The sequence below is a fragment of the Protobothrops mucrosquamatus genome, unplaced genomic scaffold (assembly GCF_001527695.2).
Source record: "Protobothrops mucrosquamatus isolate PMUCROS unplaced genomic scaffold, P.Mucros_1.0 scaffold2282, whole genome shotgun sequence".
NCBI classification, from domain to species: domain Eukaryota; kingdom Metazoa; phylum Chordata; class Lepidosauria; order Squamata; family Viperidae; genus Protobothrops; species Protobothrops mucrosquamatus.
The window spans coordinates 5615-76630 of record NW_015388369.1 but is presented as its reverse complement, the minus strand read 5'-3'; the positions used below and the strand labels follow the sequence as shown (position 1 = coordinate 76630).

Genomic DNA, 71016 nt, shown 5'->3' with positions numbered 1-71016 from the left:
AGGCAGGAGGGAAAGCAGCGGACTGGTGTGGAATCTGGACTACCTTTGTTTTGCAGTGTTTCTCAACCTTGACAATTTTAAGGCATGTGGACTTCAACTCCCAGAATTCCACAGCCAGCAATGCTGGCTGTGGAATTCTGGGAGTTGAAGTCCACATGCCTTAAAATTGTCAAGGTTGAGAAACACTGGTTTAGAGGGAAAACCAGATAAATTAAAAAAAATGTATCTCCAATTTTTTTTAAAAAATGGAGCCGAAACTACGGGTAGTCCTCAACTTACAACCGTTCATTTAGTGACCGTTCGAAGTTGCAACTTACGACCATTTTTCACAGATATGGCCACTGCAGCATCCTCGTGGTCCTGTGATTTTACATTTGGATGCTTGACCACTGACTCGCATTTATGACGGTCGCAGCGTCCCGGGGTCGTGCGATCAGCTTTTGCGACCTTCTGACACGCAAAGTCAACGTGGGGGGGGGGCAGATTCCCCATGCCCCGTTAGTAACAACTGTGTTACTAATTTAACAACTTCAGCGATTGACTCAACAAACGTGGCAAGAAATTGTCGTTAAAAGGGGGCAAAGCTCACTTAGCAAATTTCTCACTTCGCAAGATAAACGTTGGGCTCGTTTGGGGTTGTAAGTTGAGGACTACCTGTTCTGAAGAACAATAAGCAATTGCCACGTATACACTTCAAAACGACAGCGAACTATCACAGGAGTTCAGTCTAAGAAGCCACAGGAACACATGCCCAGCTCAGAAAGACTGTATCATCCAGCAAGCTCATAAACACACACACAGATGCAGAACAGCAAGAATCCACCCACATCCTATACAGCTACTGTAAGCAACGTGTTTCTGGGAATGCGGAACGCTAACCCAAACACGTTTCTGCTCAAGCCGCTGTAAATCCAAACGAATTAACCAAATGAATCCAATTTCACCTGGACTGAAAATGTAAAGATGCTCCAAGGCGACGTTTCAAAGGTGAGGAATAAGCAAAATTATGAGAGCGAGGGGGGAAAAAGTAATCTAGTTAACCTCAATATCAGCACTTGGAGCCTTTGGGGTGTTTTTTGGTTTTACAAATTTTTTTTTTATTAATTTTCAAATAAACATAAACAAATACAAATGTGGTGCATTTCATTAAAAAAAAAACCAAAAAGGAAAACCTAATCAATATATTTTCAGAAATGATCGGCGGTCCCCCCCCCCTTTGCATCAGCCTTTGGGGTTTTTTGTCCCCCCCCCCTGCTTGCAAACTTAAGTCTATTGCTGCATAATCAGAAGGGAGAGCCTTCCCTCTAGCAAAACACCCAAGACATGATGACTGGGCCTAAAAGGCAATGACAATGCTGGAAACTTAACATTTTTTTAGGATTGCGGCGCAGGGGACTGCAGTGTAAACAAGGGGGGGAGCTCTCCCCTTTTGTGAGCCACGGGGGATCGTGGGAAAGCCTCTGCAAAGGCTGGCACCGGCTTGGGCTCGGCCACGAAAACCCCACTCGCCAATTAATGGTATCATTTCCCAGGCTGAATGGGACTCTGCTCACAGTTCAACAACCTCACAGAATGCCGGCTTTTATAAGCGCAAGGCGAAAGCAAGGGCCGGTTTTAATTAGGGGCCTTTTAACCAACGACCCGGGGTATTAACTGCGCGCTCTCGCAATCAAGTCATAATTGAGATGTAATCAAACAAAGAGTAACAAGTGTCCATTATGCAAAGGGCATTGTTCTTAAAAGACCGGCCTTGCTGGAAAAATGGTCAGTTTGCAGAGGGGGGTGGGGGTGTCCCAAATTAAGAGGAGCTGTGAATATGCAAACCCACCCACCCCTTTTTTTTTTCTGCTACAAGCCGAAGCAAAGCCAAGATGGATCTTTTTTTAAAAACATCAGCTGCGGACCAAATGGCCGGCTTGCAGGAAATTACGGGAGGGTTTAACGTGCAACCCAGAGTGAACCTGTGAGACAACAAATTTTACGAATAAAAAACAAGAAGTGCTGTAGACTTTTGTCATTTTTGTCGCTCTTCCCTGCACTCTTTCGAGGGTCTCAACCGCTTATTTTGTACTGGGATGGCCAGAATTGGATGCAAGTATTCCAAGCGTGGTCTCACCATTGTGTAGGTACAACGCGTCAGTTAAGTAGCAACAAGGTACATTGCTGTGAACGGTCTCACCGTTGTGTAGAGCGATACTCAACGGTCTCACCATTGTGTAGAGCAATACTCAACGGTCTCACCGTTGTGTAGAGCGATACTCAACGGTCTCACCGTTGTGTAGAGCGATACTCAAAGCTTCACCTGATCCTGAAAGTATCCTTCTCTTGGTGCCACCTAGGACTGCATTAGCTTTTTGGGCCGCTGCTGAAATGTTCCTCAACGCTCTTCTGCCCTCCAAAATTAACCTGTCGATTTTGTCACTCGGATATCTGCACTCGAGTGTCCAAGATTTTAGACACAAGTCTAATGAGCCATCTGAGGCTGAACGGTAGAGGAATCGGCCAGGCCTGGCATACGCTCTAGCACTTTGGCTTTCTGCCCTGGCTGGTTCACAGACCAGCAGTGTCTACCTGTTGTCTTTCAGGCTTTTTTATTTTCCAAGCTTAAGCCACCAACTTTGGCAAACCCGTGCTAGAAAGGGCATGTACCAGTTCCAATAAGGAAGCATGGATTGCATACGGCCTGGGGGAAAAAAGGCCCATCCTGGTAATAAAAATCCATTTCAGTCACAAGAAGGGTTTGAGGCATGCAATCAAATCCTTGTCCCTCTGAGGTCTATGACATACCTATTAATCCACCCTCCTATCGTTGGTTTATTATCCCTTACAACAGCAAACAGCTAAAAAAAAGGTAGAGCAGAGTGACCCAAATTGGCACAGTAATTATTCAAGACTATAAATAATCACGGTCACCGAATAAATTAAAACGCCGTATGATAAGGTCCCCTTTATGCCGCTCCTAAAAACCTAAACCATCCTGCTGAAATATGTTGGCATGTCGTACGTTATGACAACATCAGCCAATGCCCTCCAAATATTGGACATTAATCCCTGTAATTCCCAGCCAAAAATGCTTTTAGGCCATGCCATCTGGGAGTGAGGAGAGGGGAAATGCAAGTAAAGGACCTGGGGAAGGCTGGGATGCTATATAATTAACACTGGAAGAGAGCAATTGCCATTGACGGATCTTATAGCAGCCTACCCAGAAACACTTCATACCAACTCTAAAATCTACGCTGTCATTGTAGCAATGGAAAAAGCCAAGCTGAATTAAGCCAAAGGCTTTGTGAGACTAGCACCTTGTATCACACAGTGTCCAAACAGATGCATTTAGGAAGCTTGCAAACAAGATTTGAGAGAAAGGCCCTTTGTTGCTCTTTAACAATTGATATTTGAAGTACGCTGTGAGGGGTCCTTGGTGCTCTCTGAGCTTGGTTGTTTTCTTGCAGACGTTTCATTGCCCAAACTAGCTAACATCATCAGTGATATATATCATTTTCTACAGAAATGTGATCTACGCAAGACCATTTACAAGTGTAGGGTCAAGAAATCAAGATAGTGACCACAAACACACAATGGAGCCCTATTCCCTCAACTTACCATAATTCATTTAGTGAACATTCAAAGTTACAATGGCACTGAAAAAAGTGATTTACAACCATTTTCACACTTATGACCATTGCAGCATCCTCATGGTCAAGTCATCAAAATTCAGACGCTTGACAACTGACTCATATTTACCACGGCTGCAGTGTCCCTGGCAGTCACGGGATCCCCTTCTGCAATTTTCTGACAAGCAAAGTCAATGAGGGAAGCCAGATTCACTTAACAACCATGTTATTCACTTAACAACTGCAGTGGGGATTAAAAGGGAGGTTTGACTTGCAATTTTATCCGGGAAGGGAAGGTGCTGGAAGAGAAGTCAGAGAAGAATTGGGAAGAAGGAAGAAATTTGGGAAAAGGCGGATCTGCCAAAAATTGTGGCTGATTCCTGTAACATACTTAAGCAAGTTAAAGTTGTAACAGTCCCTACACAAATACCACAATGTAACTGTTACCAAACAAATATGTAAACATGCTAAGCTTCATAAGCACTGTCCTTGGTTCCTTTTTGTGGCTTAATGTATTGTACATACCAGGCCCATTTAGGTTACTCTACGGTTGAATATATGGTGGGGGATCCTGAAAATGGGTCAATTCAGGGTCCCTTTGGGAGGAAGAGCAGTATATAAATAAAATTAATAACAATCACTAAATTAAGCACATTGTGCACTCACAGCGTGTAAGTAGGTTAATTGTAGAAAATCCCACGTTGCTTTTGTGAAAGAGAGTGAAATTTTGCATGGTGTGCAGTCTATTGTGTATTAAGAGGTTTTTCTTCTATTTAGTTCCAATTTTGGGTTAAGAAAGTATATGTATCGTTTAAATCAACGTTGCACTGATTCGCTTTTTAATTATCGTCAGTGGGGTTATTTTTAAGAAAAGCTGTCTTTTCCAGATTGTTATCTTTAGTGCTGCCCAGCTGATATGCTATCACGATGACAAAATTATATTCTAATCTTTATTCAGGAGATATCACAAGTAACCAGCAGTTTCCCCCCCCCACCCCAAAAAAATTCAGCAATACAACACTGCTGTTTTTCACTTAAATATTTACTGCACACAGAGTTCAATCATCAAAAGTGATCATTGCTCAGAGTTTGTTAATTTTTAATTGTTTCAAAAGTACAAGAATCTCATTTTTAAAAACGCTTGTAATCATATTCCAGGAAGCTCAACAACAGAGCACCCATGGGCACAAGGTAAATAAATAAATGCAGGGTCAGAAAATTAAGTGCCTTTTTAAAAAAAAAATTCTCATTATGATTTGTATATTTTTCCGTAGATTCTACAAGGTTTTCGGCAGAATGCTAATAAATATAATCATATTCCTGATAAAATAAGAAAGTTGAAAATGGATGGAAAATCACACTAGATCTTGGAGGTTAAGGTCACAGTTTTTATTTATTTCATTCTTATGCCACTGAGTAGACATAAGTAACTGAAAATGCTATCAATCCTTCGCACAGTAGAATATTGAGTTAGAATGCTTTCCTGGAAATAAAAGGGGAATGTCATCCATTTCAGGGCTATGAGAAAAAATAAGGAAAAAGCACAATCCACCGAGGACTGAATTCAGTGTTCATGGAAAAGATTGGAAGAGAAAGTGGAGAATGTAATGAAATAAGCTAGATAAGTGTGGCTGGTGAAAAATATAAATTGCCATAAGACTATAACTTTCTTTCCTAGTTAGGTATTGGTGATGTTCATTTAATTTAGCAGCTAAACAACTTCCCAAGAGGAAACATAAAGGATTGTTTTAGGACCAGCTGAAAATAAATACACAAACAGATTATTAACTTCCTTTCAAAGTGAGAGACCTTCTTACAAACTCTTGAAATTTAAAGAATCAAGATAAGCCTTGGAATATTATAAAATATTATAAAAGAAATCCCATAACTTTGAGACTCTTGGCAAAATTGTAACAACACCAACATTTTTTTTTTAGTATTTGAAGATCTTCACTATTATTTGCCAGTCATACTGAAAAACCAGCATGAAGGCAACTAATCATTAGTCAAGGAGATACATAATGTATTATTGCAATTCAAATACGTTTAGGGCTGCAGCTTTTATCAAAATGGAAAATGTTTTATCATATCAACATCCTCATGAGAAGACAGCCACAATGATTTGCATTTTATAGACAAGAAAAGTAGTCAACTGGCCAAGGCAGATGTTATTCTCCCAATCCCTTAAATTATATAAGAAGTGTCCACATTTCATTCACCTCTTCCATTCAAAATCTAAATTAAGGTTAAAATCAGAGTTCAACTTCTAATTAAGAATGAACAAGGTTCTCCGTGAACTATTCTTTAGCGTTGGCAGAACCCTTTACGGTGATGAAGATCTGTCGAATGTGGAGATTCATTTATATAAGGCATTTTCAGGTGGAGAGAGCACAGAAAAGTGATTGGGCTGTCTTGATGCCTAAGAAGGCATACAAAGTTTGATTTAAAACTGCTTAGAAAATGGCTTCAAATTTGTAATTTAAGTCTATTCATATAAATCCACAGCAAAAGAGCAAACATAAACTTACAAGTGTGATTGAATTTTTGGTTTGTAATGAAAGATTGGGGGGGAACAGTGAAGGAGATATGAAGGCCATTTTGGGGGACAGAGTTCAGAGAGGACTTGTGGGAAAAATGGATATATTTAAAAAAGCAAAGAAATGAAAGAAACAAGAATAAAAGATGACTGACTGCAGGAAGAGAAAATGAGTCATCTATGAAAAAATAGCAGAAGGCAGATTAATCTTCCAAAGTAATAAATGGAAAGTGAATCTAGAAGAAGTCCTTGGTTGAAAGTGGAAAAAAAAATGACATTAGAGAATGCAACAAAAGTGTGCAGTCACTGCCAGATAAGTAGATCTTTATCTCACTGCATTAATACTGATGTGGCACTCTCTGATTGATAAAAAGCAAAATTCTGCAATTAAATAGATACGCCTAGGGTTTCTGTCTGCAAGGAGATGTTTTATATGTAATATCCCTCTGTTTTGCCAGGCTATTTTTTAAATAAAGTTTGGAGTAGCTTAGCACGCAGACTTAAATTTACACTGTAAAAAAAAACATACTTTAATGACTCAGTTCCTCCTGATAGATATGGACATCGTCCTAAGAAATATGAAAAAGGACGATTGGTGAATTCTCCATGTGACAGAACCTGCGGATGAGGGAAACTCATCTTTGAGAATTATTGCTGCAAAAAAGTGATAAAAAGACCTATGAAAAGAAAACTGCAAAGAATGTAATCAAATCGTCGAGATGAAAGAAACAGAAACTGCAGAGCTATTTAGATGGAAATTAAAAAAATATATTTCGAACGTGGGCGGAGAGGCTAAAATAAGGAGCCTCCACTAAGAGTGAATGGAACTAAAAATAAACCATTTGGGGTGAAAATGAAGTAAGGGAACGCTTGAAGAAGTATTTGCCAGATGGATACTGGAATACAGGTAGTTCACAACTCACAGCCACAACTGAGCCCAAAATTTATGTTGCTAAGGGTAACATTTGTTAAGTGAATTTTGCCACGGTTGCCAACTGAATCACTGCAGTTGTTAAGTTAGTAATGCGGTTGTTAAGTGAATCAAACATCCCCGTTGTCTGACTTTGCTTGTCAGAGGATCGCAAAGGGCGAGCACATGACCCCGGAACGCTACAACTGTCATAAATATGAGTGTCCGGATTTTCATCACACGATCAAATGCTCGTAGGGTAAAAAATGCTCATAAAGTCACTTTTTTCAGTGCCGTTTTAACTTCGAACAATCGCTAAATGAACGGTTGTAAGTCAAGGACTCTCTGTGTTCAGTGGTCCTGGATAAAATCGACAGCCAAGCTGTCAAAGTCAAAGAAAAAAATACAGGAAATGTACAGTAAGTGGATTGAAAAATGCTAAGGCTGCAGATGTCCATGGTCGGAAGAGTTAAAATATGGATGGGGGGGGGGGTTGCCCCCAATTTGTTGGAGACGGTGCTGAGAATTAGAAGATCGCTGTTATTATTCTTCTAATCAGCATTTCTCAACCTGGGCAACTTGAAGGTGTGTGGACTTCAACTCCCAGAATTCCCCGGTCAGCAACTCCCAGAATTAGCCAGGCTGGCTGGGGAATTCTTAAGTTTCCTGCCTGAGCAGGGGGTTGGACTAGATGACCTTCAAGGTCCCTTCCAACTTTACTATTATTATTATTATTATTATTATTATTATTATTATTATTATTATTATTATTATTATTATTATTATTATTATTATTATTATTATTATTAAGTCCACACATCTTCAAGAATCGCTGATCCTAAAAATCAGAATGCTATTGGTATAAACCAGGGGTAGGCAACCTTGGCTCTTGTATGACTCGTGGACTTCAACTCCCAGAATTCCTGAGCCAGCCATGCTGAGGGAAAAGGGAGAGGTTTCCAAGCTGAGCCATGGCTAGCTCAGGAATTCTGGGAGTTGAAGTCCACGAGTCATAAAAGAGCCAAGGTTGCCTACCCCTGGTATAAACTAAATTTACAATAGATAACTTTGCTTCTTATTTCGCCCTTTTAATCTCTTTTGTTTGCTTCTTATTTCACCTTTCCTCAACTCTGCCTGACAATGCTTACTCAAGGGAAAAATATATATGCAGGCAATCCTCGACTTTCAACCGTTTGTTGACAGTTTTTCCACATTGATGGCGGTTGCAACATCCTCACGGTCATGTGATCAACCTTTGGACCCTTGGCCACTAGCTCGAATTTACGACGGTCGCATGTCCCGGCGTCACATGATCATTTTTTTGCGACCTTCTGACGAGCAAAGTCAATGGGGAAGCCGGATTCACTTAACAACCGTGTTACTAAACAACTGTTAAGTGATTCGCTTGACAACTGTGACAAGAATGGCTGTAAAAATGGAACAAAATTCATTTAACAACCATCTTGCTGAGCAACAGAAATTGGGGGCTCAATGGTGGGTGTAAGTCAAGGACTCCCTGTATTTTCAATTCTGCCTAATGTAGGAAAATATATGTACAGTACATAGCTGGGGGCGCCAGGTTGGGGAAGTCTGCCCCACGCTGAATATGATGCTTCGATCTTCCACTTGATATTCTATTTCCACTGGACAAACCTGAGTAAAGTACATTAAGGAGCCCTCTTTCCCTATATTGGCAGAGCAATAAATATTAAAACAAAAGAAACTGCAGGCTTCATCTACTTTTAAAATTAAACCTACATTAGTACTCTGGGATAGATAGCCAATGTACAATATCAACTATAAAACTGCAACTTAGACTGGCCCAGAGCCAAACCCTTAATGGATGCTCAAGGCACCAACTAAGGAAATAGTTTTGTATTAATGCCTATGAGTAAAGCAACAATCAATGCTTCAGTATTACTGTAAGACATGATTCACCCGTTGAAGCTTGCTCTCCATTAAAACCCCACCTCAGTTTCAAACAAAGCAATAGAAATACTACGGAAAGCTAAAATTCAACTTATTTTCACAGCCATCCAGATAGATTTATTTCCCTAGTCCACAAAACGCTTTAATTGCCACAAAAGACATTTTTTTTAAATCAAAGGCCCTCTGGATGCTACAAGCAACACAACGGTATTTTTAAAAAAGCAAAATAATGTGACAGCTCAGCAAGTAGACCAAAAAAAAAACCCGACAGTAGGTAGTTCAAGAAGCGTTTTTTTTTAAAAAAATGCTTAAATTAAAATGGTAAAACACATTGTTTCTGTGCTGTTTTCAAATCTGAGGAGTGTGAAAATCTTGGTGTTTTTTTTAAGTGATATGCACCAATTGAATGAAGAACACAACTCTGTTTACATTTGGACACTTCTGTATAGGGACTCTATACAAGATCTGAAACAGACTTGGTGTTTCCACAGCTTTGGCCGAGATTGGCAATGAGTCACTTCCAGTTTAGGGACAATATACAGTAAATGAAATTGCAAAGGGATCTTATGGCAAGACTGAAGCTCTGAAGATGTTCTTGGTTTAGATGTTCCTTCTGCCCTAGAGGAAACTCTAGACTCTTCCCAAAGCCTTCCCAAACTCTTGACTCTTCCCAGTTTTAGCTGCCCTACAAGGTCCTTCAAGGGGAATGCTGGAAGGAGAGCTTGCAGTTCTTCCTCAGTTGCCATAAAAAGAAAGCAGAGATCAGAACTGAATCAGAATACAGCTGGAAGGGACCTTGGAGGTCTTCTAGTCCAGCCCCCTGCTCAAGCAGGAGACCCTATATCATTTCAGACAAGTGGCTGTCCAGTCTCTTCTTAAAAACCTCCAGTGATGGAGCACCCACAACGTCTGAAGGGAAGCTGTTCCACTAATTAATTGTCCTCACTGTTAGGAAGTTTCTCCTTCATTCCAGGTTGCTTCTCTCCTTGATTAGTTTCCATCCATTGTTTCCTGTCTTGGCCTCTGATGCTTTGGAGAATAATTTGACCCCTTCCTCCTCGTGGCAGTCTCTCAAATACTGGAATACTGCTATCATGTCCCCCTCTCGTCCTTCTTTTCTCTAGACTGGCCATTCCCAAATCCTGCAACCGTTCTTCATATGTTTTAGACACCCTGCACTTCGTCTGGGTCTGACCGGTGAAACTGTTGTCTAGCGCGGGGCAGAAAGGTTAAAAAGGAATTTCTGTAAAGAATGACATGTAAATCTATGGGAGAGACTGTCGTTACAATAAGGAGCTCTGCTTTTTTTTTTTTTTTTTTTTTTGAATGAGGAGACATTGAGAAAAATGCCCGGTTGCAAAACTGACCACAGGATATCACGTGATCTTCATGGCTCCCACAGGAATGTCCAAGGCAGGAGAAACGATCGCTCCGTCCCATATAAAGCACTCAAGATTTTTGTGTGTGTAAGCAACCGAACAAATGAACCCCCTCAAGTCCGGAAAACGTTTGTTAAAAGGAGGCCAAGTGCGTGACAATTTATTTTGCTTGCTTTTTTATTTATTTATTTATTGCAGAGAGAAGATGATAGGTCTTTTGATAGGTCCCACCACCGGCGGGAGGTTATGCACGACATTCATCTGAATAAATATAGTACGTATTTCTATTCGTCGACAGCTGAAGGGAGAAAAAATGACTGGCCCTAACGTTTTCATCATTTTAGAGTCAAGAAGGGCCTTCAAACTACTTGGGAGAACTAGAAAGAGTACAGAGAGGAGCAACAAAGATGATTAGGGAAGTGGAGGCTAAAACGCATAAAGAACGTTGCAGGGATTGGGTATGTCTAGTCTAGTGAAAAGGACTAGGGGTGATGTGATAGCAGTCTTCCAATACTTGAAGGGCTTCCACAAAGAAGAGGGGGTCAACCTATTCTGAAGGCAAGACAAGAAGCAATGGATGGAATCAAGGAGAGAAGCAACCTAGAACTAACAGATCCACAATAGGGGATCACATGACCCCTGGGACACAGCAACCGTCGTAAGTATGAACCAGTTGCCAAGGGTCTGAATTTTGATCACGTGACCCTGGGGATGCGGCAAAGGCTGTACCTGTAAAAAACGGCCGTAAGTCACTTTTTCTTAGTGCCGTTGTAACTTTGAACGGTCACTAAATGAACTGTTGTATGCCGAGGATCACCTGTACGAAGCTCAGAAATGATATTACTTCCTTAAAATGAGAGAGGGGCTCCACTACTAGGGGTCAGCTCAACGAAAGGTTAAAAGTGCTATTGTAAGCAAGGGACCTATTTTTGAAAAAATGAAACATCTTCGCAAGTTTTATCCAAGGCTATCCTGTATTAGCTGGATTCTGGCAGCACTCAGTATTGCTGTACACAAATACACAACAGCCCATTTATTCTGCTTCCATAGCGGCGAAAGGTTGCACTACCTTATACAATCTGTTCAGGAATGAGCAAAATGGCTTCACCCATTATCAGATCACTGATCCATCCATCCTGATAATAAAAGTGCAAAGTTTCAAGCAGAAATTCTTCACGGTCTTCTCTGCAGATGCCGACCAACTGAATCAGATCTTCTACAATCAAAAGGATGCTTCTAGGTTCAGCGAGATATAATTCTTCCTTTGTCTAAAATAAGACAGCTAGCTATTTTGGGTAAAAGCTCTATTTCCATTCATTATAGTTAGTACCATTCCCATCGCCCTGGCTATCGTTTCATCCTGATAAATGCGTCCTATTAGAAGCTATGGTTTTAGATGCTTGTTGTTTTTTCCCCATGAACTAATATAGCTGGTATTGAGTTTCTGAAACAATATATAGTATATTCTTTGTTTTTTAATTCTCCATAAATGTCACTCAGTAGGTAAGAAGGCCTAGTTTAGAAGTCATATTAAATTGTGCAAACATGACTCAGGTTTCTTGGCTCCTCTATCCTTCTAGAAGGAAAAAAAGGAGACTAAAAGCTTCCATTTCCCATTTTCAGTAATTACATCGTAACGTATAAATTCAGATAAATTATAGTTCATACATCTGACGTATACATCATATCTGATGCAATTCTGCGTAAATGCAAGGGTGCTGCTTTCGGCTCTCTCTGTTACTAACTTTTTTTGTTATTAATCACATAGGACACTTATCATAGGCTAATAATAATAATAATAATAATAATAATAATAATAATAATAATAATAATAATAATAATAATAATAATAATAATAATAATAATAATAATAATAATAAAGTTGGAAGGGACCTTGGAGGTCATCAAGTCCAACTCCCTGCTCAGGCAGGAAACCCTATACCATTTCGGACAAATGGCTGTCCAGTCTCTTCTTAACAACTTCCAGTGTTGGAGCATTCACCGCTTCTGGAGGCAGGTTGTTCCACTGGTTAATTGTTCTGTCAGGAAGTTTCTCCTTTGTTCTAGGTTGCTTCTCTCCTTGCTTAGTTTCCATTCGTTGCTTCTGGTCCTGCCTTCAGGCGCTTTGGAGAAGAGCTTGACTCCCTCTTCTTTGGGGCAGCCCCTGAGATATTGGAAGACTGCTATCATGTCTCCCCTCGTCCTTCTCTTCGTTAAATTAGACATCCCCAATTCCTGCAACCGTTCCTCATACGTTTTAGCCTCCAGTCCCCTGATCATCTTTGTTGCTCTTCTCTGTACTCTTTCTACAGTCTACATATACAGTTAGTCCTTACTCACAGATTGCAAGAGGGACCAGCAAGTCTGTCATTACGTGGCCCAATCATTAAACACGTCACAGGACCAACGGTACGATGTTTCTGGCTGCCGTCGTTAAGTGAACCACTGCAGGTTGTTTAAACACAATGTCACATGACCGCAACTTGTGACTTCCCACTGGCTTCCCCAATGACTTTGCTCGTAGGAAGACGGTAGCGAAAGTCACAAATGGTGATCAGGTGACTGTAGGACACTAGGACTATCATAAATCTGAGATGGTTGTCAAGCACCTACATTTTAATCGTGTGACCACAGGGACACTGTGACAGTCATAACTGGGAGGACCGGTCGTACGTTTCATTTTTCAGGCACCACTGTAGTAGCTTCGAACGGTCACTGAATTAGCGATTGTGAAACAAGGTCTATCTGTCATAAACTAATTCAGAAGAGTTAAAACGAATCCAGACGAATCTACAGTTCGATCTTAAAATGTATAAATTAGAAATATAGCAAAATAATCATGGACTTTTTTTCAAAGATAACAGTCTTGGAGCAAAGGGATCAAAGAACTAAAATGGCTTCATCCATTCAAAATATTCAGAAGCAGAGAACTACTCTTTAACCTGTCTGGCTGGAGAACAAACAGAAGCCTTTTTATAAAACAGATAAAGTTTCAAGGTGAAGAAACTTGAGACATCTCACTCTGAAAACCGGTTGTCTCCACAGCCAAGAACATGACATAAAATGCTAATGAAGTACATCAGTGTGCAAAAGTCTGCTTTTGGGACAAACGCTGAGTCTTGTGCCTATCTTGCATTTCAAAAAAGCTGTCAGACTGGCTCTGCTTTTAAAAAAAACAGGGGGGGACAAAAAAAACCCACCATAAAACACTGTTCTGGCCAAACCAAACCACTATGTCAAGGGTAGGCAACCTTGGCTCTTTTATGACTCGTGGACTTCAACTCCCAGAATTCCTGAGTCATAAAAGAGCCAAGGTTGCCTACCCCTGCACTATGTGAATGTGGAGATGATCTCCTAGTATACATGACGAGAGTTATCAGATTATCTGAACAGGCAAAGGAAGACAAGCTGGGAAGGAGGATACCGTTAACGGATGGAAACTCATCAAGGAGAGAAGCAACCTAGAACTAAGGAGAAACTTCCTGACAGTGAGAACAATTAACCAGTGGAACAACCTGCCTCCAGAAGCGGTGAATGCTCCAACACTGGAGGTTTTTAAGAAGAGATTGGACAGCTATTTGTCCGAAATGGTATAGGGTTTCCTGCCTGAGCAGGGGGTTGGACTAGATGACCTCCAAGGCCCCTTCCAACTTTATTATTATTATTATTATTATTATTATTATTATTATTATTATTATTATTATTATTATTATTATTATTATTATTATTATGTTGTTGTTGTTGTTGTTGTTGTTGTTGTTGTTATAAAACATAGCTAAGAACAAGGCACGAATCTGCTCACCATTTTGTTTGAAACCTAGGGTTTTTTCCCCCCCCAGAAGCAATCTTTCTACTGAATGAGGATAAATACTGTAGAAGGCATGTTTAAAACAATACTTCAGAATTCTGTAGTTCGGAGATTCTTTCTAAGGAGCTGAATAAACAGAATGGTTTCCTTTCAAATTTAATTACAGAGAAATAACCCCCAAAGGTGTAGATCGGGTGTATCCAATTTTACATAACGCCGTTAAGAACTGTCGTCTTTTTAGCAATAAGACTTCAAAGTAGAAAAAAAAATTGCTGATTGGCTGCAGCACTTTGGCAGCTCCAGACAACATCTTTGTTCTCGTTATTAAAGCTACAGTCACAATTCATGGGAGGCATCATCGTGAGTTCTAGGAAGATTAAGTGAGAATGGTTTCCAGTACAGATTAATACCCCGACTTTAGCTGAGATAACAGTACGCAATCAAGTTAACATTGAAAGAAAAAAATATTAGCATGCGAAAGCTAAGTCTTCTTCGTTCCATTATTTGGGACGCGTTTCCACATCCAAATTCTGTAGTATAAATAATATGTTTTAGAAAAACTCTTGGGAGAAAAAAAAAACCAAGATGCAAGATTACACCAGCCTCCTGGAAGCTGCAAACCAATATTCAACTTCTGTGGAGATTCTTAGTCAACCAGGTTCCTAGTTGTCTCAAAGGTGCTTTTTTCAAAAGCAACTAGATTTTTTTTTTCATCCAAGAAGCTCCATCAGTTGTGAAGCTTCTTGGATGAGAAGCAAAATGGTTTTTTTTTCTTCTTCCTCAAGGAAAAAACAGTCCAGCTGCCTTTTGGAAAAACACCTTTGAGCTACTCAACTTCAACTGAAGGTTTTTAAAGGCAGCTCTAAAGAAGTCCACCTTAGGTGTGAGTGTTTAGGACAGGGGTAGGCAACCTTGGTTCTTTTATGACTGGTGGACTTCAACTCCCAGAATTCCTGAGCCAGCATGGCTCAGCTTGGAAACCTCTCCCTTTCCCCTCAGCGTGGTTGGCTCAGGAATTCTGGGAGTTGAAGTCCACCAGTCATAAAAGAGCCAAGGTTGCCTACCCCTGGTTTAGGAGAAGTGCATTATTCTCAAAGACGTCCTCCAGACTTTTCCAAACGTTGACGTATTCTATCCCTGGAGATTGTCGTTCTTGGCATTTGCCTTGCGAAGAAGTTGCAAATTCTTCTTTTGCACTACGCTCACCTACTTCTTACAGAAAAACACGGCGAGGATTTTTACTTTTTAACCATTTTGTCGTAGAGTCTGAGGAATGCTGAATTAGGAATGCTCTACACGGAAGCAGAGCATCCAAATCATTTCAACCTTTTGCTTCCATCTTAGATAAGCCACAATTTAACACGGCCTCCAAGGCCTAAATTACAGTTTGCTCTAACAGTCCAATCTTCATAAGCTACACTTTAAAGCTACCTTGTTTCTGCAAAATAGAGATCATGTTTAACGTCTTTTGTTTGGGTTTGGACCTTGAAATAAAAGTTTCTCCACTCCTTACAATGGTAGTGGAAGTGAAGACGCAAACCAACTTCCCAAAACAGAGCTGTATTTCAGTGTTTCACTCGGAATAGATTACCCTTTCCCAATCCAAAGGGTTTACACTACAAAATCCATGGTTCCGGAGTGTCTCTAGATTTCACCCGGTAGTTGGGCTAAGCATCCTAGTAATAGCAAAATCAGTTCTATCACCGGGGAACATATGAAACTGCTCTAGGGCAGGGGTCCTCAACCTTGGCCACTTCAAGACTTGTGGACTTCAATTCCCAGAATTCCTCAGCCAGCAAAGCTGGCTGAGGAATTCTGGGAGTTGAAGTCCACAAGTCTTCAAGTGGCCAAGGTTGAGGACCCCTGCTCTAAGGCAATCAGCACAAAGTGATGGAAGCGTCTCTCCGCCTAGCCCGTTGCTAGCTGCTCTCAAACATCTTGTACCAATCCACCAGAGCAAAATGGATCTCAGATACAAGGCACACAACAAAAATACTTAATGTACTCCCTTAGCCAGTGCATGAAACCCAAAGCAAGCAAAAACCAATTACTGTGGGAAGGCTAAGAGAGAATATGCAGCCAACAACTGCAGTATTTTTCTTCATTAATCATTCCCGCATTCTTCTTCATTAACGCTAGAAGATCCAGACCCATCAGAAGGAGGAGCAAGCTAGAGGCTTAAAATCTGAAATGTGAAAAACTTGCTTCGGCTCTATGCTTTTTCTCCCTTTTCTTTTCTGTCTTTGTTTAGGAAGGCTTCAAAACAAAATTCAAAGCCTCCAAAGACTGGAATATCTCTGGAGAAAATTGTGGGTTCTATTTGCATTATCGCAGGTTCTCTACATTATGAGAATCTACAGAATTAAAAAAAAAGGAGAGATGTTCAATACAAAATTCAGGTAGCCCCGCGATTTATGACAACAGAGCCGCAAACTTCCAGTGCTAAGGGAGACCGTTGTTAAATGAATCTCGCTTCCCCGTTCATTTTGCTTGTCAGAGGGGCGCAAAATGACCCTGCAAACGTCATAAATATCAATCATTTGCCAAGGGTCTGAATTTTGACCAGGTGGAGGCTGCAACGGCCATTAAATGTGGAAAAAAAGGATGTAAGTCCACTTTTTCCAGAGCCGTTGTAACTGACAAGCCATCAATGGAGAAGCCAGATTCGCTCAACCACCCTGTTGCTAACTTAACCACTGCAGTGATTCACTTAACAGCCACATCAAAAAGGTTGTAAAACGAGGCACAACCATTGTCTTGCTTAGTAATGGAAATTTTGGGCTCAGCTGCAGTCGTAAGGGAAAGATCACCTGTAGTATCACTATTTACCGAGTCCCACTAATGTCCTTAAGAAATCTATATCTGTATCTATATAAATAAAAATGTAAATGTTCGTTTGTTCAAAATCTTAAATCTCCGAAAGTTCTTCACCGATTGCTTTGAAATTTTGACACAACGTTGTATTCGAATACGCGCGTGTTTTTATATGCCTACTATGATATAGATGTCACACCTGTGACAGGTAAAAACATGCTTTTTTTTGAAAAACATCGCCATCTGTTGGACGCAAAAGCAACACACGCTTTTACCAGACCGAGCCACAGCAACGCGTGGCTGGGTACAGCTAGTAAAAAATAAAAAAAGGATGAGTGGTTTTGTTCCAGCTTTTTGGAAGCATTTCCAGCTTGGGGAAGAAAAAACAAAGTCAGAGCTAAGCTGGGAGGGGTGGAAGAGGGAACATCTAAAGGGCAGCGAGGAGAGAGAGAGGGAAAACCAATCTGGTCTTCTGATAAATGAAATAATTGTGTCTGCTGTAGCAGCCATTTTATGAGGGGATGCTACATATGCTCACAAAATCCCCAAAGAAGTTCTCAGAAAAACCCATCCTTATGCTTGCAGAGAAGACCTCCGCAGAGGAAGATCCACGTCTTCCGTGCGACTCCCCCGGAAGGCTGTCTGTTGAGGATGCAATGAGTCCCTAATCTAATATAACAAGGCATTATTCCCTTTTCCAAACATAACGGGAATCGCCCGCCCCAGGCCCCAGAATCAATTACAAGATCCAAGGGGAGACATCTCCGCAATATTTCCTCTTCTTCTATCAGTCACCTAAGTGTTATTACTGCTAAATAATTCACAAAATTAAGACGTAAATTGGCATGGCCCCTTCATCAGCACTAAAATCTAAAGCTTAAAAAAGAGGAAAAAGACACCCAACTAATTATTGCAACAGCAATGAGGTTGAAAGAACACTGGAGGTATCGTCTGTGGGTTCGAATTCTCGTTCGGCTAGCAAAAATACACATTATTGCAGCCGACAAAGCAGAGCGTGCAGACTCCCAGAGGCCCACCAGAATTGTGTCAATTCCTACAGTGCAGAAACTCTGAAACACAATTGAAGGTGAAATAATTAAACACATCGGGAAAGATGCAATGCAACTGTACTGATTTTTTTAAAGACACGGATGTGCGCTCCTGCTAGGTAGGGAAGCAAAAATAAGCAAAGAGATCCCGGATACGATACAGGTGGTCCTCGACTTACAACAGTTCATTTAGTGACCGTTCAAAGTCACATCAGCACTGAAAAAAAGGACTTATGGTTGGTTTTCACACAACTGTTACAGAAACCCCCCCCCCCCCATGGTCACGTGATCAAAAGTCAGATGCTTGGCAACCGAGTCATCTTTATGATGGTCGCCACGTCCCGGGGTCATGTGATCACTTTTTGTGAACTTCTGGACAGCAAAGTCAATGGGGGAAGCCAGATTAAGTGTTACTAACTTAACAACCGCAGTGATTCACTTGACAACCGTTGCAAGAAAAGTTGCAAAATGGGGCAAAACTCACTTAACAGCTCACTTAGCACCAGAAATTTTAGGGTCAATTGTGGCCATACGTCGAGGCTCGTCTTCCATTGAAAGGTGAAAGAACACTAGCTGATAAAACCTACCATTATACAGCATTGAGACAGACAGGAAAAGAAAAGGGGGTGGGGGGGGGGAATCGGAGTCAGCAAAGCAAAGAACATCAGGTTATAAGCAGAACAGGCTGTGGTTTTTAATCATATTGAAAATTCAGACTACGAAATACTCAGGTTTTTATACTGAAAATTAGGGATTGTCACAGCGGAACAAAGAGATATAAGATACTGCCTTAGATCAAGTTCAAATCAATCGTCCCTTAGGTTCAGGGGAGGTGGGAAGTGGTCATTGCATCATACAAACAACGTTTCTGTCCCTCCCCACCCCCCAGTAACATGTAGATTACAAAACACGAGAGCTGGAAGCCAGTGGCTAAACGGCCGCAAATTTACTGGGTCGCGATCAGAATTCTGACTGCAACCCAGTAAATTCCGCGATCAAACTCAGAAGATGTTATAAGGAAATACGCAGTTTGTTACTGAGTTGCAGCCTTCCCCTTAAAATTCAGCTAGAGGAAACCCCAAAAAAGTAAACATGGAAAGCCTATAAACTGAGATTACTGCAGTGTTGTCCTTCAAAGATATACCGGCTCTTTCAGTAAGTAAACAAGCCAAGGTAGAACAGTCTTTCAACAGCGCCTCCACAATGACATGCACAGAAGAGGGTTCTAATAACTGGAACATCAAGGCACTTAAGCATTAAATGCAGAAGGCCAGCCTTTTCTCTTGAACAGTCACGAGCAAAGGAGACTGAAAGAGACTGAACAAGAAAATGCGAATGTTTACTAGGGTGCGCACGCAAAAATACACGGGCTTCTTTTGAGGAAGAAAGTGTATTTTTGTTACGTATGGCCCTGACCTGTATATCTGTGTCTTTCACAGGCTCTAGAGGTTCGAACGTTGTCGCGGCGCTCAAGCTCTCCAGGCGTTGAGATATGTGGGATATATCAAGTCCTCTGGATCCGAGAAGCACCGATCTGGAAGACAGATGAAAACAGAGAGAGAGAGTAAAACGAGGCAACAGTGTCATTTCTCCCCAAGCAAAATTTAATTCCAGAGGCCTGATTAGCGTACTGCAAGTAGTCCCTGACTTACAGCCGTTCAAAGTTACGTGTCGTTGAAAAAAAGTGACTTACGACCAGTCCTCGCGTTTATGACCACTGCAGCATCCCCATGGTCACATGATCAAAATTGGAGCACATGTATTTAGGACGGCTGCAGCATCCCGGGATCATGTGATCCCATTTGAGATCTTCCCAGACATCTTCCAACTAGCAGAATCAATAGAGGACGCCGGATTCGCTTAACAACTGCACGAATCATTTAACAACCGTAGTGATTCATTTAACAACCTTGGCAAAAAGTTTGTCAAATTGGGTGTGACTCGCTTTAACAACCGCCTTGCTTAGCAACCAAAACTCGGGCCCCCAATTGTGGTCCTAAGTAGAAAGCTATATGTACTCGTTTTTTGTTCTTAGAACTGCTACAAAACTTGGATTGAAATAAACATGGCACAACTTTTGCTTGGAGGACAGTTAAGCAACAAAACCCTCAATTGAGGAGCACAGTGTTGATAGACTCCTAAAATATTTCTTAACATCTGCTGATTGACAGCCTGCACACGTTCCCAAAAATATCACCGCACTGGAGTCTGGCACCACTCATGTCTGCCAATGTTTGAACAGCCATTTTTGTTTTCTGGCGTTTTTCTTCTCCTGATTCTCATTCAGTCTGATGAAGGAAAATCTGCTTTAGAAATTATTTCCATCAGGAGAGAACTTCCAAGAAATTTCCCCGAGATAAATTTGGTGGCTCTTTTTCCAGTGAATACCAACCAAGGCAGAAAGGATATAAACTGAGATAGTGACGATGATGTAGAAGGGAGACTTGGGGACGACGGGCAAAAGATAAAAGTTGGAACACGGCAGAAATGGTACACTTAGGACACAGGTGTGGTAAGACAAGGAGAGATGGATGGGGGATGGATTGAATGCCACAAGGAAGTTGCGCAGTTGTGGCTGCGCAAGGACTCAAGGCTAATTCCCTGCTTGACGCCTCCTCCCTGCATGGCTGGGAGTTTCCCAACAGAGCTCTCTGCATCCTAACTCAATCAAAGTATATGCACTGGCGGAATGGGACAATTCACCCTGGCCATCTCACTGCGCATGGCCATCTCGTCACAGCCAACTTGCCACGGTCATCTCACGGTGGCCAACTCACCATGGGACAACAGCCAACTTGCCGCAGGGCAACTTGCCACGGAAAATTCCATGTGGGATACGTCAACACAATAAATGGTACCCACCACTGTTTCTTCTACATCAGAGGTCCCCAACCTTTTGGACACCAGGGGACCGGTTCCGTGGAGAAAGGTTTTTCCGCGGACCGGAGCGTGCGTGGTTTTGTGTGCTGCCTGCATCCCACAGATGGGGCTTTGCTTGTTTGTGTGGACCGGTTGCCGGCATGCCACAGTCCGGTACTAGTCCACAGATGGGGTTGGGGACCCCTGTTCTACATTATTTCCATTTTTGTCAATGGAAACAATGTCAAAGAAATAGTGGCAGATAACAGCTATCGCACTGAGTTATCCTGCATGGAATTGTCCGTGGCGAATGGTCCCACGGCGAGTTTGCTGTGGCGAATTGTCCTAGACCAGGGGTGGGCAACCTTGGCTCTTTTATGACTCGTGGACTTCAACTCCCAGAATTCCTCAGCCAGCCATGCTGAGGGGAAAGGGAGAGGTTTCCAAGCTGAGCCCTGCTGGCTCAGGAATTCTGGGAGTTGAAGTCCACCAGTCATAAAAGAGCCAAGGTTGCCCACCCCTGTCCTAGACCCTTCACCGAGGTTTGCTCTCCAGCAATGCAAATCTAGCAGCCACCGACAGTGCTTTTAAAGCAACTCAGGGACTTACGCCTTGACGTCTGCTGTTTCTTGTGAGGTGCGGGTCAGGGTCCGGGAACGCAAACGCTCCCCTGCCTGTTGGATCTCCTGGAGATTGCGTTCGACGTGAGGCAGCTCCGCGATGCCTTCTGTCTCCGCGGCCAGCTGCTCTGCCTGCTGCAGCAGCTCGCCAAATCCTTCGGCATCCATCTCCACTCCTGGACGCTACGTGGAAAGCCTAGAGAAGCAAGCAGGAGGAACAGAAGTTATAATCAAGCCAGACCAGTCTGAAAAATAGTCATGTCACTTTTTTCAGTGATGTTGCAACTTTGAATGGTCACTAAATGAACTGTTGTTAAGTCGAGGACTCCCTGTACATGCTGGTTACAGTGAATTCATTGGTCTATCCTACAGTGAATTCATTGGTCTATCTGTCTTACCAAGAAGCAGGCTGTGGTCTACTCTATCAAATTCCTTACTGAAACCTAAGCATACTATATCCACAGCATTTCCTGGATCCACTAATTTAGCCACTTGATCAAAGAAGGCAATAAGGTTTGTTTGGCAAGATCTGCTATTAACAAACCCAAAGAATGGAACAGAAACGATGGAGATCGTGACCAGCTTCACCAATCAAACTATCTGCTAGGCTGCAAAGAATTGTATGTGCAAGTCTGCTTGCTGGCATGCAGCCATATCTTAATGAATGGCACTCCTAGAAATTTAGCGTCAATAAAGGATCAATGGAAGGATAACTACAAGCTAAATAATGGAACTGTTCAGGTCTGGAGGCAAAGATAAAGCCGCCTTATTCTGCTTTTGGAAATTTAGGGTATGCACAAGTTTCAGAAGTGCATCCATAATAAACCCCCTGCTGCTCAAGGTAAATGAAAAAGGGTTTTATTTAAATCTTTGATTTCTCCAAATGTCCAAAACAGCAGTAGAACTTAGATTAATGTACGCACCTTAGTGTTTTGCAGCTCTGTGGAGCGGTATATATAAATAATATACAAATATATTAAATATACGACTCAAAAGCAAACAAGGATATAGTGCAGTGTTTCTCAACCTTGACAATTTTAAGGCATGTGGACTTCAACTCCCAGAATTCCACAGCCAGCAATGCTGGCTGTGGAATTCTGGGAGTTGAAGTCCACATGCCTTAAAATTGTCAAGGTTGAGAAACACTGATATAGTGGCATGTTATTAAATGGCACAAATTCACAAAGTCAGCCAAGATTAAAGGCAAATATGACACAACATATGGTCCTGCCTCTTTTTCTAGGGCCCAGGTCTAAGGGCTACTGAGCTTGCTCTACACGAGGGGACGTGGTTCTAGGTAAGACCGATAGATTTTTTCATACAATAGTCCTCAACTTACAGTCATTCGTTTAGCGACCGTTCAAAGTTACAACAGCAGTGAAAAAAGTGACATATGACCGTTTTTCACACTTACAACCACTGTACCCTCCCCGCGATCAAAATTCAGACTCCTGGCAACTGACTCGCATTTATGACGGGGACTCGCAGGAGTCCCCTTCTTCTCTTGCCCTCCATCTTTCCCAGCATCAGGCTCTTCTCCAGGGAGTCCTTCCTTCTCATTAGGTAGCCAAAGTACTTGAGTTTCCACTTCAGGATCTGGCCTTCTAAAGAGCAGTCGGGGTTGATCTCCTCTAGGACTGACCGGTTTGATCGCCTTGCAGTCCAAGGGACTCGCAGGAGTCTTCTCCAGCACCATAGTTCAAAGGCCTCAATTCTTTGGCACTAACTTAATAATGGCAGTGATTCACTTACCAACTGTGGCAAGGAAGGTCGTAAAATGAAGCAAAACCCGCTTAACAACTGTCGGTTTAACAACAGAAATTCTGGTTGTAAGTTGAGGACTACCTGTATTTGCCTCTAGGCCAGAGGTCCCCAACCTTTGGGGCACCAGGGACCGTTATGTGGAAAGATGTTTTTTCCGTGGACCGGAGGATACGTGGTTTTGGGTGCTGCCTGCATCCCGCGGATGGGGTTTTGCTTATTTGCGTGGACCGGTTGCTGATGCAGCCCGGTGCCAGTCCACAGATCCGGGGTTTGGGGACCCCTGCTCTAGGCATCCACATCTGATCCAGAAAGGTCAGAAATGTTGCAGACTATTTGGTTTCTCTTTCTTAAAGCTCCAAATCTCAGTTAAAAGCTAGTTCAGCCACGCTTGAAATTCTTAATGATATTTGAGGAATATCACCAGACGCGGTTTGGCCAGAAATTTAGTAACCTAATCACAATTTCTTCTAGAAAATCCACCAGGGGTTTCCATTCCAATGTTAACACTTTTCACATCTATTCCTGCGTAGGAGTCGTTTCAAAGTGCTCTCAGGGAAGGAGACGCTGTGCCAAAACAGGCAGCAATCTGCTAAGTGCTTTAAAAGCCAAATTTACGAGGCTTTTATTTTCACCAAGCCAGCCTCGTACAGCAGCGTAGATTTACTTTTCCCTCCCCGATTCCCCGCTGTCTGCTCGGCGATGCTTTATTGTCATGTGAAGTTGGTCTAATTTGACAGCCTTGAAGAATTCCCAAGGCGTTTCAGCCAGCCTCTCCTCCATTGTGTTACAGAAAACATTTCACGGTTAGAATGGGGGGAACGGCAAGCCTATTTGACAAGTCAGACAAAAATGGTAAGCGACTCGTATAGAGAACTCCCTTTAACCGAGATTCCTTTGCGTTCGGAAATGAACCATCGGTGGGAACTTCTGTGGTGGAATCCGGCAGCCGAGTTGCAGGAAAAAGACCCAGAAGGGATCCTCCCTAAATCTTCACCCGTATTTATCTGAGAGTTATGCAGAAGGTGCTTTAGTCGGGCAAGATTCCTGTCTATGGATGAACGGCAATAAAGAAACTTCTCTGAACAATTCATTGTGTTGTTCTTGGTTTCTTGTGCCTATAATGGTGGTTTTGTTTTTAGAGAGAGAGCTGAATGCCACAAAATTTCGTTTTAATGCATGCTGATCATGTACATTTAAAGTGACAATACAGACTCTATTCTATTTCTATTTCATTCCATTCCATTTTCTATTCCATTCCATATTCTATTTTATTGCCTATCCTATTCTATTGCATATCCTATTCAATTGCCTGTCCTATTCTATTGCCTATTCCAGTGGTGGAGAACCTATGGCACGGGTGCCAGAAGCGGCACTCAGAGCCCTCTCTGTGGGCACGCACACCGTCGCCCCAGTCCTAGGCCTTCAGCTGGGTTTTATAAAACCTTTTCGCTTTAGGCCTCCGCCACCGTGTGCAAAAAAAAAAGAAAAGGTTCAATCCATCAGTCAATTTCAACTTCTCGTGGGAAAAAAAAAGATCTCGCAAAGTTGGAATTGATTGAACTTTTTAGTCCCACCCAGTCTGCCGTTACCACCGCAGCCACGCCCACCCAATGGGCCACACCCATCCAACTGGCCACACCCACACGGCACCCGACAATGCATAAGTGGGTTTTGGGTTGCAGTTTGGGCACTCGGTCTCTAAAAGGTTCGCCATCACTGGCCTATTCTATTCTATTCCATTCTATTCCATTCCATATTTTCTATTCTATTCTATTCTATTCCATTCCATATTTTCTATTCTATTCTATTCTATTCATTCTATTCCATTCCATTCTATTCCATTCCATATTTTCTATTCTATTCTATTCTATTCTATTCATTCTATTCCATTCCATTCTATTCCATTCCATATTTTCTATTCTATTCTATTCTATTCCATTCCATATTTTCTATTCTATTCTATTCTATTCTATTCTATTCATTCTATTCCATTCCATTCTATTCCATTCCATATTTTCTATTCTATTCTATTCTATTCTATTCTTATCATTCTATTCTATTCTATTCTACTCTATTCTATTCTATTCTACTCTCTTCTCTTCTATTCTATTCCTCAAATATTGGAAGACTGCTATCATGTCTCCCCTAGCCGTTCTTTTCATTAGACTAGCCATGCCCAATTCCTGCAACCATTCTTGGTATGTTTTACCCTCCAGCCCCCTGATCATCCTTGTTGCTCTTCTCTGCACTCTTTCCAGAGCATCTTTCCTATAGTGTGGTGGACAGATCTGGATGCCGCATTCCAAGTGTGCTCTCTCACTAAGGCTTTGTACAGCGGTACTTCACAAAGTCCCGCTTTAGGACTTCGTGGGAATTGTACACGGCCTCTGTTATACAAGCAGCCCTCTGTTCTCCGCGACGGGTACTTTGCTAGGGAAAGGCAAAACGTAGTATTTATTCCCAGAATGTCACGCAGACATCCGGCTGCAAAGATCAGGCCGGCGCCAAATAACGAGCGATCGCATGAATCTTCCCTCGGCGCAAGCCAGCGCACTTTTAGCATTAACCACCAGCAGCCTGAGATAAGCCAATAAACAGCATGTGCGACGGAGACAGAAGCCAGGGAGGGGAGCCCAGCCATGGAGAAAAAAAAAAAAGCATTTTTAAGCTCTGCAATGCAGCAAGGATCGGCATCGCCGTACAAGCTGTTGTTTCCCCCCCCCTCTGGCAAAGAGCAACAGCCTCTGCTGGCAGATGGGGTCCAAAGCAGTGATATTCTCCCCCCCCCCCCGATAAGGTTGCGCCTGCCAATTTCGGAAGCAGCAGCAGCAGCAGCAGCAGTGCGTCTGCCTAGAACGGCAGATGCTGCTTTGACTTGATTCCCTCTCTTATTTTATTTTATTTTTTTCATTAACTACCACGCGGGAACAACAGCAGCAGCACCACGGCAGCAAACTTCCCACCGAGCGACAGAGGCGACGACAACAAAGAAGGCACAGCATAGCACACTCTTCGAGATCGTTTCTGCCAGGGCACTTCCTCGTTCACGTCCCTGGGGAGCGGCTGCAAATCGGCTGAACGTACAAAATGCCTGTTGAAGCTAGAACAGCGGTTCTCAACCTGTGGGTCGCGACCCCATTTGGGGTCGATCGACCATTTCACGGGGGTCGCCAAGCAAGGCTGTCCGCCATTTTTTTTCCCCTTTTCCGGCGGGTGCCTTACCTCCCTTGGGCTGGGCCAGCTGGTGGTCGTCCTGCTCCGTCTCTGCCGCTTGCCAGCTACGCCTGGGCCGGCGCAGGGGGCGGAACCACGCATGCGTGGCGCTCCCGGGCAGGGAAAGTCCTCGACTTACGACCGGTTGGGTAGTCCTCGACTTACGACCGGTTTAGTCCTCGACTTACGACCGGTATAGTCCTCGACTTACGACCAGTTTAGTCCTCGACTTACAACCGGTTGAGGGTCGCGGCATTAAAAAGGTTGAGAACCACTGAGCTAGAACGATCAAGCCAGCGAATGATCAGAAAAGATGAAGGGGAAGTTGGGAGGTGCAGAGTGGTTGCTACACAGCTGCCTGCACAATTATTCAACCGCAGGTATTCCTCGACTTACAACAGTCTGTTTAGTGACCCTTCAAAGCTATAACAGCCACGGACGTTCCCATGAAGTTCGAAAGCAGTATTTTGTAAAGTACCGCTTTACAAAGCCTTACTTGGAATACAGCATCCAGCTCTGGTCACAATATAAAAAAAAGATGTTGAGACTCTGGAAAGTTATAAAGTGATTTATGACCGTTTTTCACACTTATGACCGTTGCAGCACCCCCACGGTCACGTGATTTAAAATTTAGATGATGGCAACTGGCTCCTATTTATGACGGTCGCAGGTTCCCGCTGCCGTATGATCCACTTCTGTGACCTTCTGACAAGCAAAGTCAGTGGGGGGAAGCCAGATTCAACTTAACAACCGTGTTACTACTAACTTAACAACTGCAATGATTCATTTAACAATTGTGGCAAAAAAAAAGTTATAAAACGGGGCAAAAATCAGAAATGTTTTGCTTAGCAATAGAAGTTTTGGGCTCAACCGCGATTGTAATTCGAGGTCTGCCTGTATTTATAAAAAAAAATAAATAGTAAAGGCAGGATAACGAACAAACAGAAATCAGTGAAAACGTTGGTTTTTACTTGCGATGCTGCAAGACATAAAAAAATAACCGTTGGCAAACACAACGCTGTGGGTCGTTTAACAGTGGATTATTATTATACTGTATACCACCTTAGGTCAATAATATATTCATTGAACATTAAGTGTAACAAACAAGCAAATTGCAGGAGATTTCAATCAAGCACATATGGCTCAGGATGCATTGAACTATTTTATTTTTTTTAAAAAAAGCATTGTGTTCCAAGCAAGCAAGGTCAGTTTTATAAATACACAAATATAAATTAACTCAAAGGCTCATCAAGTTCTGAGCTGGAGTCAAGATTTTTTTTAAAAAAAAATGTTCTAGCAGAGAATAAGTTAAGGAGTGGATCAGTGTTGGCTTCCCCCCCCCCCCCAATGTCTGTTTAACTGGCTATTCTCCAATTCTTCTAGCTTTATTGGGCCAATCTAAAAGCTTTCTGTCAACATACAGGTTAGGTTGTTATTTTGTTGTGCGTTGAAAAGTAGCAGAATATTCTCTTGTCACTATTTAGTACTTTGTTGCCAACTTTCAGCACAATAATGTTCAGCAGCCTTGAAAAGGCAGAATCAATCGCTTTTGATATAAATTAATATTTTAGGATGGCCCTCTGCCCTCAGGTATATTTGAAAGCAAAATTAAAATGGATAGAGCAATACAACCAACATCCTACGGTAGAACATTTTATGCACATCCTACAGTTATGCCACTTTCTGCTTTACTGGTAGAATGGAAACCTGATTCAGTGAGAAAAAGTAATAAAATTAATTTGTTAGTATAAATGAAATGAAAAACCTGATCGGTATGGCAAATATTCAAACGTCAGGATAGCAAGGAAGAATACATTCAAACAATTTTGGCTATATATATATATATATATATATATATATTAATATTAAATACAGGGGGGGGGGAAGTGATTATGTTACTATAAATAAAAATTTGGTTTGGAGATTGGTTGCTTCCAAAGCAGATCGATCTCATATTTTAAGATAACCGCGTTCATAACTGTCCATTATAGAGTCTCCAAGAGTCTCAAAATAGAGATTCAGTAAATATATTTAAACTTCTGCATGAATTAGGAGGGATGCACAAGCCATTTCTCACATAAATTCTGAAAACAGAATCCCAAGACCCAATGTTAATTTCCAGCTTTGCAACTTTACTCCAAATATAAATTACAGGGAAAGAGTGAGGGAAGGAGGGTGTGTATCTTGATTTGATGCGTGCAAGCTTCAAATTGGCTGGTCATATGAGAAATAAAATGCTGATCTAAGATGGTTTTCGATCTGATCCAGTAGGACTGTCATAATGTGGAAGGGGAGGGGTTGTACCACATTCTGAACTGATTCTTTGATGTTAGCGTAACTTACTATCTTCCATGAGGCTAAACAATAAACCTATGCATGGATTGGTGAACATATTCCTGGAACTGCAAATACAATCACAACTAGCTAAGGTGTTAGGTGTGAGTGTGAATAAGAAGACAAATTTAGCAGGAGCTGCCCAAATCAGTGTAGACTCATTCAAGTATCTGATCCAGCAAAAGCCACTGGAAGAAACATAGAACAGAATAAGGAATAATAAAGCTGGAAGGGACCTTGGAGGTCTTCTAGTCCAACCCCTTGCTCAAGCAGTAGATCCTATACCATTCTGGGCAAATGGCTGTCCAGTCTCTTTCTTAAAAGCCTCCAGTGATGGAGCACCCACAACTTCTGGAGGCAAGTCATTCCACTGTCAGGAAATTTCTCCTTAGTTCTAGATTGGATCTCTCTGTAATGATCTTCCATCCATTACTCCAGCCCTCAGTTGCCTTGGAGAATAGATCACGCCATTCTTCTCTGTGACAGGTCCTCAAATACCGTAAGATTGCTATCATATCCCCCCTAGTCATTCCCTTTGTTAGACATACCTAGTTCCCTTAACCCAGAGGTCTTCAAACTTGGCCCTTTTATGACTTGTGGACTTCAACTTCCAGAATTCCTCAACCAGCGTGCCTGGCTGAGGAATTCTGGGAATTGAAGTCCACAAGTCATAAAAGGGCCAAGTTTGAAGACCCCTGCCTTAACCATTCATCATACAATTTAGTCTCTAGAACCTTCATCATCTTTGTTGTTCTTCTCTGCGCTCTTTCTAGGGACTCAGCATTTTTTGGGTATCACGGTGATCAGAATTGGATGCAGTATTCCAAATGTGGTCTCACCAAGGCATGGTGGAAACAAAATGTTGGAACACAAGATAAGGAATGGATCTGGATATCAGCTACCTGGGGTATAGGCAGCCTACATCATTATTAGTTTCCAACCTGCAGAAATGGGAATGCTATTACTCTTTAAAGGGTAACAATCACTGCCCAAGCCTGCATGACGGTACGAGAAATGCTATTAACTATCTGAAAATGTCTCGGTTCCCTATCAAAGACCAGAAGCCATTTATTTGTTAGCACAGCTCCAAAGAGCCAGTTTTTTTAAATGAGATTTTTTCTCCCCTAAATATTATGTAGGGCTTAAAAATATTGATATGCATTGAGATGAGATTCATATAAGACTGAAGATAAAAAAATAAAAATGGGAATATTATAACTTCCTTCACTGTAACATAGATAGATAGTCCTCTATTTACGACAGTTGTTAAGTGAGTTTTGCCCATTTTATGACCTTTCGTGCCAGTTATGAACCAGCTATCCAAGCATCCAAATGTTGATCATGTGACCCCCCCAGGGCAGGGGTAGGTGACCCCCCCCAGGGCAGGGGTAGGCAACCAGTTTTATGACTGGTGGACTTCAACTCCCAGAATTCCTGAGCCAGCCATGGCTCAGCTTGGAAACCTCTCCCTTTCCCCCTCAGCGTGGCTGGCTCAGGAATTCTGGGAGTTGAAGTCCACGAGTCATAAAAGAGCCATCGTTCCCCACCCCTGCCCCGGGGGATGCTGCAACGGTTGTGTGAAAAGTCACTTTTTTCAGTGCTGTTTTAACTTCAAATGGTCACTAAACGAATACCAATATACAGTATATATATAGCATTTTGGATTTCACGCCGACTTAAAAAAGACAGGAGTGAATTGGGGAAGGAGGGCGTGACGGTGATGAAGAAATCTCCGATTCCGTTTCCATTGTTTCCAATGAACACGCGTCTGTTGTCTAATGGCTGCTTATCCCCCCCCTCCTCAACTGATCGAGAAATACAGCCTTTCTTTGAAAATGACAGCTTTCAAATATTTTCCAGACCATCATGCAGAGGAGTGGAGTCTTTACAGTGGGGAGGGGGGAGAGTTTACTGCATTCAGGAGACTGCAGACGAGACTCTTGATGTGACTGTTCAGCACAGGAAGATTAGCAGAGTCATGAGGCCAGGAAATTTGAGAAAACAGCTGCAGCAGCACAGATGGGGGAGAGAGAAAGAATTGGAATTCCAAACCAATACTGATCCAAAATCTAAGTAAGGCAAGGTTGTTGTTTTTTTGTTTTGTTTTTTTTAAATGATCTATCACTAATTTTTTTTTTAAAAAATGATCTATCGCTAATTGTTGCTGCCTTCAGCCACAAATTACACTCTAGCACAAAATTATTCATTGTAGCTCTCCTAAAAACAAAAATTAAAAAAAGAGGAAAAAATAGCTGGCTTTTATTTACCAATTAGCCCTTCTGGAAATGTAAGCTTAAAACAAATGGGTCAGCTAAAAATGATTTCTTATTAGGCCGGGGAAGGATGTATAAATCAAACAGTGGAGAGACCACACCATCTATTGCACAGGTAGTCCTTGACTTACAACTGGTTACTTAGCAACCGCTTGAAATACCTCCCCGGAGCTACTCACCGGACGACTCGGTTTCGAATTCTGACAGCCGCCCCCTCCATGGTTATGCGTTAACATTTTGAGCAGCTGCCAACCGGCCCACATTTACGGCCGTTTGCATCATCCGCAGTGCCGTCAGCAAGATTCGTGACGGGGTTTTATTTCCCAGAAACTGGTATTCCCTTCCAGCTTAATGACTGGCACAACTTATGACCTAATTTCATGAATTACAGTTGTAAGTTGAGGACAACCTGGCACTTTCAACTCTAGTAAAGTTTTCGGTCCTCAAAAGGACAGAAAGTGAGAAAGAAAAAGGCACCCAGGAGTATGGCCAATGGTCTTCTGTCATCGCTGGGGGGGGGGGAGAGACATCAAAAATAAATAGAAAAGAGACACATGAATAAGCTGAGTATGGGGAAAGCATGAGAGTCCAGCTCTGCAGAAGTGTCTCATACTCAAACCCCAATGAAACAGGAAAAACTAATTAAGATAAGGCCATGGGATGTTTATCCTTACTGCAGATTAAATAAAAACATATGAAGAACGGTTGCAGGAATTGGGTATGTTTAGTGTAGTGAAAAAGAAGGACTGGGGGTGACATAGCAGTGTTTCAGTATCTCAGGGGCTGCCCCAAAGAAGAGGGAGTCAAGCTATTCTCCAAAGCGCCTGAAGGCAGGACAAGAAGCAACGGATGGAAACTGATCAAGCAGAGAAGCAACCTAGAACTAAGGAGAAATTTCCTGACTGTGAGAACAGCCCAATCCAACTCAGAGTTGTTGTAGGGGGAAATGGGAGGAGGGAGTGTGATGTTCAATGCCTTGAACAACAATAAAATGAATTTTGCCTATATTCGCAAAAGGTTATGTTAGCTATACAATGCCACATGTCTTACAAATCCATATTTGGGAAGTGGGCTGCACACATGAAATACCAAACTGTCGCAAAAGATGCACACCACCCAACCAGTCTGCCGTGATGAAAAAGGAAGGTGTGCATTCTATTAAGCACTATGCATTGCCCGCACAATTTAGGATTCATCAGAATTCAGCTCTGCAATGCAGGCCTATCTGGTGAACACGTATAATTGCCAGGGGTCGATGCCTATTTGAAATGCAAACAAGCCCAACTAGCTTTAAAAAAAATGGCCTTGTGTAACTCGAATGCATAACCATGTGCCCAGGAAGACGTAAATGGTCCATTGGTCCTATGTACTATTTTCTGAAGCTGCACATCTCCTAATCACAGGGAACTTCATGAATTAAAAGAGCAAATCTATATTCCTTACAGTCCAAGGAAATTCATGTTCTATCACATCTTTCCTTGGAATGTAATATGACATACTGTACATTGTGTGACTGCCTTGATTTCCCCAAACCTGCCCCCCCCTCAAATTCTGAACTTGGTTAGAATGAACAATGACTAGCTCAAAATCACATTCAGAAACTTCAACTAAGGAGGGACTTTTTACTTATCTCCCGAGGCCTATTTTGAAAACTGTAGCAACATTCAGCATGGCTGTATTCTCACAACACACAGAACCATAAGTTAGCCAAACACATTTAAGACTAATCACTCTACAAATCCAATCTGCATAGTTCATTTATGGATTATTTTACTGTGTTAACCCACAAAACTGGAGTAATTCAGTAATTCGGACTCTAGAGCCAGGCTCAGGAATTCCTGCTGGCTCAGGAATTCTGGGAGTTGAAGTCCACGAGTCATAAAAGAGCCAAGGTTGCCTACCCCTGCTCTAGAAGCTCCACTTTACCATTATGGGAAAAGAATGCCAAGATGGAAAGTCTTAGCCCAGATCCAGCCTCTTTAATGTTCTTTGAAAAGTGAACATTAAGTAAGTTTATAGGGGCCTGTAGTGTAGCCCTATTCACTAGTCAGATGCTTAGGACTGAAACCTAAGTGAAAACATACACACATTTAACCAGAAGGAACTGATTAAGGCTAACTAGAAAAATTATACATTCAAAGAATAGTAATTCTTCTATTCTCCCACCTCGTTCATGCTTGTCCTAAATGAATCGTGCTTTTCAGAGTCTCCAGCAAGATCAGTTATCTGATCATTTTAAATTGGAAAAGCCAGATATTAAATTTGGCACCTTCTGCATGTAGAATTACGGTATTGTGGTGCAATAATTAAGGTGCTGGACTAGGAAACCATGATTTTTAGTCCTCGTTTAGGTTTGAAGCTGATGGGTTGACTTTGGGCCAGTTTTTCATTCTCAGCCCAACCCATTTCACATGATTTGTTATTGTAGGGAAAAGGGAGCAGGATAGACAGTGCCCTGATTTGTTTGTACAAATGAAGGCAAGATGTAAGCAGAGGTAGCAACTTAAATAAGAAATTGTTGAAATCCAAGGAGCAGAGGTCTATCAATTACCATATGCCTAAAAGTTCTACAACACAAGCCTATGGAGGTCTGCTCAGAAAGGAGGTTTACTGAATTTAATGGGACCTGCCCCCAATATAATACTATAATAACAAGAGCAGAACGGCCCTTCCAAGTGAGGGTCCTTTTCTTCGAAATCAGTGCTTCTCAAACTTGCCAACTTTTAAGACACGTGGTCTTCAACTCCCAGAATTCCCTGGCTATGCTAGGATGGCTGGGAAATCCTGGAAACTGACATTCACATGTCTAAAGCTTGCCAAGTTTGAGAAACGATGTTTTAAACGCTAGTTAGCCAGATGACAAAAGCCAGGGGAAATATTAGTCCAAATAAAACCTCCATTTCCGGGCACCAGGAAGGCCCCCTTCTTGCTTCTGGGACTCCTAATGGAGACAAGCCTGCGGGGGTGTCAGGCACCTGCCGGTGGGGTCCCAGCGAAGTTAAAAAGCGGGGCTGCTTGTTCACCAGGCAGGCAAAACCTAACCCACGCCGTCTTTTTCCTCCATATGCCTTTCGGACTTCAACTCCCAGAATTCCCTGCACCACTCAGCCATTGGCTTTACCGCACATGGGATTCTGGGAGTTGAAGTCCAAAAGGCTAAAGAAAGCTGCTTGCAGAAAGGGGGGGAAAATGCACCCCTGCGGGCGCCTCGAGCTACGGCACCGCCTTCCGGGAAAGGCCGAGGGAAGATTATCCAACAAGCTCGCAAAAGGAGCCGCGTGTTCTACCCCCGTCACGGCCACACTTACCGTCCCCGCTCGTTCCGCCGGCGGCGCTCTTACGTCGACGGCGCGCCGCTGCCCGTCGCCCGCCACGATTGGTGGAGAGTCCGGCTTCTCCCATCAGCCCTTGCGACGGCGCGCAAAGCTGGCCCCGCCCACGCCCTTATGACGCTCGAGAGAGACGTTTGAGGGGGGGCGAAATGGAGCGCACGAATAATACGAAATAAAAACGAGTCTGGCTTACGTGGGAAATGCTTGCTTTTCTTTCGTCCTTTCTTTCCTTTGTGTGGATCCGCGTTCTTTCCCCGAGTGTGGGCAGAATGAAATTCTGGGTGGCGGCCATGAGACGCCTCCCTAAATCACGACCAGCGAGGCTTCGTTGCTATGGAAACAGAAGGCCCTACAGCTTTCATTCGGTGGCCATGAACAAAATCTAAGGGGGGGGGAAGAGAGCGGGGTGATAACTCATCTCTAACCCATCTGCAAAAAAAGGAAGAATAAAACTTAACGTAAAGTCAGAGCATGAAAGCAACCACTGATTTATTATAGGTAGCCCTCGACGTGACAATAATTGGGACCGGCATTTCCATTGCTAAGCGAAGCCGTGACCTTTCTTTGGCCATGATTCGTGGGTGAATTGTGCAGCCGCGAAGTGAATCTCATGGGCTGTTAAGCGCACCCAGCTTCTCTCCTGGGCTTTTGCTTGTTGGAAGGCAGCTGGGAAGGATGCAAATGGCAACTGCATGACCCTGGGGTGCTGCCACCATCATAAATACATCCCCGGTGGACAAGCGCCTGAGAGAGAGTAGGGGGAAAAAGCCACTTCATGATCTTCATAGCAGTATCTAAACTAGACCCAACGAAGGGGTTAGACTAGAGGACCTCCACGGTCCCCTTCCTGCCCTATGATTCTTCCCGTTTTCTAACCCCCAGCTGAGGGGTTGGGGATCTTGTGGAAAACGAAAGAACTCTTACGAATTCTAGAGGGGTTTAGCAGAGAAGTTTATTTGCGCAAGGTTCAGAGCATATTAGAGATAGGCAATTCTGAACGAGGAGGGCGGGATTAGACTTCAGTTTTTATACTACCCTCCTTAAAGAACAAAGGGCTACACATTGAAATACACACTGTGATACATTAGGAGCGTTTCTCACAGGCATAGAATGGAAGGTTTTGCTACATACAAAGTATCCATGTGCAGAGCGCATTTGGTTGCCACATATTACTGACACAGAACTTTCCCATTGAATTTTCCCAGTGATTATGCATTACATCATTGTTGTAGCAATTATGCAGACACATCATTATTGCAGTTATGCAGACAAATCATTATTCTAATAATTGTTCAATTTACTACATTAATAGCAGTATCTAAACTAGACCCAACGAAGGGGTTAGACTAGAGGACCTCCATGGTCCCCTTCCTGCCCTATGATTCTTCCCGTTTTCTAACCCCCAGCTGAAGGGTTGGGGAGAACCCAGGAGAACCCATAAAGACCTAAATGTGCTTTCTTGCTAAGGATGGGCAACTATCTTGACTTCAACACCTGTGGACTTCAACTCCCAGAATTCCTGAGCCAGCACAGCTGGCTCAGGAATTCTGGGAGTTGAAGTCCACAAGGTCTTCAATAAGGCTCCCAGGTTGGCTAGCCCTCGCGGAGCGCAGCGAGCCCCGCAGAAAAGCGGCGAGAGGGCGTCCCAGGGCCGGGCCTAGAAGGCGAGGCGAGGCGGGGCGTCGTGCAGCGGGTCCTCCCGGGTCGCTGGGAGGCAGGCGAGCGCCCGCCCGGCCGGCCCCGCAGAAGGAAGCGGCGAGGCGCCGAGGTGCAGCCCGACCGCCGGCCCCGCCATGCCCTACGCCAACCAGCCCACGGTGCGCATCACGGAGCTGAGCGACGACAACGTCAAGTTCATCATCGAGAACACCGACCTGGCGTGAGCAGCGGCAACCGGGCGCCCGCCTCCCCCTGCCCAGAGCCGGCCCGGGCCCGGGGACGGGGGGGTCTCTGCACGGCCAAGCCGCCCTGGACACGCGGGGCTTTCCCTGCCCCGTCCCTGCGTGGGGAGATCCAGCCAGGGCCAGGGACACGCAGGACTTTCCTTGCCCCATTCCTGCGTGGGGAGATCCAGCCATGGCCAGCAGGCCTGGACAGGAGGATCTCTCCCTCCCCCATCCCTGCATGGGGAGATCCAGCCATGGATAAGCCGGTCTGGACATGCAGGACTTTCCCTCCCCCATCCCTGTGTGGGGAGATCCAGCCCCGGCCAGCAGGTCTGGACAGGAGGATCTCTCCCTCCCCCATCCCTGCATGGGGAGATCCAGCCATGGCCAGCAGGTCTGGACAGGAAGATCTTTCCCTCCCCCATCCCTGCGTGGGGAGATCCAACCAGGGCCAGCAGGTCTGGACAGGAGGATCTCTCCCTCCCCCATCCCTGCATGGGGAGATCCAGCCATGGATAAGCCTGTCTGGACACACAGGACTTTCCCTCCTCCCCCACCCGTGTGGGGAGATCCAGCCACAGCCAGCAAGTCTGGACACGAGGATCTTTCCCTCCTTCCCACCTGTGTGGGGAGATCCAGCCATGGACAAGCCCGTCTGGACATGCAGGTCTTTCGCCCCCAACACCCCTGCGTGGGTATATACAGCCACGGGCAGCTGGTCTGGACACGTGGGTCTTTCCCTGCCCCATCCCTGCGTGGGGAGATCCAGCCACCACCAGTTGGTTTGGACCCATGGGTCTTTCCTTTCCCCACCTGCATGTGGGGAGATCCAGCCACGGCAGCAATGGGGGGGATGTTGGGCGGTTTGCCAATAGCCCTGAAAAGAGGGACTTACTACTGTTTTTCACACTTATGACCAGTGCAGCACCCCCATGGATACGTGATCAAAATTCAGATTGCTTGGCAACTGGCATGTACTTATGACGGTTGCAGTGTCCCGGGGGAGGGTCACGTGCTCCCCTTTTGCGACCTTTTGGCAAGCAAAATCAACGGGGAAGCCAGATTCTCTTAACAACCCAGTTACTAACTTCACAACTGCAGCGATTCACTTAGCAACTGTGTCAGGAAAGGTCGTAAAATGGGGCAAAACTCTCTTAACAACTGGCTTGCTTAGCAATGGAAACCTTGGCCTCGATTATGGTCGTAAGGCGAGGACTACCTATACTGCAATGGGGTCTTGATGGGGCTGCCCTTGAAGGTCAAGCTGCAAGTGGTTTGGCATGGGGGGGCAGGCCCACTGCTTTCTCAAACTGGGCAACTTTAAATCAGAGTGACTTCAACTCCCAGAATTCTCTCTACAGCAGGGGAAATTATGGTTCATCGCCCAGTCAGCCAGATATTCAGACTGGATTTGGAATTCTTACCCACCTATCAAGTCCTTCCTAGAACTGGGATAATTATTACAAACTATTGTAATTTAGATGTCGTGAATATTGTGTGGTTTTTTTATTCCAGAGTCGCAAATTCCATCAGGAGAGTGTTCATAGCAGAAGTTCCCATTATAGGTAATGTCCCCGACATCTGTCACGTTCTCTCATTCATTCACTTTCTGTTTGTATTAATTTGGGAAGAAAATTCATTGTGTTTACTTCGCTCTTATTTTGTGTTCAGCTATAGACTGGGTTCAGATTGACGCCAATTCGTCAGTGCTGCACGATGAGTTCATTGCACACAGGTTAGGTGAGTACTCATGAAACAGAAGAAAAAAGCTTTTTTGTCTTGTAAATTTTCATTTTATTTCATTCAGAAAATGGAAAATACAAGAGAAAAAAATTACAAAAAAAAAACCCCAGAAGGAAAAAGCATCTCTAGGAATTCTCTAGATCAGTGTTTCTCAACCGTGCCAATTTTAAGATAGGTGGACTTCAGCTCCCACAATTCCCCAGCCAGCTATGCTAATTCTGGGAGTTGAAGTCCACATACTTTAAAGCAGAAGTCCCCAACCTTTTGGGCACCAGGAACCGGTTTCGTGGAGAGAGGTTTTTCTGTGGACCGGAGAGGGAGTGGTTTTGTGTGCTGCCTGCATCCCACGGATGGGGTCTCACTTGTTTGTGCGGCCCGGTTGCTGGCATGCTGCAGCCCGGTACTGGTACACGGACCGAGGGTTGGGGACCCCTGCCTTAAAGTTAGGAATGGCGAGAAACACTGGTGTAGATTAAATTAGAATTATTGCTATTTACATGTACTCTGCCAGATAGTTCTGACTGGATTAGAACTTTTGACTATTTTTCATCATCAATTAATTTCTCTCCTTTTAGGTCTGATCCCACTTACCAGCGACGGTGTGGTTGATAAGCTGCAATATTCCAGGGTGAGTCTAAACCAGCCATAAACTATATTTCTGGAGGATCACTATGAGCAGAGAGATAAAGACGGAGGATCAAAATTCCTTTTTCAATTCTTCTCCCAAGGCGCCCTTGCTGCAGAATGCTAAATTAATCATAGGAGTAGTATTAATAAATTAAATTTACATGCTGTCCAACTCCCTGTGACTTCTTGTCCTAGATTGCACTTTTGTTATGGTGATTATTTATTAAATTTCTCTTCCGCCAGCTTTGCTGGACTCAGGTTGGGCTTACAATACAATGCATTTTTTTTATAAAATGTCCGCAATGCAAACTTCCAACACAATGCGGTGCCATTAAATCACAATATAAAAACAACCAAAACAATTAACCAAAGATGAACAGTCTGGCTTTCTAGACTTTCAGAAGACCAGGCCTATAATTCGCTTGCATGTCTTTAGTTTCTAGGTTCGGCCTGCTTTATTTATTTATCTTGTGACGCATTCACATCATATGTCAGTAAAAAGGAACACGGGGTAAAATACAAAGCATAGAATATAAAATCTGAAATCTTAACAGGAAGATTACAAACTAAGTCGCAAACATATATATATATATATATATTAACAGCCAGGAAACCGGTGAAATCTCCATTACAGGCTCTGCTTTGACCTCTGCCACTCTGTGTTGCATAGTTTGGGTTTTTTTGGCCCCGCCGTCACCGTTCAGGGATGGCATTTTGCTCCGCTTATAGAGGGCATCTGCGCATCTGCCATGGCCAGGGCCAATTCGGCCCAGTGTTTGGCCTCATTTAGAACCGAGGTCCCCAACCCCCGGTCCGTGGACCGGTACCAGGCCGTGATATGCCAGCAACCGATCCGCACAAACAAGCAAAGCCCCATCCGCGGGATGCAGGCAGCACACAAAACCACGCCCCCTCCGGTCCGTGGAAAAAACCTCTCTCCAAGGAACCGGTCCCTGGTGCCCAAAAGGTTGGGGACCTCTGCTTTAGAGGACTGACATTCCCTGGGTGAGTTGAGCTCCAGAAGGATCCCTCATCCTTCCCGTCTCCCCTTTTTTTTTTTCTCAGGACTGCAACTGTGATGAGTTTTGTCCCGATTGTTCGGTGGAGTTCTCTCTCGATGTCCGGTGCAACGAGGACCAGACCCGGCATGTCACATCTCGGGATTTGATCTCCAACAACTCCCAAGTTATACCGGTCAGTGTCCTGTTCTCTCGCTCTCTCCACATGGCAATCCTCGAGGTTGGGTCAAGAGACGAGCAGGGCCGAGATTCCAAGGAAGCAACTTGATGGCTGCAGACTGTTTGCAGATTCTAGAAAGCTTGTGCAGAAACGCTTCCTCCCTGCGAAGGACAACGCACGTTATTTGTTGTTATTTATTATGGTTCTTAGTCCATAACTCTATTCAGGCTTCACGAGTTGAACTGTCAAACCTGCTTCAACTTGGGCTTCTAAATAAAAACGATCCCTACCTCCATTTGTTGAGAAAGGCATGGTTTACTCAAAGCAAAGTGAATGCGGCCGCGCGGGCGGTGTTGGGAGGGACTCGTCACTCCCACGTTACGCCGCTTCTGCGCGAGCTGCATTGGCTACCGGTGGCCTTCCGGGTGCGCTTCAAGGTGCTGACCATCATCTTTAAAGCGCTCCATGGCACCGGACCTGGTTACCTTCGAGACCGCCTCCTGCCACAGATTACCCCCCACCGACCTGTACGCTCCCACAGAGAGGGTCTCCTCAGGGTGCCGTCGGCCAGACAGTGCCGGCTGGCGACCCCAAGGGGGAGGGCCTTCTCTGTGGGAGCTCCCACCCTCTGGAACGAACTACCCCCAGAGATCAGGGTGATCCCTGATCTCCCTTCCTTCCGCCGCGCCCTCAAGACGTGGTTGTTCCAGCAAGCGGGACTGGCCTAGGGGATTTTATAGGGGTTTTAATTACTTTTAATTGGACACTTTCAAATATTTCGTTTTAATTAAAATTTTAATTAGGTGTAATATGTATTTATGTTAGCTTTTTATCATCTGTCAGCCGCCCTGAGTCCGAAAGGAGAAGGGCGGGATATAAATGCAATTAATAATAATAATAATAATAATAATAATAATAATAATAATAATTACGGCAGTTCAAAGCCAGAACGGAGAGCTTGTGTGTAAAATTTTCCCAGTTAACTTTCCTTCCTTGCTCCCTTCCCATTGCTTGTCTCTCATTGTCCAAACGATTTTAAAAGAGAAGTTTTGGAAACAGTCACTCTACGTGTGGCGTTCTTCTCCCAGGAAAACAACCTTGGAAACTTCGTAGGGGCTCACCGAGAAATCTTCTCACAGTTCAGCTTCATTTTACCCCAAGCCTTTGCCCTCCCTTCCAGCCTCCCTCCCCCCCAGGGGTTTATGGCTGACTGGCATTGTCCTGCTTTCCTTGTTCTAACTTTCCTTTCTCCCCTGCAGGTGACATCCAGGAGAAGGGACAATGATCCCAATGACTACGTTGAACCAGATGGTACGTTCCCAAGCGTGGCTGGCTGGGGAATTCTGGGAGTTGAATTCCACAAGTCTTAAAAGTTGCCAAGTTTGGAAACCCCTGCTTTAGAAAGAAGAAGCATTCTGGCTGATCTATGAGCCGTCACTTGAGTAGTGGATACCACCGCTGTAGTTGGTAATAAGAGCCCATTGCTATTGGATAGCTATAAGCTTGGGCAGATGATGGTGGTGATGATTAAGGAAAGTATCGGGGTGGAGAAGACTTTTTCTGAGCAAGACATCCCACATCTTACTTTATAGCAGTGGTTCTCAACCTGTGGGTCGGGACCCCATTTGGGGTCGATCGACCATTTCATGGGGGTCGCCAAGCAAGGCTGTCCGCCATTTTTTTTGTCCGCCATTGTTTTGTCCGCCATTTTTTCCCCCTTTTCCAGCGGGTGCCTTACCTCCCTTGGGCTGGGCCAGCTGGTGGTCGGCTTGCTCCGTCTCTGCTGCTTTCCAGCTACACCTCGGCCGGCGCAGGGGGCGGAACCACGCATGCGCGGCGCTCCCGGGCAGGGAAAGTCCTCGACTTACGACCGGTTGGGTAGTCCTCGACTTACGACCGGTTTAGTCCTTGACTTACGACCGGTTGGGGTCGCGGCATTAAAAAGGTTGAGAACCACTGCTTTATAGCAATAGCACTTAGACTTCTATACCGCTTCACAGTGCTTTACAGCCCCCTCTAAGTGGCTTTTGCCCCCAACAATCTGGGTCCTCATTTGACTGACCTCTGAAGGATGGAAGGCTGAGTCAACCTTGAGACTTCACGATTGAACTCCTGGCAGTGGGCAGAGTCTGCCTACAATACCGTTTTTTAACCCCTGCGCATCATGGAGGGAGGGAGGGAGGAATAGAAGGAAGGGCAATAGCAATAGCAGTTAGACTATATAAACTTATACACCGCTTCACAGTGCTTCACAGCCCTCTCTAAGCGGTTTATAGAGTCAGCATATTTGTCCCCAACAATCTGGGTCCTCATTTGACCGACCTCGGAAGGATGGAAGGCTGAGTCAACCTTGAGCCGGTCAGGATCAAACTGCTGGCAGTGGGCAGTGAGTTAGCCTGCAATACTGCATTCTTCATTTATGGGCACCCATCACGATTCTGATAAGCCTCCAGTCCAACAAGATGAACCGTTGTTCTTTTTTTAGACATCCTGATTGTCAAGCTACGCAAAGGCCAAGAGCTAAGGCTCCGGGCCTATGCTACGAAGGGCTTTGGTAAGGAGCATGCCAAGTGGAACCCCACAGCAGGTGTGGCCTTTGAGTACGATCCAGACAACGCCCTGCGTCATACAGTCTACCCCAAGCCCGAGGAATGGTAGGTTTCCGTAAACCTTATATTGTTAGGTTCTTGTTTGGTCAATCAGATGTCTTCTGATTTTTGTGACCTGAAAGACATCTTTTCTCCAGGACATATTTTGACATTCACATCTTACCACCTTGACTTCTGACATCCTGTTTTTTTTTAATGTCTTTGATCTTCTTCAAGGGTCTTCTCTAGGGGTGTTTACCTTTGCCCCTGGCCCCATCAACTCTGTGTTTCTGTCTCCTTCCAGGCCAAAGAGTGAATATTCTGAAATTGATGAAGATGAAGCCCAGGCTGCCTATGACCCCAACGGGAAGCCTGAAAGGTGAGGGATCAGGTACCTGAACTAGATTTTCTCCAACTGGAACTCAGCTGGTTGGACAAGACTACAGGTACCGTGTTTCCACGAAAATAAGACCGGGTCTTATATTAAATTTTGCTCCAAAAGACGCATTAGGGCTTATTTTCCGACTGGGTCTTATTTTCATGGAGACATGGTAATCCTTGACTTGGTAGTCCTTACAACCAATCACTTAGGGATCGTGGAAAGATACCATGGACTTCCCTGGGGGTCTGTATGACCTGGGTTTGAAGTGACAGTGGTCTCCCTCCCCCCTGCAGTCAGATGACCACACTTTGGACACGGCAACTGGGCTGCATTTACAGACGTTTGCGGTGTCCTATGGACACGTCACCATGTTATCCAATGTTTTTCCCCAAAACCAGCATTTATTTCCAGTTTTTGTAAAAATGTCTCCCCAGCAAACCATTGGTTTGCTTAATGGCCAGGATCTGCTTAAGAACTGCAGTAATTTGCTTAACAGACACTACAATGAAGTCATAAAATTGGGTCAGTAATGTGGGTGACCCAGTTCACAACAGTAATGAGTTATAACTGGTGATGGGCATGTTCCATTGCAGTCATAACTCAAGGATTACCTGTGGTCTAAACAGCTCATTAGGGCGATGGAATTCTCTTACCTCCCCTGAAACCAGTACAGTGCTATGTTCACACTGCAGTTTAACCCATGTTTTCTTTTAATCCTGGCTTGTTGAACACCATAAATAATGGTGCTGAAAACCAATGATAATGGGATCGAATGCCAAGGAGCCCAGGGAATTGTCAATTCAGGGGCCCATCAGTGCAATAATTAAATTAATAAAACCGCAGGTTACAAACCCCAAATGCTGGGTTTGAATCGTGGGTTAAATTAAGGCCCTCCAACCTTTTTTATCCCTGCTCAGGTTTTACTACAATGTGGAGTCCTGTGGTTCTCTGCGTCCTGAGACCATTGTGCTCTCGGCCTTATCAGGCCTGAAGAAGAAGCTGAGCGATCTCCAAACTCAGTTGAGTCAAGTGATCCAGAATGAAGTGTTGACCATAAACTGATGTTAGTTAACTGCTTGGAACAACCCTGGTTTCTGGGAATGATAAAAGCAGCCGAGATCAGAAGCGGGCCTAATTTGATCAGCGGAAACTCTGCCTCTAAATCCGATACGCATTGGTGTTTTTCTCTTGCTAACTTTGGGTCAAAACAGTATTGCTTGTTGTAAATCAGTGTTTGTCAACCTCAGCCATTTTAAAATATGTGGACTTTGAATCCCAGAATTTCCTGGCCACCATAATGCATGGACTTTAACTCCCATGTTGGCTGAGGAATGCTGGGAGTTGAGGTCCATACATCTTAAAGTTGGTGAAGTTGAGAAACAATCTTTCTAAATTGCACTCAGCATTCTCTAACAAAATATTGGCCGTAGATCAGAGATGTCCAACCTTGGCATATTTAAGGCTTGTGGACTTCAACTCCCAGAATTCTCCAGGCAGCCATGCTGATTGGGAATTCTGGGAGTTGAGGTCCACAGGTCTGAAAGTAGCCAAGGCTGGACACCCCCTTGAGAATAAAACCACCCACCTTCTCTCTCGTTCTCATCTCTTCTGAGTGAGAAATCTCCAGTTTGAGGAAGGTCCATGTTATCCAACAGATGTTTGTTCATACGTAATAAAAATAAATTCTCTTTTGAGAAAGCGACGCCCGCCTTTTTATTTTTCCTTCCAGCTCAGAACATGCTCCAGAGTTTGACAGTATCTGTACAAAGATGTGGAATTTCTTCCCTATCAAATACTCCTTTAAAAAAAAATGGATTCCTTTCCTCAGCCTGTTTGTTTTGTGGATCAGGTAAAACCATAGGTTTACGAACCTAGTATAGGCAGTCCTCAATTTATAACCATTCATTTAGTGACTATTCGAAGTTACAACGGCACTGAAAAAGTGACATGGCCGTTTTTCACACTTACGACCTTTGCATCATCCCCAATGCGATCAAAATTCAGACGCTTGGCAACTGGCATGTACTTACGACGGTTCCAGTGTCCCGGGGTCACGTGATCGCCTTTTGCCACCTGACAAGCAAAGTCAATGGGGAAGCCAGATTCACTTAACAACTGTGTTACTAACTTAACAACAGCAGTGATTCACTTAACAACTTAAGTGCAGTTGTGCATCCAGTTTTGGTCACCACATTACAAAAGAGATGTTGAGACTTTGGAAAAAGCGCAAAGAAGAGCAACTAAGATGATTAAAGGCCTGGAGACAAAAACCTGAAGAACGATTGCAGGAATTAGATCTGCCCAGTCTAGAGAAAAGGAGGACTAGGGGTGACATGATAGTATTCCAGTATTTGAGGGGGTCAACTTATTTTCCAAAGCACCTGAAGGCAGGACAAGAAGCAAGGGATGGAAACTGACCAAAGAGAGAAGCAACCTGGAACTAAGGAGAAACTTCCTAACAGGGAGGACAATTAACCAGTGGAACAGCTTGCCACCAGAAATTGTGGGCGCTCCACCTCTGGAGGCTTTTAAGAAAGAGACTGGACAGCCATTTGTCTGCAATGGTATGGTCTCCTGCTTGAGCAGGGGGTTGGACTAGAAGACCTCCAAGGTCCCAACTCTATTCTGATCGATTGAACTGTAGCAAGATTCACTTAACAAACATGTTACTTACTTAACAACTGCAGTGATACAGTGGTCAAAGTTCAGTAAGACTTTCTAATAAGTGGTTTGGAGAAATGAAGGAAAAGATCTGGGCATCACTGCCGTAGCCTGTCTCTTGATGGTAGGCACAAAGGTTTAAATAGCAGTATACACAAACCTGCCATACTAAATGTAACCACTCGGTGGCACCAGGCACTTGTGGATGAAAATAATGTCTTGAGTTTGAAGCGAACAGCACCAACTACTGTAGTAAGACTGCCACGCTTACCAGCAAACAACCTGTAAAAGAGCCAAGGTTGCCTACCCCTGGTATAGGGCCTCCTGCTGTGGGCAGGAGTTGGACTAGAAGACCTCTAAGGTCCCTTCCGACCCTATTATTCTGTTTTAAAGGGCTTGGGACTCCGTCTATGCCATCTGGAGGGAGCTAGGAACACCCTAACCCTGATAACCGATTGGCTCAGATTCTGCAGGCATTTTGTATAGCCTTGAAAAGAGGGCTGTTTTCTCAGGAGTGAGTTCTAGTCCTGCTTTAGACATGAAGGCCGGCTGCATGACATTGGGCCTATCACTAGGAGACTGTGAGTTCTAGTCCCGCCTTAGGCATGAAAGCCAGGTGGGTAACTTTGGGCCAATCAGCAGGTGTTTGTGAGTTCTAGTCCCACCTTAGGCAGGAAAGCCAGCTGGGTGACTTTGAGCCAATCGCCGGGAGAATTGTAGGTTCTAATCCCGCCTTAGGCAGGAAAGCCGGCTGCATGACTTTGGACCAGTCCCTCTGCTTCAACCCAACCTACCTTGCAGGGTTGTTGTTATTGGGAAACTAGGAGGATGGAGGAGGACCAGGCTTGTTCACCACCTTGAGTAGCTCATAAAGTAATAAAGCTGGGATAAAAATTTGATAAACAATAAAATGCCTCTTGGTAAGAATTTTTTCTTTATTCTTTCCCTCCGCGTGGAGTGGGAAAGCGTAAGAAGGCAGGGAGGCCGCCCACTGTCAAAAGAAATAATAGTGCAGACAAAGACAGGTTATTCATATACACACACAAACACACACTCACACCCTCTTAGCCCCTTAAGAACTGAGCAAAGGTTGGAATACCACCTGGGGAAATGCATGCCAAAAAAAAAATATCTTCTCTCTTTTGAAAAGATGTTCAAAGCTTCCTCCCTTTCATGGAATTCCAGGTGAACTTCTAGGGAAAATGCAGCATTCTTGCTGTGCAGATTTCTCTACACACACCAGCTCCCTCCCTTTTGCCCTGGGCCTCCAAAGACTTCAGTCCTGCTGGAGCATTACCCTCCACAACTGTAAGTTGCTGATGGCAGCAGTACAGCTAACTGTGAGAAAAATACTTCAGCCCTAAGCCATGTCCCTCATAATCTTGGCAAGAGGGTGCCAGCACGTTTCCCTGATCCCGTGTGCCCTGCCTGGGCACAGCTCATAAATAAGGGCCTTATTGTCTTTGAGCTCTAGGACGGAGGAGAACATTCAGAAATGTATGTTGGAGAGGCTACTATCAATATTTGAAGGTGGGCCTAACTTCTTGAGAAGGAATACATATTCTAAGCAGATGCTTCGAATGGTTTGCACATTGTTTCAAATAAAGGGGGGGGGAAACCGTTGCAGTGTGATTTTATTATTATGGGCAATGATCAAAGTTAAATCTACATACTAATAAAATGACAGAATAATAAGAGTTAGAAGGGATCTTGGAGGTCTTCTAGTCCAACCCCTTGCTCAAGCAGGAGACCCTATACCATTTCAGACAAGTGACTGTCCAGTCTCTCCTTCAAAGCCTCCAGCGATGGAGCGCCCACGATTTCTGGTGGCAAGCTGTTTCACTGGTTAATTGTCCTCACCGTTAGGAAGTTTCTCCTTAATTCCAGGTTGCTTCTCTCCCTGATTAGTTTCCATCCATTGTTTCTTGTCCTGCCTTCTGGTGTTTTGGAACGTAAGTTGACCCCCTCTCCTTTGTGGCAGACCCTCAAATACTGGAACACTGCTATCAGGTCTCCTAGGAAGTCCTCAGCATCACAATTGACCCACATATTTCTGTTGCTAAGTGAGACCTTTGATAAGTGAGTTTTGCCCCATTTTACATGACCATAGGGATGCTGCAAGTATGAAAAAGGTCCTCAGCACGCTGGCTGAGGAATTCTGGGAGTTGAAGTCCACAAGTCATAAAAGGGCCAAGTTTGAAGACCCCTGAGGTAGGGACTCCACATTTCCCCTCAAATTGGCATCTTCAAGGATCCTGTTTCTCAATCTCTGGAACCAGGGAATCCTGGGAGTTGAAGTCCATACATCGTCAAGAGTGGTTGGGGCTGAGAAACGCTGAGCTGTAGGAACAAGCTTCTACTTGTAGCTTTTATCTTCTCAGCTTAGGATCCACACAGGGCCATCCCTGCCCCCAAGAGAAAACGTGTCTGTCTTCTCTGGTTTTTCAGCCATCTTGTCTCTCAAAGATTCCTTCCTTCCCACTCCAGCAGTTCCTCTTGTTTTGCCTCCAGTTCAAGCTGTCATTCTCTCTCGTTTTGGAACAGGTTTCTAATTAGGTTGATGAGACTAAGGTGAGGCATCCTGTGCTTTGGGTTTCTACCTGTTCACCTGAGAACAGGTGCTGCCCTTTCTCTTCTCAAGGCAGAGAGGGAAGAAAGGACTCAGCAATGCAGGAATGAGTACAGCTAGTTCGGCTTACAACAGGTACGTCATCCCTGAAAAAAGTGGATTTTTCACACTTATGACCATTGCAGTATCCCCAAGGTCACGCTTGGCAACTGACTCATATTTATGACGGTTGCAGTGTCTTGAGGTCAGGTGATCCCGACAAAGTCAATGGGGAAGCCAGATTCACTTAATAACCGTGTTGCTACTTTAACAACTGCAGTGATTAACAAAAGTGACAAGAAAAGTTGTAAAATGGGGCAAAGCTCACCATTTCTCACAATTTTGGGCTCAATTGTGGTTGTAAGTCAAGGACTATCTACAAAAGTTTAAGTCCCAGGTAGATCAACTTGCATTTGAAGCTGTTGACAAAACTCTTGCCTTCCCCAATGTGTGGTCTACATCAGGTAGGCCTGGACCACAGCTCCCATCATCCCCAATCAAGGCCAGATGATTTCCACACATCTATAGCCACACAATTGTTATCCTATAGCCCAGGTGTTCCCAACCTTGGCCACTTTTAAGACCTGTGGACTTCAACTCCCAGAATTCTAGATGACCTCCAAGGTCCCTTCCAACTTTATTATTATTATAATTCCCCAGCCAGCTTGCTGAGAATTGCAGTTCAAGCCCACAGCAACCGATTCTCATTTACAACCCATTTGGCAGCATCCTGTAATCACAGGATTGTAATTTGTTAAGATTTTTTTAGCAAGTTCTCATCAATGCTTTGGGGGAAGATTTGCTTAATGATTGTTTGATTTACTTAAAGACCACAGTGGAAACAATGGTCAGAAATTCAGGTCCGGCAATGTGATAAAACTCATTTTATAACGGCCTGGATTTATAATGGAAATTCCTGTCCCAATAGGGGTCAACTTATTTTCCAAAGCACCTGAAGGCAGGACAAGCAGCAATGGATGGAAACCTATCAAGGAGAGAAGCAACCTGGATGCAAAATCTAGGTCCATTTGCAATGTGGTTTGCTTGCTTTTGGATACGCAGAATGTGTGGATTATATATAGATCACAATGTTTAACAAACCAAGATATAGTCAGAAGGACTCTTCCCAGAATTCTACTGTAGAGGATGACCATTAAAACCAGGTTTGTAACTTGAAGAAAACCACTCCCACAATCAAAACTCAAACAGACTGTGTTTGTCTGAAGTCAGCTTTATTTTCATGCTCTCCAGCTAGAAGCAATGACAACACGCCTTGCTGTAGCCTGAAAAATCATATTTACTGCACAACAGATTTAACCTAGTTACAGGGAAAAAAAGTGGTCAGGGTTCAGGGGCAGCAGCTGCATTTGTTCAGAGAAGGGTCTTTGCAGACACAGCCTTTTGCACAGTTGTCACAGCTGGCTGGGCAGCAGGAGCAGCAGCCTGGAAGGAGTCAGGAAAAACAGGAGGTTAAAATAATGTGAGAAAGGGGGAACAAGTAATCAATAAATCAACTTGGATGCTTGTTGAAGGCATAGAATTGGTTTTCTAGATCAGACTGAAAGTCTGGTTCAATTCCCACATTCAATCTCCATTTGACTCAGTTTCCAAACGGACCAGCCATATTTTGCCCAATTTACACGGCCCAATAAAAAATGTTCAACCAAGAAATTTATTGTAGCTCCAAATATCCATAAAACCTTGTTAGGCTGGTCCAAGACAAGAACATCCTCCTTGCTCAGAATAAAATTCTCCAGAACGCACAGGATTAAACCTCAGCTACATAGCAATTGCATATTCCTGAGAATAAGAGCTGGAAGGGACCTTGGAGGTCATCTAGTCCACCCCTTGCTCAAGGAGGAGACCCTATACCATTTTGGACAAGTGGCTGTCCAGTTCTCTTCTTAAAAGCCTCCAGTGATGGAGCACCCACAACCTCTGAAGGCAAGTTGCTCTACTAGTTGATTGTTCTGTTAGGAACTTTCTCCTTAGTTCCAGGTTGCTTCTCTCCTTGATTAGTTTCCATCCGTTGCTTCTCGCCCTGCCTTCTGGTGCTTTGGAAAATAGGTTGATACCCCCCCCCTTTCTTTGTGGCAGCCCCTCAAATATGGGAACACTAATCCTTTTCTCTAGACTAGCCATACCCAATTCCTGCAACCGTTCTTCCAATGTTTTACATGAACCAAAACTTTAATGTCTTTGAAACTTTTAATATCTTTCAAGAGCGTTCAGTCTGTCCAAACCCATGGACCCTTGTTCACAAGAGTTCCAATGACACCATGGAACTGGTTAGGCTTATATTGTAAGTCTTGTGTCAAATCCAATGACTTGCAACATCTCCTTTTCAAACAAAAAACAGGGATCTTTTAACCGCCAACTGATTTTCTAGGAAATAAGACTTACTTTTTTTACACGAAGTACACTTGCAGTTTTTGCATTTGCAGGATCCATTGCAGGAGCAAGAACTACCTGAGAACGGGAAAGGGAAAGAATAAATGTCGCTGGCCGAAAGGATCACAAACCACACCTGTGAGTTAACCCCTTTTACTAAGAACCAGGTTATCCGATGCAGCAGGGGTCTTCAAACTTGGCCCTTTTATGACTTGTGGATTTCAACTTCCAGAATTCCTCAGCCGAGTTGAAGTCCACAAGTCATAAAAGAGCCAAGTTTGAAGACTCCCTGCGAAACAGTTCACAACTCTCTTCCCATTTGAGCTTTTTTTGCCTGCTTTCCAGGACAATTAAAATTTGTGCAGGCCCTTAAGCAATTAAGACTTGTAATAGCTCAAGTTTGCCATTAAGATGTAGCAGCTGGACAATTTAAACTGCTCTGGGCTTATTGGGGTTGCTAGCCTCATACCAAGGACCCCCCAGGCGAAGTTTCTACGGAAACCCCATTTCTCCCAGCCTTCAGGAGACGATCAAGTAAAGAAATGGATAGATTTGTGGAAAATCAAGTTATTCCTTCAAAGGAACTAGTGGGAAATTGCCAAGTTCGTGGCAATTCTCTTCGTTGCCCAGCCAGTTTTACTCCCACTGTTTGCGGAAGAAAAGCAAGTCGGGAATAAATTAGCAACTGGAAAATCAATTCCCCTTTGAGAACAGAGGCAAAGAGTCTTAAGGGGAAAAAAACTTGCCTTGTTTTATCCTGCATGAACTTTTTAAAAAAATTGAAAACTTGAGCCCAGTATCTCTAAGTTGCAAAAAGCGCTTAAAAAAAGATTTGGGGTCTTAAGATTAAAAGGCTGTAAAAGGTTTAGAAGCAAATCTTTCTGCAAAAACTAGGTAACCTTTTTAGCCTCGTTAAGTAGCAGTTTAAAAAATGTAATTAGTCACCTAGTGAGGAGAAAGGAAATTTGTGGGCATGGTAGTATCTTAAACCAGGATTTGGAGTTTTTTCTATCTGGAGTTTCCGCTAAGGCACCCAAAGAGCTTTTCAAAGTTAAATTTGGGTACCCACCCTACCCCGGAGACAGAGAAAATCCTTCAGGTCAAGCTATGCCTTACCCATGGTTTAACAAACCTAGTTTAATTCACATTAAACCACGATTTAACCGTGGCTTTAAAAGCTACCCAAGGCTGGATTCGCATATGCTAAACCAGAACTAAACAAACTATAGCTTACAGCATGCATTGCCCGCTTAATTGTGAGACAGCTGTGCAGAACAGTGTATAGCAGCTTCTGTCCCTGCGTGGGGAGGGGGGAGATGGGGCTAAGACCCCCCAATTCGAGACCTGGCAGAAACACCCAGAAAAAGCCTGGGCAAGTGCACAAGTCTTTTAAAAAGAAACACGGTTTAGGATCAGTTTGAAGAGGTGGATAAGATGCCCTCGCTAGTGGTCTTTTGTGGGTATGAAATAAAATGGTGACAAAACTGAACTGGTCCCTATTATAGTATCGGAATTAAGTCTACTTCATTTATCAAGACACGTTCATGCCCTGATTTTAGATACTNGTGAAAAAAGTGGACTGTCCGCTCAAATAGTGGACACCTGGCAACTCTGCCCCTGGAAAGCGGCGGGGATCAGGTGGCTCCGTAGCCGAAGAGGGTGAAGCAGAAACGGGCTACCTTCGCTCGCTCGCCCGCCCGCGCGAAGCCACCCCGAAACTTAACACCACTTTACCCCGTGGAGGGAATGTAGGTGCCGGGAGGGAGGGGGGAATCATTGGTTCGAAGCGGGATCTGGGGACCCCGATCTGATGGATCTCCTGGCAGCTGTTGAGGGATCGCCTCCCCCCCCCCACTTTCCTGGATCCTCACTCTGCAGTGGAAGCAACAGGTGGGGCATCCAGGTTGGATCTCTGGGACGTTGATTGAGGGGGGGGGGGAGATCTCTCGGATTTGGACCTTTGGAAAAAGTGCAGAGAAGAGCAACTAAGATGGTTAGCCCTAGTGAGGCCACACCTGGAAGACTGCAGCCAGTTTTGGTCACCGTACTACAAAAAGGATGTTTTTTGGGGGGGGGGAACTTCAGAGAAGAGCAACTGAGATGATCCAAGGCCTGGAGACTAAAACGTGAAGAAAGGTTGCGGGAATTGGGTATGGCTAGTTTAGAGAAAGGAAGGACTAGGAGTGACATGATAGCAGTCTTCCAGTATTTGAGGGGCTGCCCCAAAGAAGAGGGGGTCAACCTATTCTCCAAAGCACCTGAAGGCGGGACAAGAAGCAAGGGATGGAAACTAATCAAGGACAGAAGCAACCTAGAACTAAAGAGAAGCTTCCTAACAGGACAATTAACCAGTGGAACAGCTTGCCACCAGAAATCGTGGGCACTCCATCGCTGGAGGTTTTTAAGAAGAGACTAGACAGCCATTTGTCTGAAATGGTATAGGTTCTCCTGCTTCAGCAGGGGGGCTGGACTAGAAGACCTCCAAGGTCCTTCCAGCTCTATTCTGATTGATTTGCAAACACCCACGTGGGGATTCCCTCCGATGTGACCTCCTATTCTGTGGAATGGGACTTTTTCCTACATGGGGGGGGGGGGAAGAGTCCTGCGCTCCCCTCCCTCACTAAACTGGGAATGTCCATCTCCTCCGGATTTGTATGGCAGGATCCAGGCAATGGGGCTTCTTTTGTTAGACCAGAGTAATATTTAATTTTTTTAGGCATTTATGGATCAAGATGATCAATGGCTTTGCTTTGAGGTCTCTTGATTGTTTTTTTTTTCCTTGTTCACAACAAGCTTGCAAGGTCGGAAATATTCCAGGGAGCTTCCATAGCTGAGCATGGATGAACCTCACACGGGCTAAATCATCAACCTACTGGTTCCCAATTAAAATTAAATCAAACAAGGTTTCTCGTAGATTTAACCCTTTCCCCCCAGTGCTTCATCTTAACTAATCAGCCTTTGAGCTCAGCAAATTTGGACTTAATGAGGACTTAAATGTGAAAGCATCTGGTTTGTTTGTTTTTAAATTAATTTTAAATAATTTTTAAAATCCCAAAAGAAAACAGGGCCTGTATGGTTTCCATGTATTTATTTTACCATGCTTTTTAAAAAGATATACGCAAAATAGAAAAGAAACAAACAAAAAGCCTTAAAATACCAAAATGAAGCAATCAACAAACTAAATGAAAAGAAGGGGGAAAACATGACAAACTATTCGTGCCTTTCATATCTCTCCAACATTAATCATTAAACTTTCTAAATCAAAAAGCGTAAATAAGACTCTTGTTGTAAAATGCCATGGAGCTGGTGCCAAGCATACTAGGCCAGTTTTTGATGATTAGGTAAAAGTTGCCTGTTCAAAGAAAATCACAAATATTCACCACTATTGCATAAATTACGTGTCTTTCAAATCCAATCACTATCGGATATACTACTACTTTTGTAGTTTGAGAAATTAAACTACTGTAATTCTCTTAGCCCATATCCCAAGGTATTTTATATGCCTACAAGTTGGAATCTGATTAAGTTTGAGGAATTGGCCCTGGAGAAAAGGAGAGAGAATAACAGAATTGGAAAGGACGATTTACGTTAGTGTCTTGTGATGAATTAGTCTTTGGATGGATGGATGGATGGATGGATAGAAGATACAGATGGATGATAGGTAATAAGACAGACAGACAGATAGATATGGTGGCAGACATCACACACAGAGAGAGAAAGAGAGAGAGAGTGTGTGTGTCTTGATGGCCCAAAACACAGTGAAGCCGTTTCCATCTTTCCTGGTCAAACTATGGCTTTACAACAGTGTGCAAACTTCCCTCTCCTCATTCAGACGGCTTGCCGCAACCACTAGAGTGGTGTGCAGCTGTTAAGCCCACCTCCTTTTGCACATGACAATACAAACAACACTGCTTCCCTCCCGAAAGTGGAGTGCAGTGCGCAAAAGAGACACGTGGGTTGATGCTGAGTCAAGCGTGAGTCAGCAGATAAAGCTTTAGTAGTTAGCAAACAATGACAGCACCCAGCGCCTGTTTTAATAAGTATGGGCTTCCTGGAACTTCAGAAGGAACATCGCTTTAATTTTCCAGGTTGGATATTCTTGGTTTTTAATTGATTTATTTAAGTATCCCTCTTCCCTGGAAAAGTCCATGAGCTCTTTGTGTAAAAGAAATCATACAGTTTCATAGGGCATTCAAACAACACCCAACAGTTAAAAACACTATTCAGACGGTGCAGTTGGGGCTGTGTTTGCACAGCTCACTTAACTTGGTTACTGAGTTATCCCCTTTCTGGGTTTGGGCAATAATTAGTGAAGGCAGGCTGGGTTCTCACAATCTGCTAACCAGTAAAGGTATTGACCAATGTTACAACTAAACAATCATGAATATAGGTACTCCTCGACTTAACAACAGTTTGTTTAGTGACCATTCAAAGTTACAACGGCACTGAAAAAAGCGACATGGCCATTTTTCACAGTTAACAGCCTTTGTAGCATCCCCGTGATCGTGTGAACAAAATTCAGACCAATCAATCAGAATAGAGCTGGAAGGGACCTTGGAGGTCTTCTAGTCCAGCCCCCTGCTCAAGCAGGAGTCCCTATCCAGGGGTAGGCAACCTTGGCTCTTTTACGACTCGTGGACTTCAACTCCCAGAATTGACTCCCACTCCCATTTTGTGTGTCCTGAATACTTTCCATGTTATGACCAGGGTGATAAATCATGTTTTAGGAAGAATTTGGGGTTTGGGGTTTTGGTACAGCTGTACCACAGCTTGCAGAGGAAAGAGGGTGGCTGTTAAATGTGGACGTCCTGTCCTGAAATCAAGACTGACCCTGTTTAGCAAAGCTTTTGCTGCATAGCTCTGGGAATAAGCGTGAAGATCCTTGGCAACATCAGCCAACACGCAATGTAAACCTGTGGCTTGAGGGGAGTGTTTGGAGATTAACGACTAGGAATTTGATTGGATAATGGTTAGCTAGCATTTTTGGCATGCACCTCTCCAGAAGATACAGAAAGTTCTTGAAAACCGATTCAAAACATGCTCAAGGAGAAGGCGAGAGCAAGGAGGGAGAAAGGACTTGATTTTCTTATCAGGAGAGGCCCACCAGCCACCTTACAGAAAACTCTGGTTTATCTGCTCCACAAGGATGAGATTCTGTCTTAAAAGTTCAGACTCTCCTTGGCAAACAAGAAAAGGAGGAAGATAGCTGTGGAATGAATGAAATCAAACCCAAACAAATCACCCAAGACGGCACTGTCATAGGCCTAAAGATATTTACTCATGTAGTAGGCTGTATTGCTATTATCTTTCTCATCTTCTCATCTTTCCTACTATCTTCTCCTATCCTAATGATTTATCATTTGCTGGTATCTTATGATTAATGATTGTAACCATGATTTATGATTTATGACCTATCATTTGTTGTTTGTAGTACACTGAGAGCTTAGGCACCAGAGACAAATTGCTTGTGTATCCAATCACACTTGGCCAATAAAGAATTCTATATTCTACTCTACTCTACTCTGTTCTATTCTATTCTATTCTATTCTATTCTATTCTATTCTATTCTTTCTATTCTATTCTATTCTATTCCTTATTTCTATTCTATTCTATTCTATTCTATTCTATTCTATTCTATTCTATTCTATTCTATTCTATTCTATTCTATTCTATTCTACATAAAGAGAACTTACATTGCTCTCAAAGCTAAACTCATTTGGTCTCTTTCTCCTGCTGACCAAACTCCTCAAACCTCCAAGATAACTTTAGGTGCCCCGATCCCCATGTGCAAAATTAGAAGGGGGAGGGCTGATATTTTTTTTTTTTTTCTTTTTTTTCTTTTTTGTGGAACTTCGTGTCCTTGTCGATGTACTGAGTCCATATTCTTTCTTCAAGTCTCTTTTTCAACTTAGAAAACACCCACCAACGTTGTCAAACACGACTGTTTTTGCATGTCGACTCAACTTTTCCGTGGATGTTAACACCTGAATACTTGTGTTACCTCAGGGTGTAAAGGCAACGTAAGCAAGACCGTTGTTAAGTGAATTTTATGACCTTTCTTGCCACAGTTGTTAAGTGAATCGCTGCAGTTGTTAAGTTAGTAACACGGTTGTTAAGTGAATCTGCCTTCCCCATTGACTTGGTTTGTCAGAAGGTTGCAAAAGGGGATCACGTGACCCTGGGACACTGCAACCGTCATAAGTACATGCCAGTTGCCAAGCAATCTGAATTTTGATCACATGACCATGGGGATGTTGCAGTGGTCACAAGTATGAAAAACGATCATATGGCACTTTTTTCAGTGCCGTTGTAACTTCAAACTGTCACTAAACAAGTAGTTGCCAGTGAAGGACTGTTTGTATTAGCATTCAGCACAGGTGGTTCGCTCTAAAAAGGAGTAGATTCAGGATTCTCCATGTTTCTCAACCTTCCATAATGTTTTTCCTCCACTTCTCATTTTGCATGTCCGAAAAAATATGTGGCGGGATATTTACACCCTAAAACTTCACCTGAAAGGACCTCAAGCTGAGGTAAATATATCTTGGATCACAAATCAGAATTTTCCCCCTTATGGTAAAAGTCCTAATTCAACCAATTTCCCTCTACAGGATGCCAGGAAAGGTTTAAAAGCCTGGGGGAGAAAGGGCTAGCCACCTATCCAGTGGGCCACCAAGTCAAAACATGGCTTACTTTAGCCCAGAAATGTCCAATCTTGGCCACTTTTAAGACTTGTGGACTTCAACTCCCAGAATTCCCTGGCCAGCAAATAAATATTGTACTCTAGTAGTGGGCAACCAGGGTGTTTAATTTATAGCTGGAGTGCATAATTCATTTAATCAAATTAAAGAATTAGCTAAAGTTATACGACATGTTGATTAGCTTTTAGTTTTTAAATGTTTATTTTTCTGTCAAGTCAGTATTGACTTTTTGTGACTGCCTGGACCTGTTCCTGCACTTTTTATGCCAAGATTTCTGGAAGTGGTTGATCCTGGTTGCCGTCTTGTTAACTCTTGAGTGGGAGTGACTGGCCCGTAATCATTCATCTGGTTTCATGCCTACGGGAGGATTAGAATTCACCGCCTCCTGCTTTCCAGACTAGTGCCTTAAGTAACCGCTACTCCAAACTGGCTCTCAAATTATGCAAAGGCACCCTGACAAAAAGATAAGCTCAGATATGCGAATCCAGCATAATCCTAGTAGGTGGCTTTCTTTCTTTCTCACAGGATACTCAAAGTAGGTCACCTTAGCATCCCAGTTAGGCCTGATTGGAACCAGAAAGAGCAACAAATTTGCTTGAAAAGTCAGAATCTTGTCAGGTTTTCGTGTTGTCCGTTTGCTGTAGAGAATATTGCTTTTTTTTTTTTTCCAAAGGGAAATTGCCATGCTGGAAAATAAAATGGAATCTTCTCACTTCTTTTCCCATGGAACCTCTGGGCCCACCTATAACTGACAGGCATTTTTAGGAGATCAAGAATGGGATTTAGAAGAGCAGCCTGCCTAAGGGAGAAGACTAAGATGATGTTCTGGGCTTCAAGAGGTATCTTGGAATCCATTCACTACGATTCACCTTCTGGTAAATTTGGTTTGTAATGGGCATCCCTGACATAAACAGGACCCATAGGAAGGTGGGTCAGAACAAGTCAAGATGGTGGCTACCACTGTGCTTGAGGCCTCTTCCCTTCACGTGCCTCACAACACACATAAAAAAGGGACTGAGCTCCAATCTCATGGTTGTGCCCATTATCTTGACTTTTTTTGACCTCCAACAGACACCCCTCCCCTTGACTGACACCCAGGAGCCCAGTCCAGTTCCACCCTCCTGCCATCCTATTGTCAAAATTCCAGGTGTGCCATTAATTGAATAAGTATTGCTCTCACGTTCCAAAAACCAAAAAAGACACACTGAGTTACTCCAGTTTCTTTTATGGTTCCTCACTTATGGACAGACATCTTGTCAAATCGAAGAATTGATGTTTTCAAATAGTGGTTGTTGGAGAAGATTCTTGCGAACCCCTTGGACTGCAAGGAGATCAAATCAGTCAATCTTGAAGGAAATCAACCCTGACTGTTCTTTGGAAGGACAGATCCAGAAGCTGAAAGTCAAATACCAAATGAGAAGACTCCTTGGAAAAGACCCTGATGTTGGGGAAGATGTAAAGCAAAAGGAGAAGAGGATGGCACAGGATGAGATGGTTAGATGGTGTCGTCAACACAAGGAAAATGAATTTGGGCAAACTCTGGGAGACAGTGGAAGAGGGGGGTGGGGTGGGGGGCTGGCATGCTATGGTCCATGGGATCACGAAGGGCTGGGCATGACTTAGTAACTGAACAACAACAACAACAAATGGAGAAGGAAGAGCTCCTTAACTTTGGAAATTATTAGCCTTATAGTTTTGGTAACAACTCTTTCAATGCATCCCCATCAGTATTTCTATCCATGAAGGCATCTAATCGAGAACAGAGAATAATAGGGTTGGAAAGAGACCTTTCTACCAATGCACCATGTTGCTTACTTGAAATAAAGCCAGTGGACACATTTTAGCTATTTAAAATCATTTTATTTTTAAACTGGAGTTAGTACCTTGCAATCGGTTGCCAAAAATTCTGATATCTGAAATATAGCCGTAATAGAACTTCATTGAAGAGCAGATTCCTAACGAATACAGCATCTTGCACCTATTAATGCCTCCTGCAGGTCCCTTGGCAAAGGCAAATGCCAAAACACCACAAACATTCCTTATATACACACATGGCTTTATTACTGTCAGCGTCGTTTACGTTCACAACTAACGGCGAGAGAGCACGCAATAGCAAAAATATAACCGGACATGAACATTACATTTCTGCAGGCAAATATACAGATTTCAAGACTGCCGGAGCCAGCCTCTCTTTACTTGCAGCAGCTGCATTTAGTGGCAGGGGGGCCTTTGCAAATACAGCCCTGGGCACACTTGGCACAGCCCACTGGGCAACAGGAACAGCAGCCTGAAAAGAGAATGGGAAAACTTTAGCCTCTTTTAAACACAGAGAATTCTTAAACCGAACATTCAGTTTAATTCAGAGACTTTTCTCTGAGGTTGGAAGAACAAAAGAGATTTTTTAAAAAAAGAACTTTGTTTTTATATGTGACAACAGCAGCATGCTGTATGCACAGAGATAGAAGACCATAGAATAATAGGATTGGAAGGGACTTTGGAGGTCTTCTATTTAAACCAACCTCCTGCTCAAGCAAAAGATCTTACACAAGGATGGAGCAACCACAACTTCTGAAGGCAGGTGGTTCCACTGGTTAATTGTTCTCACTGTCAGGAAGTTTCTCCTTAATTCCAGGTTGCTTCTCTCCTTGATTAGTTTCCATCCCTTGCTTCTTGTCCTGCCTTCAGGGGCTTCGGAGAATAGGTTGACCCCCCTCTTCTCTGTGGCAGCCCCTCAAATATTGGAAGATTGCTATCATTGCTCTTTTTTTTTTTTGAACTAGACATATCTTTCACATATATCCACAAGGGGAGATTGTCAGAGATGACAAAATTGACTGCTTTGATTTAAAAGAAAGACTTTATCCGGCTTCATTTCTACTTGGAAACCTCTCTTAGATTATTATTATTATTATTTTTTGTTTGACACTGAAATGCAATTTTAACCTTCCTTTCTTGATGGTTAGATTTGTTCACGGTGATAGAAGTCCTGCTCGTTATGATTTATTCTAGTTCAAAGGGTTATTGAGTTTTAGATTTTTTTTATCTGTATCAAAGAAAGTCAAAAGTTTCTTTTTTCTATAGCTTTTATACCTTTGTAATCTTTTTTTTAGCAGTATAGCTTTTAAAGCACTAAGCTTTAGCTCTGTAGCTTTTTTCTACAGTTCCCCGATATTGCTTTTCCCCTACTCCTTTCTCCCTCTTTTTAATTCTTTTTTTCTCTTAAAAGTATTTAGATGAAAAAAAACTTTAAATTATTGTAAAACTTCTTTTTTTTTCTCCTTTCATAGTTGGAGGATAGGGTCGAGTTCACCTTTTTCTATAGACTTACTTCTCCATCTCTACGACCTAAGTGTCTGCAATTCGGGTTTGGTATACTACAAACTTGGTTGCAACATGGCAAATCCAAACTGCCAGACACTTAGACCCGTAGATGAAAAAAGCACATTCCACATAGGAACTTTTTTTTACCTCTTGGCTGGCTCAGGAATTCTGGGAGTTGAAGTCCACGAGTCATAAAAGAGCCAAGGTTGCCTACCCCTGCTCTATTAGATAGCTCAGGGTCTCCAAATCTGATGAAGTTAAGACTTGTAGACTTCAACTCCCAGAATTCCCTAGCCAGCCATTCCCCAGCCAGGATGTAATTGGATCCTATCCATTCACAGGACATTTAATCAGGAAGAAAAAGTGTCCACATTTGTGCCATGGGCTAATAAGTCTGGCATTAACCGTAGTTAAGTATTTAGCAGTAAAGACCACACATGCTCCATTGGGTTAGTTTATGATTCATCCCATCTAAAACAATTTCATTCAGCAATTAAATTAAGCAGCATAATTTAATAACCAGCAATGAAAAGTTGACAGTTTGCCTTTTTTCTTTAAGTAACAGGTTGTTCGCAATTTGGGTATTTGAGTTAGATCATTTTGGAACATACACAAGGCAAAAAGTCTTGGTACGTTGTTGGAACGGTTGGGTGCCCCGTACAGTGCAGATTCGGTTAAACTGAATAAATGATGGGTTACTGGCAAGGATGTCGTGTGAATGCAAGCTGCGCGCATCGTTAAGAAACACAAGAGGCCACCCGTTGAAAGGAGAGAAGATGAAACATTTCGGAATACAGTACTCACTTTTCCTGCAGGATTTGCATTTACAATTTTTACACTGACAGTTGTTGCCGCAGGAGCAGACGCCACCTGCAAAAAAAAAAGGAAGAAAACGATCACCTTCGGAGGCACAAGCAAGACAAAAGGTCACTTTCAAGCACAAACCCGCTTCCCAGCCTTGGCAAGGAACCCCCCCCCCAAGTCAACCCAAGGAGGATTGGAAGGGAGGCTCTGCTTCGCCCAAGCAAGGATGCCCTCGGTGGCTTCTTCACGGGCCCCTAGCTGGCCCTTGGCTACAGCACCCCAAAGTCTGAAAAGAGATGGAAGAAGCAGCAAAGGGAACTTCTGGTTGAGTCCCGGGGCTAAGAGTGCCGCATCTGGAATGTGAGAACGCAGCCACCCCCTCCCCAAGGAAAGCTGGACCCACGAGGGAGAGGCAGCCCCAGAAAGGGGAGCCCGCGTCTCTGTCTCTCTCTTTCTCTTTCTTCCTTTCTCCCTTTTTTCTTTCTTTTTCTCTTTTTCCTTTCTTTCTGTTTTTTTCTTTCTGTTTTTTTCTTTCTCTTTTTCTCTTCTGTTTTTCTTTCTCTCTCTCTTTGTCCCCCTTTTTCTTTCTCTTTTTCTCTTTCTTTTTCCCTCTCTTTTTCTCTTTCTTTTTCTTTCTCTGTTTTTCTTTTTCTTTCTCTCTCTCTTTTTCTCTCTCTTTTTCTTTCTTTCTTTCTCTTTTTCTCATCTTTTTTCCATTTTTTTTCTTTTTCTTTTTCTTTTCTTTCTCTCTCTCTTTGTCCCCCTTTTTCTTTCTCTTTCTCTTTTTCTTTCTCTCTTTCTCTTTCTTTCCCTCTCTCTTTTTCTTTCTCTCTCTCTCTCTCTCTTTCCCCTTTTCTCTCTCCCTCTCTCTTTTTCTCTTTCTTTCCCTCTCTCTTTTTCTTTCTCTCTCTCTCTCTCTCTTTTCCCCTTTTCTCTCTCTTTCTTTTTCTCTTTCTTCCCCCCCCCCTCTCTCTCTCTCTCTCTTTTCCCCTTTTCTCTCTCTCTCTTTCTTTTTCTCTCCTTCTCTCCCTCTCTCTTTCTTTGTCTCTCCCCCTCTTTCTCTCCAAGCCAGGGCAGAAGGGGTGGCGGGGAAGCCAGGCGGAGCCGCACCGCTGAAGCACGAGCAGTCTTCGGAATCCATGCGGGCGCTTTGGGGTCTCCGGGCTCCGGTTGGCGCAAAGAGAGAGAGAGAGAGAGAGAGAGACTCAGGCCAAGAGGCGCATCCAGTGAAGGCGGAGAGCCGCGCACGGCCGCTATTTATTTCCCGCGGGGCGGCGGGTGCAAAAGGCGCCCCGCCCGGTGCACACGGAGCCCGGCGCCCGCCCCAAAAGCCCAGCCGTCGCGGCTCGCCCGGCTGGGAAGCGGAGCGCCTTGCCCTCGGGCCACGGATGCACCTGCCGCGCACGGGCGCCGGGCTCGGGCTCCGCGCTTCCCCCAGGGAGGACCCCAACCCGGACGGACGGACAGACCTGGGGGTGGGAGAGGGAGGGAGGGAGGGGGTAAAGCAGCACCTCTGCCCACCCCCAGACCCCCCCCCCCGCCTCCAGGCGCTTCTGGACCCTTGCAAAGGAGCCCGGAGGGGCCCCCGGGCGATGCCACAACACCACGAAGTCTTGAATGAGCCGGGATCTGGCTAATTAGGGAGTTTATTCCAGCTTGGAAGTTTTGGGGAGAATAGTGTCTGGGCGCGTGCAGAGCGCTGCTGAAATTAGACAAGCGGGAGGTATGAGGGAGAGCCGGGTTCTCCGTTCTTTGGCGCTCCCCCCAGCTTTCCAGGTCGGCTTTTAATGTTATGGATCTCTTTCACACACACACACACACCCCAATCAAAACTCTACAGGACGAGACGCGTTTGAATATTAGTAGCTCGGTGGTTGGGGCTGTTGGTTTTGATCCCCGAGCTTGGCGTCTGCAGCCAAATCGCCCACCTCGGAGACCAAAGCAACAGCCCGACTAACTACTATACCAGGGGTCTTCAACCTTGGCCACTTTTAAGACTTGTGGACTTCAACTCCCAGAATTCCTTAGCCAGGCCTGGGAGTTTGAAATGGCCAAGTTTGAAGACCCCTGAACTATACAGTATATTTCAGTGGTTCTCAACCTTTTTAATGCCGCGACCCCAACCGGTCGTAAGTCGAGGACTAAACCGGTCGTAAGTCGAGGACTACCCAACCGGTCGTAAGTTGAGGACTTTCCCTGCCCGGGAGCGCCGCGCATGCGTGGTTCCGCCCCCTGCGCCGGCCGAGGCGTAGCTGGCAAGCGGCAGAGACAGAGCAGGCCGACCACCAGCTGGCCCAGCCCAAGGGAGGTAAGGCACCCGCCGGAAAAGGGGGAAAAATGGCGGACAAAAAAAATGGCGGACACCCTTGCTCGGCGACCCCCGTGAAATGGTCGATCGACCCCAAATGGGGTCCCGACCCACAGGTTGAGAACCACTGGTATATTTCATAAGATTTTAGCGCAACGAGTGACTTCAACTTGGCCACTTTAAGACTTGTGGACTTCAACTCCCAGAATTCCTGGGAGTTGATCATTTTCCCAGACAAATGAATATAAGGTTGCAGGAATGTCATCCACTGCTATTAAATTATCTTAACGGTTCAAAGAGGCCACAGCCCTAATCCTACGACGTGCTAAGATAAGATTTCTCTAACAATGATTCCTTTCTCTGTCTGCTCAACCACTTATCTGGTCTGCAGGAATTGTCTGGGACGCTGCACATCCTCTCCCATGACCTGTTTTCCTTGTTACCTTCTGGGGGGTGGGGCTCAGACCAGATGCTTGGACCCCCAAGAAAGCTGGTGGATGCTTAGCCATCGAGGAGTGATGTCGTGTTATCACGCAAATTATATAGTTTGCATCATTGATGGAATATGCTCTTATGACACACTTCATTCATCTATTTGATTTTTTTTTATCCTGCCTTTATTACTATAGCTCAAGATGGCAGACATGCCTAATCTTCCTTCTCCTGTTTTCCCCACAACAGGGCTGGGCTGAGAGAGATGGAGTGCTCCAAATTTACCCAGCTGGCTTTCATGCCTAAGGTAGGACTAGAACTCACTGTCTCCTGGTTTCTAGGCCAGCACCTTAACCCGTAGACCAAACGCCATCATGGCTACAGTCTTTTCTTTGTGTGAGCTGCCCTGTAACTGTCATTCTCTTGGTTAGGTAGATTGCAAGCATAATCTACAAGTGAAAAGGTTGAGGGATACTGATCCAAGCTGAAAGAAATAGAACCACTTCTATGTTTCCAGCAGAAAAGTTAGAAAAAAGCAGAGGCAAACCCAAGGGTGTCTGCAGGATACAGTCAAAAAAGGAAAAGATAGCAGCCCCGACAGTATTTTGGAAAGCTTTTGGACCAATTCTATATTGCCACACACACAAAAAATCATACAGTGTCCCTTACCATGAAGTGAACACGAGAGGATATTTATTTATCCATCACATCTAGAGAGCACCAAGTTGGGAAAGATGTTGGAAGAAGAGCCTGATGAAACTGCATTTCTGGTTCGTTATTAACCATGAGAACTACAGGCTATTAATTATCTCCTTGACTGCATAGTAATTAATAGTTAATTGTCACTGGTGCACCTCAGCACCTGCTTTGGGCCTGTCTTAGCTAGGAGAGAAGGCATTTCTGAAAATACGGCGTAGAAAGAACAAAGGAAAGGAGTTCAGAGTGTAACCATAGCTAAAATACGAGGGCAATTCGGAAATAAACCTCCATTTGGTTATCAATGACAGACACTTGCAGATACAGAACTTTTATTATTTATACGCATTAGAAAACTACAACATGATATGACTTTTTGACATCATCGCCATTCCAATTGAGGCCCTTGTCATAATGTCTTACAAGGTCTGAAATCCCTTAGTAGTTGTTGCGTGGCGCCAAATCTGGGCTATGGGGGTGTGTGTGATCAAAAACATCCCGAGCCTTGACGAAGTTTTCAAGAACCCACGCAGATCGCCACACGCCCGCTCGCAATAGCACTTGGTTGTGGTGTGGCCTTCACCACGGTATTTTTTTAGGGTGGTTTACACTTCTACGGTTTCCTCATTGACGATCACCTCAAGTACCTCGCACCAAACTGGTCGTTAAGTCTTCAGATGACACTTTGCAATGCTTTTGAGAGACGAGCCATCCGTAACAAGTGTTGGGGCAGGCTGACTTCCGGTGCGGTGTTGGTTCATGATAACCGCACACTGCTAGACGCACCCAAGAATACCCAAGAATAAAATTCTTCCCTTCCCTTCCCTTGGCAGGTGGAAACATTTCCGTGCGAAGCATTATGTTTTAACCATTCACCCTTCATATTTTCTAAAATACCAATGAGACATCTTTCTAAACTTGAGGGTAGAGCTAAAACCTTGTTTTGAAGAATAACAGCCTTTTTTGTATATTAATAATAATAAAAAAACAGCCTTAGGGTTTCAAGGAGAAACGTCATGAACCGTGATTTTTTCTTTTCTGCTCTGCCAATGAAGTTTATTAAGTAATTAAAACCTCATTGGCAAATCTTCATACCAAAAATCAATTTTCCGATTGAAGTTTACATTCTGTAAACAGATCCAATGGATGACTCACTTATTTGGGGCATGAAAACAATACTCCTTATATCTGGATCCCATCCTAATTTAGAGGTTATGGGATCCAGAAGAAGAAAAATCAGGGTTGTCTTCATACTCAAAAGGCACCAACTAAATACCCTATGATCAGGGATGTTGAGACTTTGGAAAGAGTTCAGAGAAGAGCATCAAAAACGATTAGGGACCTAGAAGCTAAAACATACAAAACGATTGCAGGAATTGGGTATACCAAGTCTAGTGAAAAGAAGGACCAAGGCTGACATGATAGCAGTCTTCCAATACTTGAAGGGCTACCACAGAGAAGAAGGAGGTCAACCAGAGAGCAGGACAAGAAGGAGGTCAACCAGAGAGCAGGACAAGCACCAGAGAGCAGGACAAGAAACAATGGATGGAGACTAACCAAGGAGAGAAACAACCTAGAACTAAGGAGAAATTTCCTAACAGTGAGAACAATTAATCAGGGAACAACTTGCCTTCAGAAGTTGTGGGTGCCCCATCATTGGAGGCTTTTAAGAAGAGACTAGACAGCCATTTATCAGAAATAGTATAGGTCTCCTGCGACAGTAGGGGGTTGGACCAGATGACCTCCAAGATCCCTTCCAATTCTGTTACTGTTATTGTTGCAGTGTCAGTTTTGACTATTGAGTACAATAGAAGCAACATACATCTATATTTAAATAATGTCCTGAATCTACAGATCTAAGACATTTCGCTTCTCATTCAAGAAGCTTCTTTAGAATTCTGGGAGTTGAAGTCCACATATCTTAAATTGCCAAGGTTGAAAAACACTGCTATAGAGACTGTGCTGTGCATTAAGAAACTTTTGATCTGAATCTTGCCCCACTATGAACTTTTTCACAGGCTTCAAGGAGCAGATCTATATGAGTTGGGCTGTAAAACCAGATGGTGCCTAAATAGCCCCAAAGAGGTCCTGTTTTTCCTCTGTTGCCATCTCACAATCATCCTGACTCCTTATCAAGCAAGCTCTTTTCTTTCGGCCTCCACCTGTCCATCTACAAAAATAGTGACTTCCTTTGTATAGTCCTATGTGGAAGATGTTGGTATAAACACCTTTTCTAGGTGTTGTGCAATGACGCAAAGGCAACACAATAAAAACACAGAGATCTAGAAACATGAGAGTACAAAAGAGAGAATGACAAATGCCAATGCTTTCATTAAAGACACAGCTTTATTTGAAAGGCTGGGTTAACCTCAGGAAACGTGCCAGGAACTGTGCACCAAAGAGGAAAGGGTTTAATAGCAATAGCACTTAGACTTATATACCACTTCACAGTGCTTTTCAGCACTCTCTGGGCCGTTTACAATGTCAGCCTATTGCCCCCAACAATCTGGGTCCTCATTTTACTGACCTCGGAAGGGTGGAAGGCTGAGTCAGGCTTGAGCCGGTCAGGATCAAACTTCTGGCAGTGGGCAGAATTAGCCTGCAGTACTGCATTCCTGATTGGATTTGGACATAAAGTAAACTGCAATAAGATCCAGTTCAGGTGTAACAGGCTTTCTCAAACATCCAGATCTATTGGACTTCAGTTCCCAGAATTAGCTCCGAGGAAGCACAGATTGGGGAAGGTTGATGTGAAGTCTAAGATACATCATAAATATGCTGGCTGGGGAATTCTGGGAGGTGAAGTCTTAAAGTTGCCAAAGTTGAGAAACAATGCTTCAGAAGACGTCACCATGAACCACGCTAAAAATGATTGCACGGGAACATCTGACAGCTAGAAGCTTCCGCCCCTGAACAGGTGGCTGCAACAACTTGGAGGTGTCTTTCTTTGGGACAATGAGATGAGAGAACTTGGGGACTTCCAGAGCAGACATTGTCAAGATGTCTGAAGTTTATCTCCTTGACGTTACAGTCAGGGAGTTTCACTTTAGAAAGCCGTTCCACCTCAAGTCATAGCTTGGAGGCATCTATAGATCTTTGGTCTTCTCACCAAGGTCATCAAGCAGCAGAAGAAATTTTGGCTACGGCCTCCAGTAACGATCAGAACTGTAATAAGCAACTCTGTGTTTGGGCCTGTCTGAAAGATCAAAGGGCCTTTTTTTCCCTTTGATCTCAGCCTAGTAACTCTCGTGAATGGGAATAGAAAGTACATCAATAGAACAAGACCTGGGAAGCGAAATTCTCACGTCACGAAATAGAAACCAGAGTGATATCTGAAGACACCTTCCAACCAAATGTTTACACCTTAGTCCCTCAGGATACCAAATAAAATGTGGTTTTAAAAAAAAAAACAAAAACCCAATGCAAATTACAGTTGAACACAGCAAAGCAGGACAATTATGGAGGAACTGGCCTAAAGTCAAGGTCAGCAGTGAATGAGTTAATCAGAACAGAGCTGGAAGGGGCCTTGGAGGTCCTCTAGTCCAACCCCCTGCTCAAGCAGGAGACCCTATACCCTTTCAAATAGGTGACTATCCAGTTTTTTTCTTAAAAAGCTGCAGTGATGAAGCACCCACAACGTCTTGAAGGCCAGCTGTTCCACGGGTTAATTGTCTTCACTGTTAGGAAGTTTCTCCTTAATTCCAGGTTGCTTCTTTCCTTGATGAGTTTCCATCCATTATCTTGCCTTCTGGTGCTTTGGAAAATAAGTTGCCCCCCTTTTCTTTGTGGCAGCCCCTCAAATACAGGAATACTACTATCACGTCACCCCTAGTTCTTCTTTTCTCTAGACTGGCCATACCCAATTCCTGCAACGGTTCTTCATATGTTTTTGTCTCTAGGCCAAGGATTGTATTAGCTTTTTTGGCTGCTGCCGCACACTGCCGGCTCATGTTTAAGAGATCGTCCACCAGGACTCCAAGGTCCCTCTCACAGTTACTGTTTTTGAGCCAGGTGTAAAAACGTGCTTTTCTCCACATTAAATTTCCTGTTGTTGGACAGGGCCCATTGTTCAAGTCTGTCAAGAACTTTTTGGATCCTGAGCTTGTCTTCTGGGGTGTTGGCTATTCCTGCCAGCTTAGTGTCATCCTCATATTTGATAAATTCCCCTTCTATTCTCTCATCTAAGTCATTTATGATGATATTGAAGAGTACTGGGCCTAAGACAGAACTTTACCCCACTGAATTAGGGCTTGTTATTTAGGAGAGAAAAATATATAGTGCCCCTTCCTTTTTATGTGCTGAACCATTATGTGCTTAATGGTTAATCCAGGGCTGGCTGAAAGGAGGTCTAGTTGACAAAAGGAAGCCAGATTTAATCAAATGTTCCATCTTGGGGCCACCGTGTCCTTAATCCTGAAGGCATATGGCAGGAGATGCCAAGGAAACCCTCTCAAGAATATAGGAAGTTAAAGAAGTTGAGATTCGGAAGCCATTGTTGAAAGATTTAATGACTTGAGGAGCGGGGCAGGTCAAATTATGTCACTGAATCCTTTTGGGTCAAGGACAAAGAGCAGTGGTGACTAATCCATTTAGTAGTCATCATTCCAAAAGGATCCTCAGTTGGACTGGTAACTGGATCAGAAGGATGTTGTTCCATAGCTGGGTAAATTTCAGGCTTATTCATTGATTCTTTTGGGCATCCTAGGATCCAGCACCTGGATATAAAAATTAGGCTGCATTCAGGCAATGAGTTAAGTGAGGCTTTTCTGAATTTCTTGTGCTTGTGCAATGCAATGAATTATAAATTTACTCTGCTGGTGGATTTCATGCAAAAAAAGGAAACTAGACCACCACATTTGAGTCTAACAGGTTAGAATAATCCCCCCTCTGTGGGGCCCTTGGTGCTCTCTGAGCTGGGTGGTTTTCTTGCAGATGTTTCATTACCCAACTAGGTAACATCATCAGTGCTAGTAAGGAGTGGGGTTTGCAGAGAGGAGGAGGAGGAGGAGGAGGAGGAGGAGGAGGAGGAGGAGGAGGAGGAGGAAAACTGTGGGGTCCTTGGTGCTCTCTCAGCTAGGTGGTTCTCTTGCAGATGTTTCATTACCCAACTAGGTAATATCATCAGTGCTAGTAAGGAGTGGCTTTGCTCTCTATTTATGCTAGTGGCTTGCCTTGTCAGTGTTGGGAGAGTGTTGTTTTTTTCTTGGTAGTTCCTTGCTTAGACTCTTATTTGCTGTTTGATTGTTAGCCTGAGTTGGTTGATCCTTGATTGGCGTATTGTTTACTTCTTGATTGTTGGTCTAGTATTAATCTTGGTGTTTATCTCTGCTTATCTGGATGCTATAGTTCCTAATTCCTCTTTTCTTCTTTCATCTTGGGGGATGCCCTAGCCTAGATGGACTGAATTTCACATAAATTCCAGTGTGTATTGACAGCACATCAAGGTGAGAAGGGGAATCCCTGAATCTCCATGAAGCACAATGTACTGCTCAGACAGAGAACCTTGCAGTTAAAAAGATTAAATTGTTGCTACGTGAAGTTTTTTTTTAATTTTTATATTGCATGATGTTTAATGAACAATGGTCTTTGGAGGCTGTTTTCCTATAAAAAATGTCAATCAAATTTTTATTTAGGTCATAGACCAGCAGAAGGAGAATGGCACAAACAAAAAGTGCAGAGGAGAGCAACAAAGATGATCAAAGGACAGAAGGCTAAAACATATAAAGAACGGTTGCTGGAATTGGGTATGTCTAGTTTAATGAAGAGAAGGACGAGGGATGATATGATAGCAGCCTTCCAGTATCTCAGGGGCTGCCCCAAAGAAGAGGGAGTCAAGCTATTCTCCAAAGCACCGGAAGGCAGGACAAGAAGCAACGGATGGAAACTAACCAAAGAGAGAAGCAACCTGGAACTAAGGAGAAATTTCCTGACAGTTAGAACAATTAATCAGTAGAACAATCTGCCTCCAGAAATTGTGAATGCTCCAACACTGGAAGTTTTTAAGAACAGATTGGACAACCGTTTGTCTGAAATGGTATAGGGTTTCCTGCCTGAGCAGGGGGTTGGACTAGAAGACCTCCAAGGTCCCTTCCAACTCTGTTGTTCTATTCTGTTCTAATTACTGTTGTCCTCAACTTACAACCATTAGTTTAGTTTGAAGCTACAGCACTGGAAAAGGTGACTTATGATCAGTCCTTGCAATTATGACAATCGCAGCCTCCCCCAGGATCATGTGATCAAATTTTGGACACTTGGACACCA

At 43.7% G+C, this 71016-nt stretch overlaps 3 protein-coding genes across 3 annotated transcripts; 1 reads left to right on the top strand and 2 right to left on the bottom strand.

Moving 5' to 3' along the window:
* Positions 1-18752: 18752 nt before the first annotated feature.
* On the bottom strand, positions 18753-34432 carry LOC107295248 (nuclear pore complex protein Nup93-like). Its single transcript, XM_015824556.1, has 4 exons — positions 34408-34432; positions 21505-21711; positions 19453-19570; positions 18753-18776 (listed from the first exon to the last, which is right to left on the bottom strand). The coding sequence occupies exons 2-4, from the start codon at positions 21681-21683 to the stop codon at positions 18753-18755; spliced, it is 321 nt and encodes a 106-aa protein (XP_015680042.1). The 5' UTR covers positions 21684-21711; positions 34408-34432.
* A 1747-nt stretch (positions 34433-36179) lies between these two features.
* Positions 36180-44151, top strand: POLR2C (RNA polymerase II subunit C). Its single transcript, XM_015824557.1, has 9 exons — positions 36180-36310; positions 37833-37882; positions 37989-38057; positions 38636-38688; positions 39753-39881; positions 41126-41177; positions 42352-42520; positions 42759-42833; positions 43754-44151. Exons 1-9 carry the CDS (start codon positions 36225-36227, stop codon positions 43896-43898), a joined length of 828 nt encoding a protein of 275 aa, XP_015680043.1. The 5' UTR covers positions 36180-36224; the 3' UTR covers positions 43899-44151.
* Positions 44152-59233: 15082 nt separating this feature from the next.
* LOC114923179 (metallothionein-1-like) lies at positions 59234-62545 on the bottom strand. The gene is made up of 3 exons (XM_029285800.1): positions 62430-62545; positions 61320-61385; positions 59234-59481 (listed from the first exon to the last, which is right to left on the bottom strand). The coding sequence occupies exons 1-3, from the start codon at positions 62458-62460 to the stop codon at positions 59387-59389; spliced, it is 192 nt and encodes a 63-aa protein (XP_029141633.1). The 5' UTR covers positions 62461-62545; the 3' UTR covers positions 59234-59386.
* Between the last annotated feature and the right edge of the window lie 8471 nt (positions 62546-71016).

Coding starts and splice junctions, on each gene's coding strand:
- LOC114923179 (XM_029285800.1), bottom strand. CDS start 62,460: ATGGATTCCGAAGACTGCTCGTGCTTCAGCG. Junction 61,386..62,429: donor AGACTGCTCGTGCTTCAGCG/GTGCGGCTCCGC, acceptor TTTTTTTTGCAG/GTGGCGTCTGCTCCTGCGGC. Junction 59,482..61,319: donor ATGCAAATCCTGCAGGAAAA/GTGAGTACTGTA, acceptor TTCTCTTTTCAG/GCTGCTGTTCCTGTTGCCCA.
- POLR2C (XM_015824557.1), top strand. CDS start 36,225: ATGCCCTACGCCAACCAGCCCACGGTGCGCATCACGGAGCTGAGCGAC. Junction 38,058..38,635: donor GTTCATTGCACACAGGTTAG/GTGAGTACTCAT, acceptor CTCTCCTTTTAG/GTCTGATCCCACTTACCAGC. Junction 41,178..42,351: donor TGACTACGTTGAACCAGATG/GTACGTTCCCAA, acceptor TTCTTTTTTTAG/ACATCCTGATTGTCAAGCTA.
- LOC107295248 (XM_015824556.1), bottom strand. CDS start 21,683: ATGGATGCCGAAGGATTTGGCGAGCTGCTGCAGCAGGCAGAGCAGCTG. Junction 19,571..21,504: donor GAAACAGCAGACGTCAAGGC/GTAAGTCCCTGA, acceptor TCTGTCTTCCAG/ATCGGTGCTTCTCGGATCCA. Junction 18,777..19,452: donor TGAAAGACACAGATATACAG/GTCAGGGCCATA, acceptor CCTAATTTTCAG/TATAAAAACCTGAGTATTTC.